Here is a 54,134-nt window from a genome sequence, read left to right as displayed (position 1 = left end):
CTGGCTTCTTATTGTGGTGGCTTTTCTTATGGAGAATGTGCTCTAGGGTGTGCATGGGCTTCAGTAGTTGTGGTGCCTGGTCTCTAGAGCACAGGCTCGGTAGTTGTGGTGCACGGGCTTAGTTGCTCCATGGCATGTGGGATCTTCCCAGATCAGGGAACAAACCCATGTCTCCTGAACTGGCAGGCAGATTCTTTACCACTGAGCCACCAGGGAAGCCCGGGAGATCTCTGATCTTTATTGCAGCATGCAGATCTTTAGTTGCAGAATGTGAACTCTTGGTTTTGGCATGTGGCATCTAGTTCTCTGATGAGGGTCAAACCCAGGCCCCCTGCATTAAGACGTTGGAGACTTAGCTACTGGACCACCAGAGAAATCTCTATAGCCACTCTTTTTTAGATTCTTTTTCCATATGCTAAGTCACTTCAGTCGTGTCCGACTCTGTGCGACCCCATAGATGGCAGCCCACCAGACTCCCCCGTCCCTGGGATTCTCCAGGCAAGAACACTGGAGTGGGTTGCCATTTCCTTCTCCAATGCATGAAAGTGAAAAGTGAAAGTGAAGTCACTCAGTCGTGTCCGACCCCCAGTGACCCCATGGGCTGCAGCCTTCCAGGCTCCTCCATCCATGGGATTTTCCAGGCAAGAGTACTGGAGTGGGGTGTCATTGCCTTCTCCTCTTTTTCCATGTAGGCCATTACAAAATATTGAGTAGAGTTATCTGTGCTATACAGAGGTATAAATAAGTTATCTATTTTATATATGTGTGTGTTCAGTTGCTCATTCATGTTCAGCTCTTTGTGGCTCCGTGGACTGTAGCCCACAAGGCTCCTCTGTCCGTGGAATTCCCCAGGCAAGAATACTGGAGTGAGCTGCCATTTCCTACTCCAGGGGATCTTCCCAATTCAGGAATCAAACATGTGTCTCTTGCATCTCCTGCATTGGCAGGTGGATTCTTTACCACTAGCATCACCTGGGAAGTGATTTTATATGTAGTATGTGCATATGTCATTCCCAATGTCCCAGTTTATCCCCCCACCCCATCTCCTCATAGCTCAGCTGGTAAAGAATCCACCTGCAATGCAGGAGACCCCGGTTAGATTCCTGGGTTGGAAAGATCTGCTGGAGAAGGGATAGGCTTCCTTGGTGGCTCGGATAGTAAAGAATCCACCTGCAATGTGGGAGACCTGGGTTTGATGCGTGGGTTGGGAAGATCCCCTGGAGAAGGGAAAGGCTACCCACTCCAGTGTTCTGGCCTGGAGAATTCCATGGACAGAGGAGCCTGGCAGCCTACAGTCCATGGCGTCTCAAAGAGTCGGACACGACTGAGCAACTTTCACTTCACTTATCTCCTGGTAATCATAAGTTTGTTTTCTATAGCCATGACTCTACTTCTGTTTTGTAAATAAGTTCATTTGTACCCTCTCTTCTTTTTTAGATTCTACATATAAATGATATCATATGGTATTTGTCCTTCTGTGTCTGACTTAATTCACTCAGTATGATAATATCTAGATCTATCCATGTTGCTGCAAATGGCATTATTTTGTTCTTTCTAATTGCTAACTAATATTCCATTGTATATATGTACCACATCTTCTTTATCCATTTCTCTGTTGGTGGACATTTAGGTTGCTTCCATGTCCTGGATATCGTAAACAGTGCTGCATTTAAAATTGGAGTGCATGTATCTTTCTGAATTATGATTTTCTCTGGGTATATGCCCAGGGGTGGGATTTCTGGGTCATATGGTAGTTCTATTTTTAGTTTTTAAAGGAACCTCCACACTGTTTTCCATAGTTGCTATATCAATTTACATTCCCCCAACAGTGTAGGAGAGTTTTCTTTTCTCCACACCCTAGCCAGCAATTATTGTTTGCAGATTTTTTTTAAAACTTAAAAAAATCCCACATTTATTTATTTATTTTTGGCTGCCCTGGGTCTTCGTGTGGGCTTTCTCTAGTTACGGCAAGCAGGGGCTGCTCTTTAGTTGCAGTCCATAGGCTTCTTCTCATTGGGGTGGCTTTCCTTCTTGCAGAGCATGGGCTCTAGGTCATATGGCCTTCATAGTTGTGGTTCATGGGCTTAGCTACCCTGCTGCACATGGAATCTTCCTGGAACAGGGATCAAACCTGTGTCCCCTGCATTGGCAGGTGGATTCTTACCCATTAGACCACCAGGGAAGTCCTGTAGATTTTTTGAGGATGGCCATTCTGACCGGTGTGAGGTGATACCTCATTGTAGTTTTGATTTGCATTTCTCTAATAATTAGTGATATTGAGCATCTTTTCATGTGTTTTTTGGCCATCTGTGTATCTTCTTTGGAGAAATGTCTATTTAGATCTTCTGCACATTTTTTTGATTGGGTTTTGTTTTTATATTTAGCTGCATGAGCTGTTTGTATATTTTGGAGATTAATCCTTTGTTGGTTGCTTCATTTGCAAATATTTTCTCCCATTCTGAGGGTTGTCTTTTGTTTTGTTTATAGTTTCCTTTGCTGTGTAAAAGCTTTTAAGTTTAATTAGATCCCACTTGTTTATTTTTATTTTCATTACTCTAGGACATGGATCAAAAAAGATCTTGCTATGATTTATGTCAAAGATTGTTCTGTGTATGTTTTACTGCAAGAGTTTTATAATGTCTTGTCTTATATTTAGGTCTAACTCATTTTGAGGTTTTTTTTTTGTGTGTGTGTGTATGCTATTAGGGAGTGTTATAATTTCATTCTTTTACATGTAGCTGCCCAGTTTTCCCAGCACCACTTATTGAAGTCATGCTTTCACTTTTGCATTATTTTATACCTATTATTTTATTTATTTGTTGTTGTTGTTCAGTCACTAAATTGTGTCTGACTCTGTGACCCCATGGACAGCAGCATGCCAGGTTTCCCTGTCTTTCACTATCTCCTGGAGTTTGCTCAAACCCATGTCCATTGAGTCAGTGATGCTATCTAACCATCTCATCCTCTACTGCCCCCTTCTCCTCCTGCCCTCAATCTTTCCTAGCACAGGGTCTTTTCTGAGTCAGCTGTTCATATCAAGTGGCTAAAGTATTGGAGCTTCAGCTTCAGCATCAGTCCTTTCTTTCATTTATACTTTCAACAAATATTCATTAAATATGCCAGACACTGCTCTAGGTTACCAAAAACACAGGAAACCCAGCAAGCATAAACACCTGTCTTTAGCGACCTCCCATACTCAGTATTATTCAATAGGTAATGAAAAATACTATATTAACATGTTGGGTATGCTATTTGTTTCCTGCCCCAATCCATTCTCCTACCTTCCCTGTCTTGCCCTGTGTCCCTGTGACTTCATCAGCCATGCCCTGCCCCACCTGGCTTCTAGTTGGGTTGGCCAATGAGAGACCCTGATATAGGTGGCTGGAGAATGCAAGGACAGAGAAAGCTGGGTGTTCATTGGCTGGGGCTGAGTTCCAGCTCTTCCTTTCTGGGTTTCAGGAAGATTGTTCCCTTTCCTGCCCATTCAGGCCTAGGAATGGTGGCAGAACCCCTCTGATGCCAGTACCTGGATAAGCTGGCAACCTTATGGGCTTACTGAACCCTCTCTGCACCTCTGTAATGGTCCTCTCATTTAGGTCTCTTCAAAGTTCCGCCTGTGTGTGCTTTGTGTGTCCTCACCTGCACTGCAGGGCTCTGGCTGACTCAACAAGTAAATATGTAATGTACTAGGAAGTTCTATGAAGAAAAACCAAGAAGGATGCACGGATACAGGGGCACTATTTTGGATAGTCAGGGAAGGTTTCCTGAGGAGATGATCTTTAAGCAGAGATAAGAAAGCGAAGGGACAGCCATATAACTGTGAGCGATGCACATGTCTTGGGAAGAGAGTTCAAGCAGAGGCGAAACAGCAGGCATCAAAGGCCCTAAAGTGGGAATAATGCTTTGGGGTGTTTGAGGAACTATCAAGGAGGCTGATGTTGATGGAGAGAACAGGTGAGTAGAGACACTGGAGAGATTAGCAGGACAAGAATTATTATACTAATCTGCCAAAGGTGGAAACCCAGGGCCCAGGGAAAGGGGAGGGGCTGGCCTGAGGTCTCACCGTGAGGTCATTTTCCACTCAATCCCCATGGCTTCTCCTCAGTATATCCTGTGTTTCTGGCGCACAGGAGAAGGGCTGCCATATGCCCCAGAGAGAATGTATTGCCTCCTGGGGAGGCCTGTCAGGTGGCCATGGTCCTGGCCCCTGGGGCCCCCACCCTCCATGGCCCAGCCCGATCTCTGATCTGAACTAAGGACTTCAGCCTGTCCTCACAGTAGCCAGAGGATCCTGTTACAGCCCAAGGCAGCCCACAGCCCTCCTCTGCTCAGACCCCTGTTCCACTTCTTTCAGAGAAAAAGCCAAAGTCCTCCCCGTGGCCAAGGATGCCCTACAGGACCAGGCTCCATCACCTCTTGGACTTCACCTCCTGTCACTCACCCACTTGCTCACTCTACTCCAGCTCTACTGGTCTCCTTACTGTACCTCAAATATGCCAGGTATGCTCCTGCCTCAGGGCCTTTGCACAGGCTTTCCCCTTTTATCTAGATCACTATTCCTGTACGTGTAACCCTTCCTGGGGTCACACTGACTTGTGTATGGACCCTCCCAGGGTTGCATAGCCTGAAGTGTGGACAGTCTTGGGATCAAACAGATGAGGATATAGACATTCATGTGGTCGCTAGATTCGGGTGCCAGCAATCCTGGAGTCACACTGATTGGGATGTGGACCTCCTGGGGTCACATACTTGGATGTGAGGGCTCTAGGTGGTCACAGTGCCTGCAATGTGAACATGACTGAGGTCATGCAGGATGGGGCGTGACCACTCCTGAAGTTCCCAGGCTGGGATGTGTTCTCCTAGAGTCCTTCAAGATTGGTGTGTGGACACTTCTGGAATCACATGGACTATCATGGTACCCAGGTACTTCCTGGTTTCACCCAGGCTCAACTGTAGACACCCTCGAAGTCACCCTCTGGGATCTGGACACTCCTGGGCTCACAGAGACTGGGACTAAGGACATGACTGAGGACACATTCACTGGGGGGCCACTGCAGTCAAATGCTTGTGGTGCGGCCACTACTGAAGTATCATATGCTCTGCTGGCAACACCTCTGTAGTCACGCTGTTTGCAGTGTGGTCTGTGCTGGGATCACACCAACTAAAGCAGGGCTGCCTCTCAGGACAGACAGACGGGGGTGGACACAGGTGTGGTAACACCAAATTTGGTGCGGGCATTCCTCTAATTGGGCTTCCCTGGTGGGTCATTCTGGTAAAGAATCTGCCTGCAATGCGGGAGACCTGGGTTCAATCCCTGGGTTGGGAAGATCCCTTGGAGGGCATGGCAACTCACTCCAGTATTTTTGCCCGGAGGATCCCCATGGTCAGAGGAGCCTGGCTACATGTCCATGGGCTACAGTCCATGGGGTCACAAAGAGTCAGAAACAACTGAGCGACTAAACACAGCACAAACACACATTCCTCTAATCACACTGAATGGGGGACCAGTGTCCCTGTGGTCACAGACACTGGAGCATGTAGACGCCTTTGTCACACAGATGGGGGGTTATCCCCCCCTGGGTCACCCAGACCGGAGAGGAGACCGGCCAGCAGTCACAGGCACGGGAGTTTCATACTCCTGTGGTCACACTGACAGGAACACATTCTATTGAGGCCACAGACAGACACTGGGGGGTTTGAACAACACTGGGGTCACATACACTTGAGACCGGTTGCTTCTGTCACAAAAACAGGTGTGGACACTCCTGGGCCGTGGAGGCTGCAGTGTGGTCACCTCTGTGATCACACAGTGTGAGATGCACACACTCATGGTGCCACTCAGACTGCACTGCAAAAACTTCCAAGATCACACACACTAAGCTTTTGCCACTTCTGGACTCTGACTGTGGGCTGAACACTGCTGGGGGTCACAAAGGCTTGGCTGTGGATGTTCCTGTAGTCAAACATTGGGATGTGGATGCAGCCAGGGTAAAACCCACTGGCTCCATCTGGGGTCACAGAGACAAGGGGAGGATGTGTTTGTGGTCACACATACTAGCATGTGGACACCCCTTTGTTCACACTGTTTGGGATGTGGACACACATGGCTTCATGCAGACTGGAGTTCAGCTACTCCTAGGGTGACATGGACACTGTAGTGAATGAGCTTGGGGCAAGAGAAATTGAGGTGGAGACACTCCTTGTTCCCACACTGGGTGGAAAGTTCTGGAATTGCAGGCTTGGGAGTGACACCCCAATGGTCACAGATCCTGGGGCACGGAGACTTCATTGATCTCACAGTCAAGGGTGTACCATCCTGGAGACATTCAGACTGGGTGGTGGCCACTCGTGGTCACACAGAAAGTTGATCATCTTGGGGTCATGCATATTATTATGTGTACACTTTTGGAGAAACACAGGCTGACTGTGGGTCCTCCTGCGATTACATACCCTGTGGTGTAGATACTCCTGGCATTTCAGTCTGAGGAATGATCACTCCTAGGGAACACTGCTTTTTCATACAGCTCATGGGGTTTTCAACAGTTAGAACCTTACATGGAACAGCTGACTGGTTCAAAATTGGGAAAAGGGTAAGACAATGTTGTATATTGCCACCCTTTTTTATCTAATTTATATTCAGAGTATATGATGTGAAATGCCAGGCAGGATGAAGTTCAAGCTGGAATCAAGATTGCTGGGAGAAATATCAACAATCTCAGATATGAAGATGATACCACTTTAATGGCAGAAAGCAAAGAGGAACTAAAGAGCCTCTTGATGAAGTTGAAAGAGGAGTGAAAAAGCTGACTTAAAACTCAACATTCAAAAAAACTAAGACCATGGCACCTGGTCCCATCACTTCATGGCAAATAGAAGGGGAAAAAGTAGAAGCAGTGACAGATTTTATTTTCTTGGGCCCCAAAATCACTGCAGACCGTGACTGCCTTCATGTAATTAAAAGACAGCTTGCTCCTTGGAAGAAAAGCTATGACAAACCTAGACAGTGTATTAAAAAGCAGGGACATCACTTTGCTGACAAAGGTCCTTCTAGTCAGAGCTATGGTTTTTGAAGTAGTCATGTATGGATGGTGAGAGTTGGACCATAAAGAAGGCTGAGTGCTGAAGAATTGATGCCTTTGAGCTCTGGTGCTGGAGAAGATTCCTGAGAGTCCCTTGGATAGCAAGGAGATCAAACCAGTCAATCCTAAAGGAAATCAGTCCTGAACATTCATTGAAGGACTGATGCTGAAGCTGAAGCAATATTTTGGCCACCTGATGTGAAGAGCTGACTCCTTGGAAAAGACCCTGATGCTGGGAAAGATTGAAGGCAGGAGAAGGGGACAACAGAGGATGAGATGGTTATAGATAGCATCACTGACTTGATGGATATGAATTTGAGCAAACTCTGGGACATAGTGAAGGACAGGGAGGCTCGGCGTGCTGCAGTTCATGGGGTCGCAGAGTCGGACACGACAGAGTGACTGAACAGCAGCAAGGGGATACTGACTGGGAGGTGAAAAGTCAACAGTGAGAGACCTGGGGTGTGAATGCTGCTGTAATGCAGACTAGGGGTGTGCTTCCCTCAGGACACACATTGGTGTTACCGAAAGGAGAGTGTGTGTGTGTGGGGGGGGATCTGGCTGCTCACTGCTCAATAGCCAGTGAACAGGACAGGTTGGTGGAAAGGAAACTATGTTTTATTTCAGATGCCAGCAACTGAGGTGGGGAGGAGGGTGGCAGACATCTATGCAAAGGCAGACTTCCACCCCCTGACAATCAGGGGATGAAGATATAAAAGGGAGAGCTTTTATAGACAGAGTGGGGGGCAGTTACAAGCAGAAACAGTACAGTCATCTTCAACTGGTCATCAGTGTCCTGACTAGCATCACCTTGGTTGTTTCAGGTACAGTTCATCTATAGTTCCAGAGTGAAATTTTTCCCTTCTTTGCAGCCAATTCTCAGAACTGTGGCAGCTCATGTTCTGGGTACAGTCTGGTCATCATGTGGTTGACTTCTCCACCTGGGGTTTTGGTATCTATAAGACAGCTCACAGGATATGGTGAATATTATCTATAGCCCTTGAGAAAGAACTAAAGGTCCTTGACTATGCTTAATGACTACATTATTTAGTCTCCTTTGACTGTTTTTGTTTCAGTATTTCTCACTTCTCTGAATTTTTTGACTGTAGCTTTCCACAGGCAAAAGGCAGGCAGAGGACTTGGTGGGGGGGTGGCAAGGGACATATGGTCCTGCTCCATTTTATTGGGGTCTAGAGACTCTTGGCATCACACACAGGGGGTGACAAAGGCAGAAATACAGCCATTGATGAAGTCACCCAGATTGAAACATGGGCACTGCCGCTGACTGACATACTTGGCAGTGGACACCCCTGTTGTAAAACACTAGAGTTTTCACAGCTCTGTGGTCAGAAGTTTTAGGATATGCACACTTAGGGGGTCACAGACTATGTTTTGAATACTCCAGGTGACACACGGACTGAAGTGTATACCCTCCTGTGGTGACATGGACTACACTCTAGACACTTTGGGGGATGACAGTGATCGTGGTGTGGTAACCCCTGGGGTTACAGTAACAGGGGAATGGGCACCCATTGTTGTTACACAGTCTAGGCAGTTGACAAATCTGAGATCAAACTGAACAGAATGTGTACACTTTGGTGGTAATACAGGTTGTGTTGTGGAAAGCCTGGGATCACAAAGAGTGGAGAATAAACATTACTGTCATCACAGACTGGGGTGGAAACACTCTAGGAGTCACTCAGACTAATGTTAAGTACTCCACTGGGGACACACAGTCTGGGGTATATGTACCTCTGTGGACAAACTGACTTTAGTGGGGAAAATGCTGGGGTCACACAGAGGGGTGTGGACACTCCTGAAGTCACAAGACTAGGGCCAGACAGGTGGAGAGTGGGCACTCTGGAGAGGTCAGAGACCAGGCCTAGGCCAGATGGGCCCCTCCTAGGCTGTACCCTTGGGGGTGTGGACACTGCTGGCTTGCACAGACTGGGGATTAAGACACTGCTCCCATCAGAGAGACTTTTGGTGCATACTTAAGATGTAATATAGATGGGATGGACATAACTAGGGACACAGCCTGAGGTGAGTATGCTCACAGGTTCCCAAAGGCTGTTGTGTTTTTGATGCTCGAAATGGAGACAAGGACACTCCTGGGATTATACAAATGGGACTGTCTGTACTCCCTGGCTCTTGCTGATTGTATGTAGATGCTGCCTGAATATACATGGTGACGGGGGTGGATATTCTTATGTCACACCACCTTTTGTGTGGATACTTCTGTTTTACATTCCTGGAGTCACACAGACTTGGGTGTGGACATTCCTGTGGTCATACTGATATGAATGAGAAGACTCCTGCATTAACGAGCTGTGGTGTGGGCGCCCTGGGGTTGGAATTGGTATGGCCACTCCCAGGTTCACAAAGTCAGGTACAAACACCTGGGGTTACAGACTGAGATGTCAGTAGTCCTGAGCTCAGTGGATGGGAGTGTGCACAGAGAATGGTGATTTTCTAAAGATATGTGAGTGAGCTGCAGAAACCAGACCTGCCTACGTAGCTGTCAGCTCCTGTTTGCTAAAATGTAAATTCAGGACTGCACTCATGACAAACTTTCTGACATGCCTTTAAGAAAGGGTTTCTTAACATAAAAAAGAAAAATTTGTTCTGGGGAGTTCCCTGGCGGCCTAGTGGTTAGGATTCTGGGCTTTCACTGCTATGGTGCAGGTTCAATCCCTGACTGAGGAACTGAGATCCCCATAAACCATGCGACACAGCACCCCCTCCCCAAAAAAACTTTGTTCTAGGGAATCCTATGGCGTCTGATCTGATCAAGTCTGTGAACTCCTTCATAGAATGTTTTTAAAAGCATGCGTGTGCATACACACACACACTCTCTCAATTATTATGGATACCAAGTAAAACAGTATGGTGGTTCCTTAAAAATTTAAACAAAACTTAACATATAATCCAGCTATCCCTGGATCCCAAATATATACTTTTGGGTCTGTATCCAAAAGAGATGAAGTCACTACTCAAAGAGATATCTGCACCTCCATGTCCCTGTAGTATTACTGACAACAGCAAAAATATGGAAACAACCTAGGTGTCTTGTCAACAGACAAATGGATAAAGAAGATTTGGCATATGCATATGACAGAGTATTATTCAGCCATAAAAAAAAAGGTGGTGGTGGTGGTGGTTTAGTCACTCAGTCGTGTTTGACTCTTGTGACCCCATGGACTGTAGCCCACCAGGCCCCTCTGTACATAGGATTTTCCAGGCAAGAATACTGGAGTAGATTACCATTTCCTTCTCCAGGGGATCTTCCCAACCCAGGAATTGAACCCAGGTCTCCTGCATTGCAGGCAGATTCTTTACTGACTGAGCTATGAGGGAAGTCCATTTGTGACTACATGGATGGACCTCAAGGGCATTATGCTAAATGAAGTCAGAAAACACAAATACTAAATATGGAATCTAAAAATGGGGGAAGGTGGTAAAAAGGTACAGCTTCCAGTTATAAGTTCTGGGATGTAATAGTGCATAGTGACTATACTTATCAATACTATTTTGTATATTTGAAAGTTGCTTAGAGAGCAAATCTTTTTAAAATTAATTTACATTTGGCTGTGCTGGGTCTTTGTTGCTGCATATGGGCTTCCTCTAGTTGTGGCGAGTGGGGGCTTCTCTGTAGTTACGGAGCACAGGCTTCAGCAGTTGTGCATGGGCTTAGATGCTCCACTGCATGTAGACTCTTCCTGGACCAGGGATCAAACCCGTGTCCCCTGCATTGGCAGGCAGACTCTCAATCACTGGACCTCCAGGTAAGTCCAAGAGCAAATCTTAAAAGCTCATATCACAAGGAAAAAACTAACTATGTGATGTGATAGATGTTAACTAAACTTGTGGTAGTCATTTTGCAATATATATTAAGTCATTATGTTACATACTTTCAAATTACACATATTATATCAATATGTCAATTACAGTTCCAATAAAAGAAAAAGTATCATATTAAAATGAAACAACATTGAGGTGCTACAATAAATGAACTTTAATTAGTACATCAAATTATAAGACCTTATTCACTACAAACAAGGTAAAAAGACAACCCTTAGAATGGGAGAAAATAATAGCAAATTAAACAACTGACAAAGAATTAATTTCCAAAATATACAAGCAGCTCATACAACTCAAAATCAGAAAAACAAACAGCCCAATCAAAAAGTGGGGAAAAGACCTAAACAGACATTTCCCCAAAGAAGACATACAGATGGCTAACAAACACATGAAAAGATCCTCAACATCACTCATTATTAGAGAAATGCAAATCAAAACTATAATGAGATACCACCTCACACCAATCAGAATGGCCATCATCAAAAAGTCTACAAACAATAAATGCTGGAGAGGATGTGGAGAAAAGGGAACCCTCTTGCATTGCTGGTGGGAACATAAACTGATATAGCCACTATGGAAGATGGTTTGGAGATTCCTTAAAAAGCTAGGAATAAAACCACCATATGACCCAGCAATCCTACTCGTAAGCATGTACCCTGAGGAAACCAAAACTGAAAAAGACACATGTACCCCCGATGTTCATTGCAGCACTATTTATAATAGCTAGAACATGGAAGCAACCTGGATGTCCACTGACTGACGAATGGATAAAGAAGTTGTGGTACATATATACAATGGAATACTACTCAGCCATAAAAAGGAACACATTTGAGTCAGTTCTAATGAGGTGGACGAACCTAGAGCTGATTATACACACTGAAGTAAGTCAGAAAGAGGAAATATAAATATTGTGTACTGATGCATATATATGGAATCTAGAATGATGGTACTGATGAATTAATTTTCAGGGCAGCAATGGAGAAACATATGTAGAGAACAGACCTAAGGAAATGGCTGGGGAGGAGGGGAGGGAGAGGGTGAGATGTATGGAAACTTACAATAATACCATATGTAAAATAGATAGCCAATGGGAAATTGCTGCATGACTCAAACAGGGGCTCTGTGACAATCTAGAAGGGTGGGATGAGAAGCGAGTTGGGAGGGAGGGGACCTGGGTGTTCCTATGGCTGATTCTTGTTGATTTGCGACAGAAAACCACAAAATTCTATAAAGAAATTATCCTTCAATTAAAAAAATATATTATGTATGAAACGAGTTGCCAGTCCAGGTTCGATGCATGATACTGGATGCTTGGGGCTGGTGCACTGGGACGACCCAGAGGGATGGTATGGGGAGCGAGGAGGGAGGAGGGTTTAGGATGGGGAACACATGTATACCTGTGGCAGATTCATTTCAATATTTGGCAAAACTAATACAATTTTGTAAAGTTTAAAAATAAAATAAAAGTTAAAAAAATAAAAAAATAAATTAAAAAGATTTTATCCAAAGTAGTGACCAATATTTTAAGATGCCCATGACAACTGTAATAAATTGTAACAACATAAACAAGTAACTTTGATACGTACTGGTGGGCAAGTTGCAGGCACTGCTTCTACTACTGTAAAAGTAACTTTACAATACTGATTTGCTGCCAGCATTCAGATTCTGGAGGAAAGCTAAAATTTCAGTTAGTAAAACTGAACTGATTTCCCTCCATTAAGTTCACAAATACCCCTGACTTCTACCCAGGGTTAAGAAGCCCTGCTTTCAGGGTGAGTTCTGGACATATTCAGGACACAGGGCTGGGAAGATTTAGAGAAAGGCAAGACCCTACTCAAGAATCCCCCCTACAGTGCAGACAGGCACGCCGGGATGTTTCTTTCCTTGTTGTGTTTGTGGCGGTTGCTGGAGGTTCCTCCTCAGAGCCTGTCAGGATGGGTTGATGAGGTATTTGAAAACAAGTTCATCAACTCGAGTTCTGGTTTTCCTGACAGCAAACAGCTTCCGAGTCCTTATCAGATTGCCAGCTAACTAAAAGGTCAAAGTAAAAGAAGTTTTAAACCAAAATATGTTTCCCACTGTCTTCTACTATACTCATTGTTTTCTCAGCTACATTTTTGTGCAGTTTTTTCCTCTACTTTCATTGTGAACCATAACTCACAGAAAATGCATAAAACATATAATGTTCATTCTTTTTGATATGTAGTTCTCCACTGTGAATAAACCAGGATTTAACGATCCATCCTACAGCTTATGGGTGTTTGGACTGTATTTAGTCTGGGGGGTACTATAAATGGGATGGTTAGGAACATTGAAGTACTCCTTTCTTGCTGGAACTAAACACACATGCAGCTTTAGCAGATAATTCCTAACAATTATCTAGCAGTTACACCATTATATGCTGCCCTTGGTATATACAAGGGTTCCAATGCTGCACGTCCTTTCAGATATTTAATGTTGTTAATCTTTTTAGTTTTAGCTTGCATTTTTCTGAAGAGCAGCTTTTCATGTACTTACTGGGCATTCTCATATTTTCTTTTCCTTATTGATTTATAGCAGCTTTTTAAATATCATGGATACTATACATGTACAGATTATAAATATCTTTTCCCACTGTGATCTGCCATTTCATTTTTTTAAGGTGTCTTTTTTACTTATTTTAATGGTAAACTTGGTCTGAATAAACTGCAAAGCCATTGTCAGACGGGGATGTCCTCTAAAGTGGTGTCCTGAGGATGAGAAGCCCTCCAGCACTGATAGGTTTAGCCCAGACTGTTCCAGGCAAACCAGCTCCTCACTGCTCCCCCACCATTCCACCTCAGGGCCTTTGCATTTGCCATTTCCTCTCCCTAGAATGTTCTTACCCTAGATTAATACATGGATTCTCTCCCTCATCTCCTTCAGGTCTCTGCTCAAACATCACCTCAGTGAGACCTTCCACAATAACTGTCTTAAAAACTGCAAACTGCCAGACCCTAGAATTCTTGATCTTTTGTGTGCTATGTGCTAAGTCTCTTCATTTGTGTATCACTTGTTATGACCCTATGGACTGTAGCCCACCAGGCTCCTCTGTCCATGGGATTCTCCAGGCAAGAATACTGGAGTGGGTTGCCATGACTTTCTCCAGGGGATCTTCCTGACCCAGGATCAAACCTGTGTCTCTTATGTCTTCTGTATCGGCAAGTGGGTTCTTTACCTCTAGCACCATCTGGGAAGCCCTTATCTCTTTACCTTGCTTTAAAATTTTTTCATATCCCAGGTTACTTTTACATATTATATATATATGGGTGGACACAGAGCAAGATAAATAGTACATGTATGTGTGAGTGGAAACTCCTGCATTTAGATTGTGAACTATTACCTCTTTCCTATACTAGAAGCTCTGAGGGTCAGGGTATCTGCCTGTTTTGTTCCCTGCTTCATCTTCAAATCTAGAGCAATGCCCAGCACACAGCATGTGTTCAATAAATGTTTACTGAGTACCTCAATGTGTAAAATCATTAAGGCAGTTCCTGACACATAACATCAGGAGTTTTAGTAAAGGTCTGCTGACTGAAATCTTACCAGTTGATGTAAAAATTTAAAAAAGTAGAATTTTACTCAGTTTTTTCTTAAAGATGCTGTTTACTCAAATTCTTAGATTAAAAAGGCAAATTTACCTTCATGTGTTAAGATGAGCAAGTCACTCCACTGTCTTCCACCTACCCAAGAAAAAGAAGAGAGACTCAGATATTTGGTTAAGCTTTTCTGCTCACTATACTTGGTTTTACCCATTGATTTTTATAGCTATTGGGAGTTAGGAAACAGAAGTTTGTCCCAGATACCACATGATTTGGGGCAGAAAGAAGCACATGAAGAGGGGGTCACTGTGGGCACTGAGGGCTCTGGGTCCATGTTTTCAGACCTCAGACGTCTGCAGGGTGTAGCGCTGTGGAGTGGCCAGGGACTGGGGCAACAAGTCCACTGTGCTCATGGGGCAGTCCTGGGGGCAGATCTCCTTGGCCAGCTGCCCCTTCTTCTTCAATGCGCAGGCCTCCTGGTAGGGCGGTGAGATGGGGGGCTGCGTGGGTGGAGTGTACTTGTATTCTGAACCATCCTCTAGCTGCAGGGACACACATTGGGAGGGTCCTCACACACATTGTGAGGACCTGGGAACAGAGGACAGCACCCCCCATCCAACCCACTGTTGACAGGGCACTTACGTCCAGTGGGTAACTGCGGTCTGAATCATAGGCGCTCAGGTCCCCACAGGTCACAAATGGCACAATGATGCGGGTGGGGCCATCCAACTGGTTGAAATCTGGATCTGACAAGCAGGGACAGATGAGACAAGACAGGGCCAGGGTGTCTGGGGTCAGCTGTGACTCAGGCTGCACCCCAGATGGGTACGGAGGCCTCCCTCACATATCCACCAGCTACTCTCTATACTCTTGCACCAGAAATCCTTCATTTGGTTCAGATCACCTCCTCAGGGAAGCCCTCCATGATCACTCATTCTAAAACAGCCCTCCCCAACCTGCTTTTCTCCCACTGCACTTATGGCCACCTGCCATACACTGCCTGGACTTTGTCTCACTCAAGCATGCTTGACACAAAAGCAGCCCTGTGCTTTTTCCCTCTGGGGCCAGGTTGAAGGCCCTCACAGGACAAAATTCCCACACAGAGGTGGGGTTTCTACCTGGGGGTGTGACTGAGTCTTCCTAGGCTAGAAACTCCTTAGGCAGGTGGAGTGTCCCTTGGGGTAGGACTCAGAACTTTCACCAGGTCTAAGAGTCATCACTAGGGAACTAAGCTGAAGATCCTCCTAGATCAAAATACCCCTACAGGGGTGGAATTTTCAGAGGGTGGGGCTGAAGATCCCTTTGGGACAGCATTCCCTTAAGGGGCAGGGTTTCAGCCGGGCGTGGGGCTAACGGCCCTCCTGGGACATAAAATTTCACTGGCAGACAAACTCTCCCCAGGGATGGGGCCCAGGGCTCTCACCATAAGAGTGGTCCAGCAGGGGTTTGGTCAGGTCCGGCAGGAAGCCCTCAGGGGGGTCGTAACCCTTACAGACAGCAAAGGCCTCTATGGGGAGAAGGTAGAGTGAGGGGCAACTGCTGCCTCCACTCCATGTGGGATGGGCCTCTGAGATTCAAAACCCCTGCCCGGCCCCTCTACCCCACTGACCAATGCTGGAGTTCCGGCTGCTTCTGGGCTTGGCACAGAGCACGCTGGAGAAGAAGACACGCAGCTGGCTATAGATCAGCGTCACATCCCGGCCTCGGAAGATCTGCAGGGTGGGGAGGCAGAGATGGAGGCATGAGGATGAACTTTGGGGACTCCTCTCTACCCCCTACCAGGTTCCCTGAGACTTACCTTAGCCACAAAGCAGCCCCCTGGCTTCAAGACGTGTGTAGCAATATTCAGAGCCTATGGGCAGGACAGATGGCTAAGGCTGAGATACAGCCAGCCAGGAGGGGGCCAAACTGAGGTAGGGACAGCCAGGGTTACTCACAGCTAGGAGGAGCTGGGCCTGCATATACTCATCAACATCGTGGAGGCCGGTTACTGTGGCAAGAGGAACAGCATTAGGGGGCCATACAGTCTAGCTATCTTCCTGTCCCAAAGAGGTTAGAGCGCTAAAAACATTTACCAAGCTCTCTTACTGCTAAGGTTCTGCATGCAAATGACTACATCTGCCAACTGGATGCATATTCTGAGCTCCTAACCCTAAGACACTCGTTTTCAATCTCAAAACAATCTTAGGCACGAGTATTATTTCTTCTATCTCCAGTCCAGATTCAGATCAGAACGAACATCTCAGATGCAACACATCCAAAAATAAACTCTTTACCTTCTTGCTGGAACTTGCTCCTCCCATCATTTCCCCCATCTCACCTGATCCTTCCAGTTGTTCAAGCCAAAACCTTCAAGGTAGTTACCTTTGATACACACACACCCCTCCCAATCTCTTCTCACATCCACATTTAAGCCATTAGTAAACTTTCTCAAGTCTTTCAAAAGATCTCCTCTACTCATCTCCACCACCATCGCCACTCACCTGGATGACTACAGCAGCCTCCCCTCCCCAGGTCTCAGCCCTCACACTGCTCACAGCAGCCAGAGGGATCCTGTCAAGACACACATCAGGCATGGCCCTCCTCTGCTCACAACCACCCCATGGCTTTCTCCATGCTCTTGTCTTAGTGAAGGAGCCAAAGTCACCACTGTGGCCCAGAAAGATCCACCTGAGGATCTGATTCCCACCACCTCACTGACCTTACCTCCTACCACTCTCACGCTTACTCTGATCCAGCCACAGTGATCTTGCTCTTCACCCTCCTACCTCAAGTCCTTTGTATGTGCCAATCACTTTACCTGGATTGCTCTTTATCCAGATGTGCCCTAGCCCACTCCCTTGGCTGCTTTAGGTCTTTATGCTAAAGGCAGTGAGGCCTTCTCCACTTTACTTAAAATTCCTCCAGGTATTCCCTCCCTCTCTCTCATTTTATTTCCCCATGGTGCCTATCACCTTTTGACATGCTTTATAATTCAATCATTTGTTTCTTTTCTGTCTGCTCCCACTAGAACACCAGCTCTATGAGGTCAGAGAATAGTAGAATTTTATTCATGTTATCCTCCCAACATGTCTAACAGTGCCTGACACACAACAGATGCTCAGTAAATGTGCTGAATGGATGGATAGATGGCTGACTTAAAAAAAAAAGAAGTGAGTGGAATGGAACAGTTGCAGAGAGATGACAAAAGGGTGGATAAAACCAAAACAGTAGAAGACAGAGGCAGAGAACAGGAAACAGAGGTAGGGAGAAGTTGCCAGATGTGGGAACAGCTGACAGTGCAGGGGAGAGGCAATAAAAGAAGCCAACAGAGGTGGGACATACAGAGAGGAACATGCAAAGGACCCCCCGCCTGGCCTCCCAATCCCTGCTGTTTACCATCAGGAGCCCCGTCACACACTACTAGGTCCGCGGGGCAGCCTTCAAAATGCTGGATGATCTCTTTGGCAGTGGACAGCTATGGAAGAGAGGGATGATGAGTGGCCCCACAGCATCCCCACCACAGCCCTCTAAGCCCACCACGGCCCTGGCCCACAGCATCAGGTCAGCCAAATTCTCAGGCTTTGCCTGAGACTGGACTCCATCTCTGGGAATATTTTTTTGCTGTCTCTCTGTGATGACAACTCACTGGCTCTGTTCCTCTTCTGTTATCCTCTCTTGGTTTCTCTCAGCTACTCTACCTGTCTGTCTTTCTTGGTCTCTTTGTCTTTTTCTTTCTTCCACTTGCTGCAAACCCCAGATTGGGAGGGCCTTTGTCCAGAATACACACCAACACCCCCAGCCATGCTCTCACCTGGGTGATATCCCCCTGGATCTGTAACACACCTGGTAGTGGAGCCATAGCCTGAAGGTCCACAGCCACCACGTGGCCAGACCCTTGGCCCCTGTGGACAACATGGTCCGTGTCAGCTCAGTTTTTACTCCTGGTCCACCCTCCAACCTAGTCTGCCCTCCCAGCCTCCCATCTGGGACTCCACACTCACCCAATCTTCTGACTCAGCACCTGGCTCCAGCTGCCTGGGGCCGCACACAAGTCAACTGCCCGCGTCACACCTGAGCACACACAGGAAGGTGCACTGGTCAGCTTCAGCCACCTCTCCAACCTGGGACCCTGCAAAGTTTACCCCTTTCCCCCAGGAAGCACCCATATCTACCTGCTGCCCAGATCCTTTTGAGTACCTGCCATCTTCCTGACTGCCCCACAGACCCTCCAAGTCAGCCCACCTACCACACAGAGCTCTGTAGACCTAGCCCACTTGTCTATTTCCTTCGCCCGCCCCATCCCCCAGTGAACTGCCCACCAAAAATGGGGACCTTGGAAGAGTTGGAATTCCTCATCAAGTTGTAGCAGCTTGAAAGCACTGCGGGCACGCCAACCATTCTCCTTGGCTAGGCGGTAGTAGACATCTCTCTTGTCCTTTGACGTCCGTCCCATCTTCCACACTGTTTGCCCAGGGACCTGCCAACAGTAAGCTGATGCTGCCCCATATCAGTAAGTAGGTGAGTGGGCCATTACCTATCTCTGCAGGGCTGTGAGAACCACATGAACTAAACCAGGCTCATCTGATCTATGTGACAGTTCTCTCAACAGGTGGCGAGGTTGGAGCCCAGTCACTAACCCACTGAGCTCACCGAGCCTAGGATCCCATTACTGAGGTCTCAGGCTCCACCGCTCACCCTACAGATTCCACCATTAAGCCAACAGACCCCTCAAAGTCCCACAAACCCAACACTTATCACATAGATGATGTTACTGACCCTGTCCACCTCCCACTGCTGTCACTTACACTCCACATATTAAACCCTGCAAGTCTCACTATCAACCCTTCTCTGCCCACCTTAACCCCAATAACATCTCACCACCACCCCCAGCTCTCCTCACTACCCCTAGTCATAAAGCCCTACTAGGCCCCATTAATCCCCTGCTTTAACTCTATTACCCTCACACTAGCTCACTGCATTCCCCACCTCCTTAATCTCTCTCCCCTGAAATGATTAGGCCCCCAATTATTCCTTTTGTTGTTGTTTAGTCGCTAAGTCATGTCCGACTCTTTTGTAACCCCATGGACTGTAGCCCGCCAGGCTCCAATGTGCATGGGGTTTTCCAGGCAAGAATACTGGAGCAGGTAACCAATCCCTTCTCCAGGGGATCTTCCTGACCCAGGGATCGAACCCACATCTCCTGCATTGCAGGCAGATTCTTTACTACTGAGCCACTTGGGAAGCCCGATAATTCTTTTATCATCCCCCATTAATACCTGGAGGATCATGGTCTATTAGTTCCCCATTAAACTCTCATTTACTATGATTTATCAACCCCCTTTAGCTCGGCCCTCCAATTGATCCTTCACAGATCACTAGACCCTGTTAACTCTTCTTACCACATTCACCTTAATCCCTGATAATCATACATCTCCCCATACACACCATTCTCCCCTCACTGCCCACCTGTTTCCCCACCCAATAATCAATTTATGATCACACCCAACAGCTTACTTATTACCCTCTCTTTGCTCACTCTGTTCTCATTACTTCTTCAATGATCATGCCATCATCACAAACTAAAATCCTTTGATCACAATACCCCTTGATCTTCCCATTCTCTCTTCTTTGATCACTACTTCATTAGTTCCTTGATCATGACCCTCACCTCTTATTCCCTCCACAGCCTCACCATTATCCTTTGAATCACTATGCTCCATCACTCTTTATTAACCCCTTGAATGTCATAACTCCATTCGTCCCCCAGGGATCACACTGCTACTTGTCTCCCATTATCTTCCAGTTTCCCATTCTACCATCCCCTCATTAATGAACACATCCCCACTGGCCCCCATGAACACATCGACTAAAGCACACCTATTAGCCCCCACTGATTTCCCAATAACACTCCCACCAGACCTCTACTACACCCACGCAGCTCACCAAACCTCCACACCTACCCATTAACAGCCCTCTGGCTACACCACTGGTCCCTCCTCATCATTACCTCAAAGCCCAAGTCCCCACTGGGACCAGGACCACAAGACCCCCTTCAAGGCAGCTCCGCCGGTATCTGGACCCCTGCGCCCCCGTCCCCCACCCCTAGCCCATCCCGCAGGAGCGGTCCTATTCTCCAAACAAACCTTGGGTCTGGAGCCTACCCAATGCCAGCTGCCCAAACCACACTGTTGCGAACTTCCCTCCTTCCCTCACTGGCAGGACAGTGCAGGCATGCCTCAACTGTTTGAGTCGGGACCCAAGTCCTCCGCGTCCCAGGGCCTACCTCCAACTTTGGGAGTGGGGAGAAAAGGAACCAAGGAGGCCGGTTCGTGAGCAGCACAAGCCTCGGCGAGAGCGCAAACCGGTGAGAAGTCGTAGGTTTTCAGTTTGGGTTCTTAGTTGCTCCAAAAGTCTGTCGCGCATGCCTAAGGGCCACCAGAGTGTGCCACGCCTGTCATCGTGGAATGCGGTGGCTCGCGCGAAGCCGGGACCGGACCTGAATTTACCACGTGAGTTCCGGCAACTCATGCCGACGTAGCGGGTCTGGCGAATTGCCGTTCCCAGCATGCAACGGGCTCTAGTAAAGCCGCCGAAGTCTCGCACGGAAAGGCTGAAATGTCGCGAGGCATGAGAACTGACTGTGCTCTTTTGTTATAAGCCGAAAAATCGCCTTTTTCTCCACTCCTCCCTTCTTGGACAACTGTATGTCTTGAGCCTGTGAACTACATTTCCCAAGATACTACGAGCACGCTGGCACCTACTTATTTTTCGCGTACCGTGAAGTGCAGTTACCTTTGGGGTGGTGAACTTGAGAGGAAGGAGAGTGCGTTAGTTAAGTGCGCGGGCGCGCGAAAGCTACTGGTCTGCGATTTCAAATCTCACTTCCGCTAATTGATAGCTCATTCTGATTGTTACCTTCTCAGAACTTCGGTTTCTCTGTCTGTAGAAAGGGGATAATAAATAATACAGACTCCACCTAGAGTTACTGGGAAGATTAAATAGGTGCAGTTCAGCACACTAATTCTTTGTAATTCTGTGTTCTTCAAACACTTTTAACTCGGACCTAGAAAAAAAAGACTGCGTCTGGACTCAGTGCACAAGCAAATATAGTAATGGAAACATTATAGCGTTTACCATGTGCCAGGCACTCTCTGAGTGCTTTCAGTGATATTCTGGTAAATGGTTAACAAGCATTTATTTAGGTGGAGAGGGAAAGGAAGCTCTGCTTTCTAACATTTGCCAGTTTCCATGGTTTACATACTATTATCTTGTCAGATTTCAGCTTACCAAGGTGTAGTCACGGAACACGGAATCTGGAAGAGGTGCAGTAGTGCACCATGTCTATTATCTCCATTGTACAAATAAAACAGGGATAAATGATCTCTCAGGAGCATAGAAATAATGAAATGTAGTAAAATAAGTGATGAATTTTGAGTATCACCTTTCAGAATTTAATTTAGTTGTAAGTTTATATAATTTCATGTTTAATAATGGCTGTTTCCCCCGTTTACAGATGAGGAAAAGGAGGATATGTATATATGAATATAATAGAGATGTAAACACATGCCATTTACTATGTATATGGTGACATAGAAATATATAGTGATGTCTAATTTTTACTGGTATATAAATTATATATTAGTAAACAATACAATAAATATACATATGCCATTATATGGAAATATAGAATATATTTTTGCATTTTGTATAGTATATGTACAATATATATCATCTTATATAAATTTATATGCTGATATATATATATATATATAAATCTGCTATATTTATCTACTTACTAAAGTAACTGCACTTAAGTATAAATAAATAATGTTATGTTCAGTTCAGTTCAGTCGCTCAGTAGTGTCTGACTCTTCGCGACCCCATGAATCGAAGCACGCCAGGCCTCCCTGTCCATCACCAACTCCCGGAGTTCACTCAGACTCATGTCCATCGAGTCAGTGATGCCATCCAGCCATCTCATCCTCTGTCGTCCCCTTCTCCTCCTGCCCCCAATCCATCCCAGCATCAGGGTCTTTTCCAATGAGTCAACTCTTCGCATGAGGTGGCCAAAGTACTGGAGTTTCAGCTTTAGCATCATTCCTTCCAAAGAAATCCCAGGGCTGATCTCCTTCAGAATGGACTGGTTGGATCTAATGTTATGTTAGGTGGTGATAAAAGCTATGAAGAATAATAAAGGATGAAAGGAATGGAGAGTAACAGGGGTTAAATTGCTATTTTAGTGTGGTCATCTAAGGCTTTCAGAGGAGGTGACATTTGAGCTGAGCCGGAACGAATATTTGGAGGAAGAGCATTCCAGGCAGAGGGAACGCCAAGTGCAAAGACCCTGAGGTGGGAATGAGCTTGGAGAGTATCCAAAGAACTAAACAACCAATTCATCATTCCTTAGAAATGTGAGCATTGCTAGGCAGGGATTTCTTTTGTTTTGTTTACTGTTGCCTCCCTGGCGCCTAGAATAGGGCTCGGCACACAGTTGGTATTCAATAGATGTTTGTTGAATTCACCCTTTTATTGCTTTGTCCCTTCACTTTTTCCCTAGTGGTGTGCTCTGCGTTTATGTGGGGCCCTGGGAGGAGGTGTAGACAGCCAGACACAGACCCTGGAGAGCCAGGGAGGAAGCCAGAGTTTGTCACTGGAGTTCAAGGGCATTGTGGGGGGCAGTGGGAACATGGCCCCCCTTCAGAGGTTAGCATGTGTGAGAAAGCAAGGGTTCAAGCCACCAGGCGCTGCTCAACAGAGAGGAGGAGGTGCCAGGCATTGGGGGCCCAGGTTCACCCTGTGGGACGCTTCCCACGTCCTGTTTTCTTGCCTCTCACAAAGAGGATGTTTAACTTTTTGCAAAGAAACTTGCTTCCTCCAGCGGGGCTGGGGGGATTGGGGGACAGGAGCCAAGCTCTGAACTCTCCAGGCTCTTCCCGGAGTGAGGTGTCCGCCTGCAACTCCCACCCAGCACCCCACTGAGTGTAAAGTTGTCCTCCCCTCAGCCTCCAGAAAGGTCAGAGAGGGGAGCTGCCAGGCCAGCCCTGTGCCGGAGGGCATCTTACCACGTGAGGGAAATGCAGGGCGGGGGGGTGTCCAGGCTCAGCGGACCAGACACTGACTCAAGAAGTCTTGCTGTCCAGGGGCTGCTTTGAGGGACAGAAAAGTTGTCCATGGATAGCCTGCCTGAAAGGAGAGATTAGAATCCTAAATCCAGCTCAGTGGGGGACTGCTTTCACTGGATGAGAAGAGTTCATTAATTCCTTTCACAAAGATGTTATTGAGCAATTACTCTATGTCAAGCATTGTTCTTAGTGCTTTACCTGTACTAATTCCTTCAGTGTTCTCCATGGCCCTGAGTTAGGCAGTACTTAGCCCCGTGAGAAGGCAATGGCAACCCACTCCAGTACTCTTGCCTGGAAAATCCCATAGGAGGAGCCTGGTAGGCCACAGTCCATGGGGTCGCTTAGAGTCGGACACGACTGAGCGGCTTCACTTTCACTTTTCACTTTCATGCATTGGAGAAGGAAATGGCAACCCACTCCAGTGTTCTTGCCTGGAGAATCCCAGGGACGGTGGAGCCTGGTGGGCTGCTGTCCTTGGGGTCGCACAGAGTCGGACACGACTGAAGTGACTTAGCAGCAGCAGCAGCAGCCCCGTGGGAAGCTTGACAGTGAGATTTTGAGACTTGCTCCTGGCCACTCAGCTCCTAAGTGGCAGAGCTGTGAAAACTCAAGCTATTAACTGCTTTGCTCCATGGTTCCCTCCCCTGAAGGCTGCTGTGTAGTGATTTAATGAAAAGCCGGGGTTCTGCTTAGAAGAACTGACAAGAACTTAAACCAACTTTTAATAGATTCGATAGCAATCCCAAATGTCACATGAGGGTCTGCTTTACTGAACCAACGAAAGCCTTAAATGACCCCTAGAATGGGCCCTAATTTGATGAACGAATACCGCGTTCTTATCCCTGGCACAGCCTCGAGGCCTCAGTAAAGCATAAAGACATCTGTTCCTTCTAAAGCAGCCTGCTTCTGCAGCCAGATTTCACTTTCCCTTTGTTTTTCCTCCTACCAGCATATGTAGAACACCTGCTATTTGCAGTGCCCTGAAACTTAGCTGAGCGATGGGGTGTAGAGCTGGATGAGGGCTTACTCCTCCCCTAGAAGAGTTCACTAGGCAGAAATGAAAATAATAATGATGATGATATGACACTTGATAAGAAACATTTATCGACCTCCTGACATGTACCCGGGTGGCCCTGTGCTGGGCAATGTTTAAAGGCCTGGGTGGCCCTGGAAGGGGAGGACAATGATCAGAGTAGGAAGCTGCTGCTGGGTGGTAATGGGTGAGGGCATCTGTTTTTTGTCCTAGTTTCACCAGTTCTTTGGATGGGATACTTCAAACTTTTCTTGAAATCTAGACACCGGCCTAGCCAGTCCCCATCCCCCCGCCCCCTAGTCATTTGGGCCAAGGTCTCAGCTGACAGGTGTCTCTTTCCCTGGCTGGCCTGGGGCACAGGTGTGTAATGGCTCTTGGGGAGAAGAGGAGACTAGAGACACAGTAGGCCCGGACAGACGGGAGTAGTGTGTGTGTGCACATGCACGCATGCATGTGTGTGAATACCTGAGGGTATCTCAGCTGCCTATACATGGTCCCAGCCACAAACACATGTATGTGAGCTCCACATGTGTCTTAGTATGTTACTTGCCTGGTTGTGTCTTGTGTCCACGGTTGCCTATCCAACTTGTATTTCCTTTTTGGCAACTGTCTGTTGGTCCCGTCTGCTTGTGCAGTCATCTCTATGGGGCTGTGTGTGTGTTCTCTGAGTGCTTCTGTGTCTCCTTTGTAATGCTCATGGGTGAGAAGTCTGTCTCTTCTCTGTGTGTCTGTCTCTGATGTCTGTGTGTCTTTCTTCTCTATCACCATGTTTGTGTCTCTACTCGTGAGTGACTGTAGGTGTGTATGCCCTATGTGTGCTTAGTCAATCAGTCGTGTCCAACTCTTTGCAACCCCATGGACTGTAGCTCGTCAGGCTCCTCTGTCCATGAGGATTCTCCAGGCAAGAATACTGGATTGTGTGTCCTAAGGATATTTCCTTTGGTGCAAGCAAATGCTCCTTTGTTTCTTCTTCAAAAAGTTTTAGGTGTATTTTCTGGATTTCCTCTTTGTAATGATAGTAAATGTACTTTCTGCATCCCTGTTTCTTCCGTTTGTGTGCCTATATGTGTGTTCTCCGTGCACATCTTCCCTGACTTAATTTGTGTAAATAGTTGTGTATACACAGCTGTGTCCACCTGTTTTCCTGAGTGCAGTTGTGCATGTATCTGTGACTACGGCTTCTCTGTCTCTACAATCGTGTCTGGCTGTGCGTACCTCTCTCTGTGACCACAGCTGTATGTGGTCACAGTTCATACACAAGTTCACATGCACAGAAGTATCACTATAGAGGCTGAACCTGAATGTTGGCCTCCAGGGTCGTCTGAACCTGCAATCATGTGTGTGGGAGGTGCTGGGACTGTGTATAATGTTGTTGGTTGTGTGGAATTGTATTTGTCTGTGTGCTCTGGCTCTGTGTGTGGCTGTGAGTCTGTGTGTGATTTGCCCATTGGTTCTCTTTCAAGTGGCCACGAGTCTGTGGGTGACGATGATATCTGTGAGTCTGCAGTAGCAGTAAAGCAGTGAGAGCCTATTCCTGTATCTGTCTGTTATCTCCGTGTGCAGCACTGAGGCTGTGGATGACGATACTTATAAGACTAAGTCCCTCTGCACAGCTGTCCCATCGCCTTGGCTCTCCATGTGCAGTCTGTGTGTGTTCGAATCAGTCAGCCTGTATTCTCTGTATGTGGCTGTGAGTCTACACAGGAGTTTGTGTACCTCTGTGGGTGGTGGTGAGTCTGCCTCCATCTCTAAGCCCCTGGATGGGGCTGTGATCCCTGAGTGTTCGAGAGTCCCTCTCCTGCTAAGGGGAAGGAAACGCCCCATCCCTCACCCTCCTCCCACTGCCAGTGGGGTGGAAGCCTCCAGGCTAGCTTTGAAGCCCTAGCCAGCCCCTGGCCTTTCCGGGAATTCTGTGCTCCCTGTGGGGGGCGGGCAGGTGGGTGGAGGGGCCAGGACAGAGGCTTCTTGTTCACCTGGGCCTCAAGCAGCCCAGTCAAGTGGGGCCCGGATCCCATGTATACGCTCCTGACTTCCTGCAGGAGACACATGCTTCGCCTGAAACAGACATGCTTGTCACATGCCCGAATGGAGTCAACACACAGACCCCTATTTAAGAGAGACAGACAGACAGTGGGGCTCCTCAGTTAGGGCATGGACAGGCTCCACCCAACGCCTAGGCTGGGGTCCAGGAATTCAGGGCGTGCCCAATTTACAGACAGCGTGTATCCACACTCTCCACCCAACTACAAATTCCCTCCTTGCCTCCCTCTGGGGACCCCCCCAAGATCTAGGGTCCTTTCTCCATTGGGCTGTCTGTCTGAGGTCAGCCTATGGTGGCCTGGCTGTGTCTCTCCCTGCACCTGTCCCACTGCTGTCCTCACATCTGTCTGTTCTTCTGCCTGAATCTGACTTTCTCTGCCTGTTGCCACCTGCCCCCATCTGTGTCTCTCAGCCTCAGCCACTTGCTCTGTCCCTTTGGGCCAGTGTGTCTGTTCCTAATCTATGTTTGTGGATGTGTCTGGCTGTGTCCACCTGTCCATCTGCATTTGTCCAGGAGCTTGCATGCGCCTCTCCCTGCCCACCGTTTCTGAGTCTTTCTCCCCTTACTGCCCAGCTGCCTATCACTCCCTCACACTCCCCGTGTCTTTCTATCCCTTCCTGTTTTCTGTCCTTGTGCTGTTTCTTCTGCCTGCTCGTCTCTATTTGAGATCATTTCTCTTCCTATCTCTGTCTCTCCTCCTGCCATCCATTCCATTCTGCCGTGTGTCTGACCTGAGTCAGTTCCCTCTGTCTGTCTTTTCCTCTCTCTAGATGTAGGTCTGTTCCTTTGATCTTTCAGTCCATCTCCACCGCCTGCCCGGGAAACCTCTGTTTACTTCAACGAGGGTTCAGATGAAGGGAGGCAACCCCTCTCGTTCCCCCACCCAGAACAAGAAGAGGGAAACTGAATTAAACTTAAAACTCTACAGGGAAAAAAAAAAAACAACAAACCGCGGGGCAGATGGAGCACTGGCAGTGCTGATTAGCCACCGACAAAACCCGAGGTGTTGATTGGTCAGAGGGCAGGCGAAGGCAGGGTCTGGCTGAGTGGGAGCCCTGCCGCCCGGTGGCGGGGTCCCAGAGCCCCAGTTCTGAGTTGCCGCTTCAAGAGCTGAGAGGAGCAGGGAGGTGAGGAGGGGGTGCTGGCCATCGAGGGGGCTCCTGAGATGCCAAGGCACGAACAGGGGTCCCGGGAGGGGGCTCAGGGGTTCCCTGGAGATTTTTTTAGTCCTAGTGAGGAATTAAATGGGAGGGGGGTCCTTTTGGTACCCAGATCCCAGGAAATGAATCCAGGAGTGGGTGGGAGTCTTGAAATGGTGCTCACACTTGACGATGGGGCTCCTTGAGAGCCTTCCCTGACCCACGGAGGGGATTCAGGGCTTGGGTAGGGGGTTTCCTGGAAGCAGTTTTAGTGATGATGGGGACCTTGAATGGGGTTTTCTGAGATACGGCATTCCCAGGAAGTGAGTTCAGGGCTGGGGGTTTCTTTAGAGACACTCTGTCCAGAAAAGGGGGACTCCAAGCTTGCATGGGGATTGCAGAGACACCCCACCCCAGGAAGTACATCAGGCACTGGGAGTGGGCTTTTGATGACTGTCTGAGGGACCTCTTCTCCTCATGAGGGGAAATTAGGGCTCAGGCGAGGTTCCTGAGACACCGCAAGTCCAGAAACAATCTCAAGCCTGGAAGTGTCTCTAAAGTGACTTCTACTAAAATAGGGGTATATAAGACTTGACAAAGGTCCTGGAGAATACCTCTGTAGTCCCTAGGAGGGGAATTAAATGGGAATCCCGGGGTCACTTCTATCCCTGGAAAGGGGTTCAGTTTGGAGAATTGCCTTTGGGCTCTATCGAGGATATTCAGAGTTGTGGCAGAGAGCAATTTGCCGTGTCCTGTCCCCGGCGGGGCTGGGGTCGCCGAGCCTGCCCCCCACCCCATCCCCAGCCCCTTCAACAGGTTGCATCAGCTCTTGCTCAGGCTGGCGGCCCAGGCGGGGAGGAGGGGGGTAGGGGGCGTTAGGAGGGGTGGGGCAGTCGGGTCGACACGTGTCCCTGTAAGGAGTGAGAGGCCTAACCACACGGTGAGGGTGGAGGGAAGGGGGAGGTGCTCAGGGGACCGGGGAAGGAGAGAAACCGAGAGTAAGAGAGAGTGAGTCTGGGGTCTGAGAGGAGAGGCTGTCCCCACTCCAGATGGCCATCTCGTCTGCTGAGGGGTCAGTATCTCTCATTCTGTCTCTGTCCCTACCCCTTTATCTCTAGTTGCCTTCTTTTTTTTCCGTGTCTCAATGAGTAAACTGTTGGCGTCTCTCCCTCTCTGATTCCCTTCTGTCTCTCTCCCTTCTCTTTCTCCCTCGGCCTCTCCCTCTTGTCTCCAATCCTCTCCACTTTCCTTCCTGTCTCTCTCATCCCTCTGTCCCTGTTCCCCTCGCCTCATCTGTGTTTCTGTTTCTGTATCTGTCCATTGCCATCAGAGCCTCAGTCCCCTTCATCTAGGTCGCCCCACTTTGCAAGCCACCCTGCTCCATAACTGACCACCCCACCCCATTTCTCTGCCCACAGGATGGAACTGCAGGATCCAAAGATGAACGGAGCCCTCCCTGGGAATGCTGTGGAGTGAGTCGGGGGCCCAATGGGTCAAGGTCAGAGGTCCGAATTACCTTCTCATCACCTCCTTAATTTCTCTGCCTATTCTACCTGCAGGCAGGAGCATGAGGGCTTCCTGCCCAGCCATAGTCCTTCTCCTGGGAGGAAACCGGCCCAGTTCATGGATGTGAGTGACCCCACAGGACCCATCCCAGTTGTATCTTGCCCAGCTCAGCCTCTCCCCTACTGCTCCCTCTTCCCCGGCTCTTCCCTTCTGCTGTTTTGCCTCTGGTCTCTGCCCCACACTCCCCTGTTCCTCTCTACTTCCAGCTGCTCCCCTCTAGATTCTCCCTTCCTTGCTCTCCCTTTCCCAGCTTCTTCCCATATTCAAATTATTTTCCTTCTGATGGCCCTTCCTGGGTTTCTCCCTGCCCCCATCACTTCTTCCCTAGCCTTTCCCAAGGCCCCAGCACTGGTCTCCGTCCCTAGTCTCCTTACCTGGTCCCCTCCCCATGTTCCCTGGGCCTTGCCCCTTACCAGCAGTTCGAGGGGAAGACATCGTTTGGAATGTCAGTGTTCAACCTCAGCAACGCCATCATGGGCAGCGGCATCCTGGGGCTGGCCTATGCCATGGCCCACACGGGGATCCTCCTCTTCCTGTGAGTCCTAGGCAGTCTGGGGTGGGGGCTGGGTGTTGTGGGGCCAGCCGGGAGGCCTGGAGGCCAAGTCCGAGCAGTGCCATCTGCCATAGGGCTTTGTTGCTGTGCATCGCTCTTCTGTCTTCGTACTCCATCCATCTCCTGCTGACCTGTGCTGGTGTTGTAGGTGAGACCCAGAGCTCACCTAGACCTTGGCCTCCAGACCCAAGACCGGCCCCTCAGAACTTGGATCCAGAACCCCAGACACCACACTCAAGTCTCTGGGCTCCAGACCCCAGACTGTACCCTGGGTCTCATACTTTATCTGGGCTCCCAGATTCCCAAGCCCCAATCCTCAGCCCTCAGTCTGACCATCAAAGCCTATTGCTCAGACCCTCCCTACTCCCAGACCACTCCACTCCACCCTCAGTCTCCAGCTTACTTAGCAAGGAAGCCAGCCCCACAACCCAAGACTACCCTCCCCCAGCTCCCAAGCTGCCACAGCCCCGGATCTCAGACTTCATTCCTACCATGGCTTCAGTGGAGTGAAGCCATGGTAGGACCCCCAGGACCCCCACTACCTACATCTGGCCCCCAACCTTCTCCCTGGCCACAGATCCTACCTGCCAGACTCCAGTCCCAAGCCCAATCCTAACTGCCTAACCCTCACCTTCAGCTCCGAGCAATGAGACCCAATCAGCCCAAGCCCCAGCTCCCTAGCTCCCAGGCTCTGGCCCTGGGAGGTTCTCCCACCCCTGGCCTGGCCTCCTGGACCCACAACCTGTCCCTTTCTGGTCCCCTCCCCTCCAGGCATCCGAGCCTATGAACAGCTGGGACAGAGGGCGCTGGGGCCTGCGGGGAAAGTAGTGGTGGCGGCGGTCATCTGTCTGCACAATGTTGGGGGTGAGCACTCTGAGAGGTGGGGGTCAGCTTGGGGGAAGAGGGTGGGCTGAGGTGGGCTTCCCCAGGCTGGGGTGGGAGGGAGATGAGGGGAATGCTTCTGCTTACACCTGCCCCCACCTGCACCAGCCATGTCCAGTTACCTGTTCATCATCAAATCCGAACTTCCCCTGGTTATCGCCACTTTCCTGGACATGGACCCTGAGGGGTGAGTGTGCAACACCCCTTGGCTCTGACCCACAGGCCACTGATTCTGCCTGTGGGGTCTGGCTGCTAGCTTCAACTCTATGTCCGGCTGACTCCCAGGTCTTCTATTTTTGAGGCTGTTGGGCAGGCCAGTTTGGGCAGACTGCGATTCCTGTGTACTGTGATGCTAGCAGTATGTGTGATTGCTCTGGCTAGTGGAGTCCAGTAACACCACATGTTGATTTTTGTGACTGTTCTGGCTGACTCCATGTGTCCAGTGTACTCTCATGTTGACCCTGTGGCTACGCCTATCCAGTAGACCTAAATCCTGTCCATGGGTTTGATTCTGTGACTCTTGCACTGGCAGATTCTCTGGCCATCTGTATGCTAGCTGACTACAGCTGTGTCCTGTGTGCTGTGACTCCAGCCATGTGTGTTTGACATTTGCTTACTCCGACTTTCTCTGGCCGGTGGATTCAGTTTGATTCTGGGTCCATTAGGCCTGGCTGAATCTGTCTAGGTATAAGTGTATGGTCACTGACTCCAGCAGAGTACGTGCACGTGTTTGTGCAGTGTACCATGGCACCAGCTATGTATACATGTGCCTGCTCAGTCACTCAGTCGTGTTGGACTCTGTGACCTCGTGGACTGTAGCTTATTCGGGCTCTTCTGTTTGTGGAATTTTCCAGGCGAGAATACTGGAGTGGGTTGCTGTTTCCTACTCCAATGTATAAATGATTTGTGTTTAACTCTCTGTGTTTAACGTGGTTACCATTGTTCTGGCAAATTCTTTCTGGCTGTTTGTGTGTGAGCCTCAACTGTGAGTATATATGTTTTCTGTATTATGGTTCCAACCATGTATGTTTGCCTGTTCTGAGTATATATCCAGCCAATTGTGTGTTTAATTCTGCATCTGTCTGTTGGCTGAATCTTTTCAGTTGTTTGTTTATGATAGCTGATTCTGGGTATCCTCTTAGATCTTTGGTTTGATCCTGAAGCCATTCAGGTAGCTAACAGTCTATGTGACTAGATGTGTCTCATTATTATAATTAGCTCCCACTGCATATATGACCAGTGGTGCTTTGTTGGTTTGTAACTGTGTGTCTAGTAGGAAGAGAATATGTGAATGCCCAGAACATATTAAGCACTATTTAATAAAATTCTTTGAGGAAATGAACAATTGTTCAGCCAATTCTGTATTAACAGACTATCCTGCCTGGACACCTCCCTCCAATATCTGTACAGATCCCTCTCTTTCTTTGAGCTTGGTTCCAACAGCATGGGCAGCTGGCTAATTCTGTCTCAGTTTCCATCTTTGACTCTGGCCAAATCGGCTCAACTACTTTCAAGTGCTCAACAAACCTTGAGTTGTTCAAACAATCACACATATGTGTTTCTGACTTTTTGTCGAGTCTGCAGATCATCAAGAGATCATCAGACTGTTGTTCTACCTGTTAGACATACCAGGGTCATGATTCACTCTGTGTCTGGTACCTTGTGTTGGACACTGTGAATCTGGCTGTTGTGGGCTGTTGTTTGCCCATCTGACTGTATGTCCACTTGAGGTCTGATGACACAGTTTGTCCAGCTATGTGTGTGTTCCCAGCTATATCCCTCTGACAGTGTGTGGCTGATAGTCTGATAATCTGTCTGGCTGTTTCTGTCATTCCTGTTGTGCCATTTGTCCCTGTAACCACCTGTAGGGGTCAGCTCATCTCTCCTGACTGTGTGCAGAAACCTGTCTGGCTGTCTTCTATGAGTGTCTGCTTGACAGTTTTCTTTGGTAGGCAGTTAGTCATTATGTTTGCCTGTCTCCTTAGGGACTGGTTCTTGAAGGGAAACCTCCTTATCATCATTGTCAGTGTTTTAATCATCCTGCCACTGGCCCTCATGAGACACTTGGGTAAGAGGCTTCCTGCCTTGGTCATTTGGATGGTGGAGTTAGAGAAGGGGAGCCAGATTCAAAGAATCTCAATTTTCAAGGGCTGTGGAATACCAGGGGAGAGCTTGTTTCATGTGGGTTTTAACAGATGAATAGGAGTTTGTCAAGTGTTGGGGGGCTGGTCCAGGTGGAAGTTTGTGCAAAGTGTGGCAAAATTGGGGTGAAGGGGCCTTGAATTTAAGGTCAGACTAGGGGGTTGATATTTGCTTGGGGGGGTTCCCTTGATTTCTGAGACTCTGTATATTGCCCCTTGCAGGCTACCTGGGGTATACCAGTGGTCTCTCTCTGACCTGTATGCTGTTTTTCCTCATTTCGGTGAGTCTGAGGGAGAAGGACATGCAAAAGTACAGAAAAGGTTTGGGGCATTGGGACATAGCCTTCCCCATGACCTCACTTCCCCACCCTCCCTCCTCCAGGTCATCTATAAGAAGTTCCAGCTTGGCTGCACTGTAGGCCACAATGGAACAGCAGTGGAGAGCAAGAGCTCCCCAAGCCTTCCCATCCATGGGCTCAACACAAGCTGTGAGGCCCAGATGTTCACAGCTGACTCACAGGTTGGTGTGCTGGCATATGTCTATGCCTTGCACTCTACGCAGGTCCTCTGGTTTTGTCCCACACTGCACTCTGCTCAGAGTGGAGCCAGGTATTGGACATCAGGGGCTTCCATGCGTCTGATGTGGAAGGCAATGGTGGAGCTGGGGGGGTGGGGAGGAGAAGATGGAGCCCTTATACTCTAATCTCTTGTACTTGGACCATTCCCCCAGATGTTCTACACAGTGCCCATTATGGCTTTTGCCTTTGTCTGCCACCCTGAAGTGCTGCCCATCTACACAGAACTCTGCCGGTGAGTGGGCAGGCAAGTGGGCATGGGTGATAGGGCAGCAGGTGGGGTGATAGTCATAATGCCTATCATGGTCCTGGTACTGTACAGCTCGATTGTGGCCAGATTGTGCCAAGGAAGGGGTTTGAGGTGGCCAGGAGGGCTTGGGGGATGCAACACAGTGACTGTTCACTAATTGGGGCTTAAGTATTCTACCCTTTTAACATCCAGTATAAGTGTGAATGGACAAATGGAGAGGCTGAGATCAGATGAAGGGGTGGCATATGTGGATGGGATGGGGGAGATGGAGAAGGTCAGATGGAGAGGGATATGGATGTGCAAAGGAAGGGCAGGGATGATATGATGATGGGAGGAATGTATGAATGATCAATCAGGGGGACAGTGTGGATAATCAGAATGGAGGGAGAGGCTGTGACAGTCAAATGAAAAAGAGAGACAGAGATGGTCAAAGAGATAGGCAGAGTTGGTTATATGGGGTTAGAGGGATGGATAGAGAAGGGAGGCGTGGCTAATACAGGGGAGGCAGAGATGGGCATCTCAGCGTGTACTAGCTGAACATCAGCTCTGGGAAGACTCTAGAGGATGGGGGCTGGTTTGGAGGGGCCTGGACCAAGTCCACGGGTCTGGACATGACAGTTCTATGACCTCTATACCTCAGGCCCTCCAAGCGCAGAATGCAGGCTGTGGCCAACGTGTCCATTGGGGCCATGTTCTGCATGTATGGGCTCACAGCGACCTTTGGATACCTCACCTTCTACAGTGAGTGCGGCTGGGGCCAGGGCTGGGTAGAGAGCTAGGGTGGGGACTGGGTAGATTACTAAGCAGGAGCCTCAGCACTTTCCCTGCATGCTTTCAGACCCCTCGGTTTCCAAAGGGACTATACACACCCTGCATGGAGATTTTGTCACTGTCTGTGTGTGTGTGTGTGTATGTGTGTGCACACATATATGTTTCTGGGACACTTCCTGGTGCTTCAATCACATCCCATCTCCTGTGTCCCATGTCCCAGGCAGCGTGGAGGCGGAGATGCTGCACATGTACAGCCAGCATGACCTGCTCATCCTCTGTGTGCGTCTAGCGGTGCTGCTCGCTGTGACTCTCACGGTGCCAGTTGTGCTGTTCCCTGTATGTTGGGGGCAAGAGTGGGCCTACAGGGTGGAGGGGCATGGATGGATGGGTAGAGCGTTAGGCAGGAATGTTTGGATGGAGGGTGGAGGTAGGAGTGGATGGATGGATGGATAGAGGAGGCTGGGATGGACAGACAGGGAAGATAGAGTTGTCAGATGGACAGAGAAGGCTAAAATAGATGGTCAGACACAAGGGGGACATGGATGGCAGAGTATAAAGAATCAGAAGAACAGGGTTGTCGTTTCAAGGGAGAAGGCACAGATGTCTGACTAGACAGAAGAGGGAAGCAGGAATAGACAGAGGGTAGAGGCATAGGTAGATGGATATTCAAGATGAAGAAACAGGGATGGACAGATAAAGGATGGAGACAGAAGTAGTGAGGTGTAGGAGGGACAAGGCTCCCTGATGGAGAGGTTGGCTGAGCAGACAGAGGAGGGAGATGGAAGTCATCAGATGAGGAGAGAGGGGCAGGGACCTCAGGGTGGAAGGACATGTGGGTGGTCAGGAAGGATGAGGCAGACATAGTTGGATAGAGGAGGACAAGATTTCAGACAGTGAGTGGAAGCATAGATGGATGATCACCCAGAAGGGTCACAGACTGTCAAGCAGAAGGGATGCAGGATGCTCATGTAGAAGGTGGAGGCACAGATGGATGGTCAGACAGAATGGAGGTAGAGTCAGATGGAGGAGAAATCAGGGGTCTCAGACTATGGGTGGTGTTAGAGACAGATAAATACATAGAAGGGGAGGCAGTGCTTGAGCCCTGACCCTCATCCTACTGTACTCTGGTCACAGATCCGCCGGGCTCTGCAGCAGCTACTTTTTCCAAGCAAGGCCTTCAGCTGGCCACGCCATGTGGCCATAGCACTGATCCTGCTTGTCTTGGTCAATGTTCTTGTCATCTGTGTGCCAACCATCCGGGATATCTTTGGGGTTATCGGTCTGTATCCCCAGCCCTAGTCCCAGACCCCACATAATATGGGCCTTGTACCCCAATCTTACATTGCTTCTTTCCTTCCTGCTTGTCCTTCAGGGTCTACCTCAGCCCCCAGCCTCATTTTCATCCTTCCCAGCATCTTCTACCTCCGCATTGTGCCCTCTGAGGTGGAGCCCCTCTACTCCTGGCCCAAGATCCAGGTGAGCATTCCAGGGGAGGGCTGGGGAAAGAGGGAGCATTCTGAAGAGGGAGCATTCAAAGATGGCTAAAGGTTGAAGGAACATTTTCAAGAGGGGGCTTGGAGCAGAGAGGGCAGATGGTCTAGAAGAATGAAGAAGATTGTCATAGGAAGAGGCTGAGCAGACAGAGCACAAGAAGAGTTTGAGAAGACAGCAAGCACTTAAGAAGGGGCTGGTGTGGAGGAAGCATTCTTCAGACAGATGGAAGGAGCACTATTAGGAGAAGTTTGGAACATTTTCAAGGAAGATGGGGGAGAGTACTCCCTGAAGAATTTTAGGAAGACGGAAGGAGGAGTCACAGGAAGGGGTTGGTTTTAAAGGAGAGAGAGCAGAAAAGGAGGATCAGGAATGAATGCAGCACTCCCTGGAGGGGATGGAGGAGCTTGGGTGTAGGTACACACCCAGCCCCATCTTTTCTCCCTCTCACCCACAGGCTCTGTGTTTTGGTGTCTTGGGGGTCCTCTTCATGGCGATCAGCCTAGGTTTCATGTTTGCCAACTGGGCCACAGGCCAGAGCCATGTATCTGGACACTGACCAAGCCCTGCTTCACCTGGGCCCCAGTGTGCATCCACCCGTGCACGTGGAGGGAGATGGACTGCTCTCCCGGTTCCCATCAACATAGCCACAGGCTGAAGAGTGGTTCACTCCCTTCTTCCTCAGGGGATGCCAAGCTCAGATCATGACTCTAACCCCAACCCCAACCCTACAGGAGGAGGAGGAGGAGGCTAGGCCCTTAGGGAACCCCTGCCCAGTCCAGTCTTTTCTGCCTCCTCCTTGTAGAAGCTGTTTGTCAGGATCACCGTTGAGCTAAAGGGGAAGAATAAAGATGCTAAATTGCAACTCTATCATCAGTATTTCATTTCTTTCCGGCACTTCTTAGGGGAGCCTTCCCAGGTTCACATTGGTAAATGACAGGAGGACTGTAGCGGCTCTTATCTGTTCACCCACTTCTCTGCCCTTCAGTAGCTGGCTACAAAACTCACATAGATCCCTTCACTGGCTCACTCAGGAAACATCTCCCAGAGCCTACTGGCAACCAGGTGCTGTTCTAGGGTGCTGGGGGTATAGCAGCAGATCGAGCAGACAATAATCCCTGAAGTTGAACAAAAAATCCCTGAAGTTACACAAGAAAGGGCAAAATATGACCTGCCAGCCAAATTCAGCCCACTGACTTTTTGTTTATCCCCAAGCTAATAATAATGGTTTACACATTTCTAAGTGATTGGAAAAAAAATCAAAAGAAGAATTTGTGACAGTTGAAAATTAACATGAAATTCAAACCTCAGTGTCTTCAAATAAAGCTTCATTGAAACTGTCACACTCCTGGTACAGGCCACCAAAACAAACAAACAAACAATACAGTCACGCTTGCTCATTTACACACTGATGATGGCTCTTTAGTGTTACAACAGCAGAGATGAGGAGTTACAAGGGAGACCACAGAGCTCACAAAGCCTAAGCTATTTATTATCTGGCCCTTTTCAGGAAAAAATTGCTAAATCTCTGATCTAGCTGAAGAGAGGAAAACAGATAAAGAGGAGCACTATGAGGAAAATGAGTGTAATGCTGGGATTGGTGGGGGGGCGGGCAATCAGGGAGACCTTATAGAGGAAAGGAAAAGGAGCTGGGTCCTTGATTGACTAGAAGGAGCAAGTCAAGTTTCAGGTAGAGGAAGCAGCCAGTGCAGAGGCCCTGAGGTAGGAGCAAGCATGGCAGGTCCAAGGAGGAACCAGGGTGGCCATTTTGCTCTCCCATCAACCAATGACACCACAGTCTTGCCAGCAGACTGTTAGGAGACATAGACATTTACCTCACTAATAAGTGAAAAATTCACATGTGTCTCTTTCAGTTTAATTCAGTCACTCAATCATGTCTGACTCTTTGCGACTCCATGGACTGCAGCATATCAGGCTTCTCTGTCCATCACCAACATGCAGAACTTACTCAAACTCACGTGCATCAAGTGGGTGATTGCATCCAACCATCTTGTCCTCTGTCATCCCCTTCTCCTCCAGCCTTCAGTCTTTCCCAGCATCAGGGTCTTTTCCAGTGAGTCAGCTCTTTGCATCAGGTGGCCAAAGTACTGGAATTTGAGCTTCAGCATCAGTCCTTCCAATGAATATTCAGGACTGATTTCCTTTAGGATTGACTGATTGGATCTCCTTGGAGTCCAAGTGACACTCAAGAGTCTTCTCTAACACCACAGTTCAAAAGCATCAATTCTTAGGCGCTCAGCTTTCTTTATGGTCCAACTCTCACATCCATACATGACTACTGGAAAAACCATAGCTTTGACTAGACAGACCTTTGTCAGCAAAGTAATGTCTCTGCTTTTTAATATGCTGTACAGGTTGGTCATAGCTTACCTTCCAAGGAGCAAGTGTCTTTTAATTTCATGGCTGCAATCACCATATGCAGTGATTTCGGAGCCCAAATAAACAAAGTCTGTCACTGTTTACATTGTTTCCCCATCTATTTGCCATGAAGTGATGGGACCAGATACCATGATCTTAGTTTTCTGAATGTTGAGTTTTAAGCCAGCTTTTTTATTCTCCTCTTTCACTTTCATCAAGAGGCTCTTTAGTTCTTCTTCACTTTCTGCCATAAGGGTGGTGTCATCTGCATATCTGAGGTTATTGATATTTCTCTCGGCAATCGTGATTACAGCTTGTGCTTCATCCAGCCAGGCATTTCGCATTCTGTACTCTGCATATAAGTTCAATAAGCAAGGTGACAATATACAGCCTTGATGTACTCCTTTCCCAATTGGGAACCAGTCTGTTGTTCCATGTCCGGTTCTAACTGTTGCTTCCTGACCTGCATACAGACTTCTCAAGAGGAAGGTCAGGTGGTCTGGTATTCCCATCTGTTAAGAATTTTCCACAGTTTGTTGTGATCCACACAGTCAAAGGCTTTAGCATAGTCAATAAAGCAGAAATAGATGTTTTTCTGGAACTCTCTTGCTTTTTCAATGATCCAGCAGATGTTGGCAATTTGATCTCTGGTTCCTCTGCCTTTTCTAAATCCAGCTTGAACATCTGGAAGTTCGCGGTTCATGTATTGTTGAAGCCTGGCTTGGAGAATTTTGAGCATTACTTTGATAGCATGTGAGATGAGTGCAATTGTGCAGTAGGTTGATCATTCCTTGGCATTGCCTTTCTTTGGGATTGGAATGAAAACTGACCTTTTCCAGTCCTGTGGCCACTGCTGAGTTTTCCAAATTTGTTGGCGTATTGAGTGTAGCACTTTCACAGCATCTTTTAGGATGTGAAATAGCTCAACTGGGATTCCATCACCTCCACTAGCTTTGTTCGTAGTGATGCTTTCTAAAGCCCACTTGACTTCTCATTCCAGGGTGTCTGGCTCTAGGTGAGTGATCACACCATCATGGTTATGTGTGTCATGAAGATCTTTTTTGTATAGTTCTTCTGTGTATTCTTGCCACCTCTTCTTAATATCTTCTGCTTCTGTTAGGTCCATACCATTTTTGTCTTTTATTGTGCCCATCTTTGCATGAAATGTTCCCTTGGTATCTCTAATTTTCTTGAAGAGCTCTCTAATCTTTCCCATTCTATTGTTTTCCTTATTTTTTTGCATTGATCACTGAGGAAGGTTTTCTTATCCTTCCTTGCTATTCTTTGGAACTCTGCATTCAAATGAGTATATCTTTCCTTTTCTCCTTTGCCTTTTGCTTTATGAAAGATTTCACTTTATGTGTTTATTTATGAAAAAAGTTTTCAGATGTTTAAGAGACATTCATTTGTCTTCTCAGATAATTTTTCTACATCTATAAGCCACTGCTGCTGCTGCTGCTAAGTCGCTTCAGTTGTGTCTGACTCTGTGCGACCCCATAGACGGCAGCCCACCAGGCCCCCCGCCCCCGCCCCCGTCCCTGGGATTCTCCAGGCAAGAACACTGGAGTGGGTTGCCATTTCCTTCTCCAATGCATGAAAGTGAAAAGTGAAAGTGAAAAGTGAAAGTGAAGTTGCTCAGTCATGTACGACTCTTCGTGACCCCATGGACTGCAGCCTACCAGGCTCCTCCGTCCGTGGGATTTTCCAAGCAAGAGTACTGGAGTGGGGTGCCATTGCCTTCTCCACTATAAGCCACTACAGTTTTATAATCTTTTCTCTCCTCTCTATATTTGGAAATGGGGCAGTTGACTAGAGTTGATTACTTCTGTATACTCCTTGTTTCACTGTTCCTTCCTTCCTGCCACTAAAGTTAAGCTCAACAAGCTTGCTTTTTAATAATAAACTAACTTTAAATCCCAGTGCCTGGCCCTAAAAAATGTTCATCTTCATGTTGAACCTTAAGATCATCCTCTCAATAAGCACTCTTGCAGAGTGAAACTTAAAAATTTTGATGAAGTCTGATTTATCTATTTTTTAGTGGGTTGCACTTTCAGTGTCATGTTTATGAACTCTTCAGCATGCCCAGTTTTAAATTTTTATGTTTTACATTTAAATCTATGACCCATTTGAATTACTTTTTGTGTTAGGTATGAGATTTAGGGGGCTTCCCAGGTAGGGCTAGTGGTAAAGAACCCACCTGACAGTGCAGGAGACATAAGAGACATGGGTTCAATCCCTGGGTCGGGAAGATCCCCTGGAGGAAGGCTTGGCAACCCACTCCAGTATTCTTGCCTGGAGAATCCTACAGACAGAGGAGCCTGGCAGGCTACAGTCCATGGGGTCACACAAAGTCAGACATGACTGAAGCAACTTAGCACACACATGAGGTTTAGTTCAATGTTCTTTTGGGGGAGCCTATGGATATCCAGTTGCTTCAGCAAAATTTCTTAAGACAATACTTCTTCCACTGAATCACTTTTGTAATTTTGTAGAAAAATAAAAAATAAGTGTGCGACTATTTCTGGGTTTTCTATTTTGTTCTGTTGATCTACATGTTTATTTTCTACCCAACATTACATTTTTGACTTCTTCAAATTTGGTTGAGTGATTCCTCCCATGTTGGAGGGAGGAACATTTTCCAAGTTGTTTTTAGCTATTCTAGTTCTTTTGCCTTTCCATATAAATTTTAGAATAATCTTGTCTATATCTATAATATTTCTTGAATTTTTATAAGAATTGCATCAATCTGAACATCAAAGTGTGGATATACTTTTGTATATACTTTTGTGGATATCAAGTGTTTGATATCTGTATATCAAACCTTTACTATGTTGAGTCTTCTCTGGATCTTTTCCTCAATGGTTTGTAGTGCTCAGTATATAAGTTTTATACATGTATTATTAAATTTATACCTAATTGTTTCATTTTCTTTGCAGCAATTATAAATGGTATTATGTTTTTGGGGCTTCCCTTGTGGCACAGTGGTAAAGAATTCACCTGCAATACACGAGACTCGGGTTCAATCCCTGACTTGGGAAGATCCCCTGGAGAAGGGCATGGCTACCCACTCCAGTATTCTTGCCTGAGAAATACCATGGACAGAGGAGCCTGGTGGGCTACAGTTTATGGGGTCTCAAAGTGTTGGACACAACTTAGTGACTAAAGAACAAATTATGTTTTAAATTTAAGTCTTCATTGCTCACCATTCCCACTATTAATATCAATATTAGTCAATATTGAACTAGACATCATGCCCATTGCAATAAGAGGGGTAAGTATTTTAAAATGATGGTAATCATGTTATTTTTTCAGATGATGAGGTTATCTACTTAGGAGAACCAAGAAAATCAACAAAGTATTAGAATTAGAAAAAGAATTCAGTAAGTTGTCATGCACACAAAATAAATATCCAAAAATCAATTTGTATTCCTACCTCTCAGAAATAATCAGATAGAAATTACAATGGGGAAAAATATTCTGCTTACAACAACCACAAAATGGTAAAAAAAAAAAAAAACTCACTAAGAATAAACTGAATCAGAAATATTCTTCTTTCTAAATTCCATATCATATAAGAAACAAATCTTTCTAAATTCCATATCATATAAGAAACAAATCACCAGTCCAGGTTTGATGCAGGATACAAGGATGCTTGGGTCTGGTACACTGGGATGACCCAGAGGGATGGTATGGGGAGGGAGGTGGGGGGGGTTCAGGTTGGGGAACACGTGTACACCTGTGGCAGATTCATGTTGATGTATGGCAAAACCAATACAATATTGTAAAGTAAAAAAAAAATAATAATAATAAAAGGAAAAAAAAAGAAATATTCATGACTATAGTAACAGCACTATAAAACTGAACTCAAGGACAGAAAAGAAAATGGGAATAAATTTACAGAAATATTCTATTTCTGAATGAGAAGATTCTTTATTGTACAGATGTCATTTCTGATATCTATTTTATACACTTTCTATTTACTGCAAGTTTCTACTTAATGCAATTTTTAAACAAAATCCATGTGAGATTTTCTTTGGATTATGACTTACTTTTTGAATTATGTCAGACTGATTCTAAAGTTTGCCGGTGGAAAACCAGGTGGCAACAGAATAAATTTATGAGAATAGCCAAGAATTATTTTTAGTTTTCCTAAATTATTTGAAATTTAGACAAGTTTGAAACACTTTTATTTATTATTTTATTTATTTATTTTTTTTTACTTTACAATATTGTGTTGGTTTTGCCATACATCAACATGAGAAAATACTCAGATATACAGGCCTGAATTCTTTTTTTAATTGGAATATAATTGACATATAGCATTATATCAGTTTCAGGTGTACAACATAATGATTTAATGTTTGTATATATTGTGAAATGATTACCACAATAAGTCAACATTCATCATCACACATAGTTACAATTTTTTTCTTGTGATGAAAACTTTTAAGATCAATTCTCTTAGCAACTCTCAAATATACAATATGTATTTTAGCTATAGTCACCATGCTGTATATTACACCATCAGGATTTATCTATTTTATAACTAAGATTTTTTTAAAAACTAAAGAATAGTAGAGTGTTCTTGCCTTAGCAAATGTTGTCCAGTTCAGTTCAGTCGCTCAGTCGTGTCCGACTCTTTGCGACCCCGTGAATCACAGCACGCCAGGCCTCCCTGTCCATCACCAACTCCCAGAGTTCACTCAAACTCATGTCCATAGAGTCGGTGATGCCATCCAGCCATCTCATCCTCTGTCGTCCCCTACTTCTCCTGCCCCCAATCTCTCCCAGCATCAGAGCCTTTTCCAATGAGTCAACTCTCTGCATCAGGTGGCCAAAGTATTGAAGTTTCAGCTTCAGTATCAGTCCTTCCAATGAACACCTAGGACTGATCTCCTTTAGGATGAACTGGCAGGATCTCCTTGCAGTCCAAGGGACTCTCAAGAGTCTTCTCCAACACCACAGTTCAAAAGCATCAATTCTTCGGCGCTCAGCTTTCTTCACAGTTCAACTCTCACATCCATACATGACCACTGGAAAAACCATAGCCTTGACTAGACGGACCTTTGTTGGCAAAGTAATGTCTCTGCTTTTGAATATGCTATCTAGGTTGGTCATAACTTTCCTTCCAAGGAATAAGCGTCTTTTAATTTCATGGCTGCAATCACCATCTGCAGTGATTTTGGAGCCCCCCAAAATAAAGTGTAACACTGTTTCCACTGTTTCCCCATCTATTTCCCATGAAGTGATGGGACCAGATGCCATGATCTTCGTTTTCTGAATGTTGAGCTTTAAAAGCCAACCTTTTCACTCTCCTCTTTCACTTTCATCAAGAGGCTTTTTAATTCCTCTTCACTTTCTGCCATAAGGGTGGTGTCATCTGCATATCTGAGGTTATTGATATTTCTCCCGGCTATCTTGATTCCAGCTTGTGCTTCTTCCAGGGATCAAGACCATCCCCATGGAAAAGAAATGCAAAAAACCAAAATGGCTGTCTGAGGAGGCCTTACAAATAGCTGTGAAAAGAGGAGAAGCAAAAAGCAAAGGAGAAAAGGAAAGATATAAGCATCTGAATACAGAGTTCTGAAGAATAGCAAGGTGAGATAAGAAAGCCTTCCTCAGTGATCAATGCAAAGAAATACAGGAAAACAACAGAATGGGAAAGACTAGAGATCTCTTCAAGAAAATTAGAGATACCAAGGGAACATTTCATGCAAAGATGGGCTCCATAAAGGACAGAAATGGTATGGACCTAACAGAAGCAGAAGATATTAAGAAGACGTGGCAAGAATACACAGAAGAACTGTACAAAAGAGATCTTCATGACCCAGATAATCATGATGGTGTGATCACTCACCTAGAGCCAGACATCCTGGAATGTGAAGTCAAGTGGGCCTTAGAAAGCATCACTTCGAACAAAGCTAGTGGAGGTGATGGAATTCCAGTTGAGCTATTTCAAATCCTGAAAGATATGTTGTGAAAGTGCTGCACTCAATATGCCAGCAAATTTGGAAAACTCAGCAGTGGCCACAGGACTGGAAAAGGTCAGTTTTCATTCCAACCCCAAAGAAAGGCAATGCCAAAGAATGCTCTAACTACTGCACAATTGCACTCATCTCACACGCTAGTAAAGTAATGCTCAAAATTCTCCAAGCCAGGCTTCAGCAATACGTGAACCGTGAACTTCCTGATGTTCAAGCTGGTTTTAGAAAAGGCAGAGGAACCAGAGATCAAATTGCCAACATCTGCTGGATCATGGAAAAAGCAAGAGAGTTCCAGAAAAACATCTATTTCTGCTTTATTGACTATGCCAAAGCTTTTGACTGTGTGGATCACAATATACTGTGGAAAATTCTGAAAGAGATGGGAATACCAGACCACCTGACCTGCCTCTTGAGAAACCTATACACAGGTCAGGAAGCAACAGTTAGAACAAATGTTGAGATGTACTTTAAAATCAGTAAGGGGCCTGGAACAATGTGTTAGGCAGAATAAGTGCCCCACCTGCTAGGGTGTCCATATCCTTACGCCCAGAACCTGGGAATTAAAATTGCAGGTGGAATTAAGTTTGCTAAACTTTAAAATAGATTATCCTGGATTATCTGGGTGGGTCCAAGGTAATCACAAGGGCCTTTACAAGTGGAAGGTGGAACCAGGAGTCAGAGAAAGAGATATGGTGACAGAACCAGGGTCAGAGAGATATTATGTGTTGGCTTTGTGGATGATGGAAAGGGGACCATGAGCCAAGGAATGAGGGCAACCTCTAGAAGCTGGAAAGGACAAGACAGTGGTTTTTCTTCTGGAGCCCCACGAAAAGAACACATCCCTGGGAATACCTTGATTTTAGCCCAGTGAGACTCATTTTGGATTTCTGATGAATAGAGGTATAAGAGAATAATTTTGTGTTAAGCCACTAAGTATGTGGTAATTTGTTATAACAGCAAGAGAAATCTAATATCCAGAGAAATAATTAGTGAAACAAGCTGATCAATATACAAAACTTTTGCATGCATTTCCAAACGTGGGCAAAAGATAGATTGTATATGTTTTTTAAAATTAGAGGTTTAAATATGAAAATTTAAAGTTGTAAAAAACTAGAAGAAAATTTTGGAAAATATTATGATAAATCTTCAGGTGACATAGCATTTCTTGTCATTACACCAATGCTAAGAGGAATAAATCTGACATATTTAAGATGCAAAATTAAAGTGCTACCTAAGTCAAATGACACCATAGACAACGATTTGAAAAGCAAATTTGAGGGGAAATGTTGAAACATATTTTGGGTGGTGGGTAGTGATTTAGTTGTTAAGTCATGTTCGACTCTTGGAACCAACTGAGCCACCAGGGAAGCCTGAAACATGTTGTAGGAGAGGGAAAAAAATCTTTTCCTTCTACCATTCTATGTTCTTGGCTGGGGCTCTGTAACAAGACAGATTAATAAGAGAAAAACAAGTGCAATTTTATTAATATGTGTAAATCATATACAGATGGGAGAAACTCAGAGATGAGTAACTCAAAGGGATGGTTAGAGCTTGGATTCACATGGGAACCTGGCCTAAAACAAAGGAAAGAGGAGTTTGGGGCTACTGGATGAGAGGAAAGGTATTGGAAAGTGACAAGGCAAGTATGGTAAACAAGGATAAGATTTGTTATGCAGATTTAAGTCAGTGCTTTCTCTGTGGATAAGAATTTCTAATGATTTAGTCATCCTTCTCTTCTTAGCTCAGAGAGAGGGTGACATTCTTACAAATGGAGATTTCCTTTATAAATGTAAATTTCCCATACAAAAGAATAACTTCTACTCTCTCTCTAGAACTTCCCTAGTGTCTGTTGTTTCTCAAAATGATCAGCTTAAAGTAATCTATGCCAAAGAGGCATATTTTGGGGTGGCACATTCTATTCTCCTACAATATGCAACAAATTAAAAATAACTGTCCTTAATAGATAACAAAGCTTTAGAAAATCAATAAGAGAAGCTGGAGCAAACCAATGGAAAAAATGTGTTTGGGCAATGACATTACTTCACAGTATACCACAAAGAGATTAAGAAGTAGAAAGTATGAAAGGAAAAAAGATAAAGCTAATGGAGAATAGATGCTGAAAGTTTCAACATTCATCTAATAGGAGTTCCAGACATAGAGAATAGAAAAGCTGGAAAGGAAGGCAGGCAATACATGAAGAAATAATGTTCTAGAATTTTCTGAGCTGAGAGGAGAAACTTCAAACTGAAAAGAAACATTAAGTTCTGAGCATGATTCAAACACACATACATGCATATGTGTGCACACACACATATGTGAAATAAAAATTTTAAGTTAAAAATAAAGTCCCAAAAGGGGAAAATTCTGAAAGTTTCCAGAGAGAAAACTGAGAGAATATGATGATGTTTTTCAAAGAGCTGATGAGAAATAACTTTGAACTTAGATTTCTAGATCCAGCCAAAATAATCCAGATGAGAACAAAAACATTTCAGAAAATTTATCAGACACCCTTTCTGAAAGGATGATTTGGGTATGTGATTCAGCAAGAAGGAAAATACATGAATTTAAGAGGAAGAAGGGGGTTCCAATGAAGCAATGGTGAGGGGGGAAACAGTAAAATTTACTGAAAAAAATCTAAAATAAGTTTGATTGTAAATTTAAAAAATTACAGTCTTGAAATACAATTCAGCTAATATCAACATGTAAGATGAGGGGAGGGACAGGAAAGAAGATAAAAGTTCTTGTGTTGTTTAAAGGGATGGGTATGGGAGAGTGTTGCAGACCTGTGCTTCAGAGGGGAAAGTTGTTTCCACCTGGAGCACTTGTAAATATTGGATTGGCCTCTGATGGACAGAATTGTCATGTTTTTAATGAAGCATGGCTTGTGCTGAACAAGACAAGCTGGGTCAAGCATTTGAAGATTCTTTTGAAGTACTGAGGCAGCATTCAACTGGAGACTTTCAGTACTCCTCAGATTACAAAAATTACCTGGCTTTTATCAACCACCGTTCTCATATCAGAGGAAATTCCAACAGCTATGGTTTGCAGCCTGCAGAGGAACCCATCTATAATTGGAGAACAGTAACAAACAGTGCTACGGACCTCTATTTTGAAGGAAATATTCATCAATCTCTGCAGAACATCCCCAAAAACCAGCTGGTACAACCTGCTCTTCTCCAGCAAAAGGGAGGAAAAGGCAGGAAGAAGCTCTGACTGTTTGAATACCTTCATGAATCCCTATGTAATCCAGAGATGGCATCTTGTATTCAGTGGATAGATCAAACCAAAGGCATCTTTCAGTTTGTATCAAAAAACAAAGAAAAACTTGCCCAACTCTGGGGAAAAAGAAAAGGCAACCAGAAGACCATGACTTATCAGAAAATGGCCAGAGCACTGAGGAATTATGGAAGAACTGGGGAAATCATCAAAATCCGGAGAAAGCTAACTTACCAGTTCAGTGAGGCCATTCTCCAAAGACTGTCTGCACCTTATTTCTTGGAAAAAGAGATCTTCTATTCACAGTATATTCAACCTGATCAAGGATATCTCAGTTTAAATAACTGGAATGCAAATTATAATTATACATATGCCAATTACCATGAGCTAAGTCACCCTGATTGCTAAATACACTCTTACATTTCATAATTTTCTGACATCAGAAGTCTCTACAAGTTTTAGGATTTTTCTCTAAAAGCAAATACTGAAAAAAACACTTCATGATTGTTATCTTCTATGACATAGCATATAATCTATACTAACTTGGGGAGAAATTTTGCCAGTGAACAGCTCTTTAGAATGATTGTCCCATTTGAAAGTATAGACTAAATGTCCTTCCTCTTACTAGTAACTATGCAATTATTTCTTTCTAGATTAATAAAGCCAGTGGAGACCGTTTGATTTGCATATTGATTAAACATTATTTTCTTGTCACTCAGACCAAAAAAAAAATCACTTTAGCATATATCCAATAACTTTAGCAACAGAACAAAAACTGATTGCCTGTGATAGTGTTCCTGCTAAATTATATTCAGGGCTTTAAAAATTTCAGTGGCTAAAACTAGAACTACTATATGATCCAGCAATTCCACTCCTGGGTATATATCCAAAGAAAATGAAAACACTAATTCAAAAAGATACAAAAATTTTTTTTTGGCTGCACTGTGTGGCTTGTCAGATATCAGTTTCCCAACCAGGCCTTTGCAGTGACAATGCCAGATCCTAACCACTAGACTACCAGGGAACTCCCATAGTGACATTATTTACAATAGCCAAGATATGGAAGCAACCTTCTAGCCAACAGGTGAATAAAGGAGATGTGGTATACACACACATAGAATATTACTTTGCCACAAAAGTGAAATCTTGCCATTTGCAACATGGATGGACCTAGAGGATATTAAGCTTACTGCAATAAGTCAGACAGAGAAAGACAAATAATATATGTTACCATTTATATGTAGAATCTAAAAATTGAAACAAATGAAAATAATGAAATAGAAACAGACTTAAAGATATAGAGAACAAACTAGTTACCAGTAGGGGGAGGGCTGGGGGGAGGGGAGCAAGATAGGCATAGAGGATTAAGAGGTACAGACTACTAAATATAAAACAAAAAAGATACAAGAATGTAATGTACAACACAGGGAATGTAGCCAACATTTTATAATAGCTTTGAATAGAGTATAACCTAGAAAAATATTGAATCACTATGTAGTACATCTGAAACTAATATAATATTGTAAATCGACTATATTTCTATAAAATAAATAAAGATTTAAAAATAAAAAAAATAAAATAAAGGGATGGGTATGAAAACATTTACCTCAGATTGGGACTTGAACCCACGTGGCTGGGACTCAAACCCAGTCAAAACCCTGTTTGGGACTCGAACCCAGCCAAAATCCATAGTACCTGATTTCAGGACCTAATGTAGCTCAGGTTCTTGATGTCTCACTGCAGAAAGAATTCAGGGAGAGACAAAGTGATAGATAAGAAGTGGATTTATTCAGATACAGAGAGAAGCACACTCCACAGGCAGAGTGTAGGCCATCACAGAGGGTGAGTGTGGCCCCGAAATTTGGAGAGGTTAGTTTTTATAGGCTGGGTAATTTCACATGTGAAAGAGTGGGAGGATTATTCTAAATATTTTTGGGAGGGGGCAGAAATTTCCAGGATTTGGGCCACAGCCCACTCCCTGGTTTTTTAACAGTGCCTTGGAACCGTCGACATTCTAGGAATCAGCGAACTAAAATGGACTGGAATGGGTGAATTTAACTCAGACGACAATTATATCTACTACTGTGAGCAGGAATCCCTTAGAAGAAATGGAGTAGCCATCATAGTTAACAAGAGTCCAAAATGCAGTACTTGGATGCAATCTCAAAAAAGACAGAACGATCTCTGTTTATTTCCAAGGCAAAGCATTCAATATCACAGTAATCCAAGTCTGTGCCCTGACCAGTAATGCTGAAGAAGCTGAAGTTGAATGATTCTATGAAGACCTACAACACCTTCAGGAACTAACACCCCCAAAATATGTCTTTTTCTTTATAAGGGACTGGAATGCAAAAGTAGGAAGTCAAGAAACACCTGGAGTGACAGGCAAATTTGGCCTTGGAGTATAGAATGAAGCAGGGCAAAGGCTAATAGAGTTTTGCCAAGAGAATGCACTGGTTATAGTAAACACAGTCTTCCAACAACACAAGAGAAGACTCTACACATGGACATCACCAGATGGCCAACACTGAAATCAGACTGATTATATTCTTTGCAGCCAAAGATGGAGAAGTTCTATACAGTCAGCAAAAACAAAACCGAGAGCTGACTGTGGTTCAAATCAAGAACTCCTTATTGCCAAATTCAGACTTAAATTGAAGAAAGTAGGGAAAACCACTAGACCATTCAGGTATGACCTAAATCAAATCCCTAACAATTTTACAGTGGAAGTGAGAAATAGATTCAAGGAACTAGATCTGATAGACAGAGTGCCTGAAAAACTATGGATGGAGGTTCATGACATTGTACAGGAGCCAGGGAGCAAGACCATTCCCAAGAAAAAGAAATGCAAAAAAGCAAAATGGCTGTCTGAGGAGGCCTTACAAATAGCTGTGAAAAGAGAAGAAGCAAAAAGCAAACGAGAAAAGGAAAGATATAAGCATCTGAATGCAGCGTTCCAAAGAATAGCAAGGAGAGATAAGAAAGCCTTCCTCAGTAATCAGTGCAAAGAAATACAGGAAAACAACAGAATGGGAAAGACTAGAGATCTCTTCAAGAAAATTAGAGATACCAAGGGAACATTTCATGCAAAGATGGGCTCCATAAAGAACAGAAATGGTATGGACCTAACAGAAGCGGAGGTGGCAAGAATACACAGAAGAACTATACAAAAGAGATCTTCACGACCCAGATAATCATGATGGTGTGATCACTCACCTAGAGCCAGACATCCTGGAATGTGAAGTCAAGTGGGCCTTAGGATGCATCACTTCGAACAAAGCTAGTGGAGGTGATGGAATTCCAGTTGAGCTATTTCAAATCCTGAAAGATGATGCTGTGAAAGTGCTGCACTCAATATGCCAGCAAATTTGGAAAACTCAGCGCAAGAGAATGCCAGAAAAACATCTACTTCTGCTTTTTTTACTACGCCAAAGCCTTTGACTGTGTGGATCACAATAAACTGTGGAAAACTTTTAACAGATAGGAACACCAGACCGCCTGACCTTCCTCTTGAGAAATCTGTATGCAGGTCAGGAAGCAACAGTTAGAACTGGACATGGAACAACAGGCTGGTCCCAAATAGGAGAAGGAGTACGTCAAGGCTGTGTATTGTCACCCTGCTTATTTAACTTATATGCAGAGTACATCATGAGAAACGCTGGGCTGGATGAAGCACAAGCTGGACTCAAGATTGCTGGGAGAAATATCAATAACCTCAGATATGCAGATGACATCACCTTTATGGCAGAAAGTGAAGAAGAACTAAAGAGCCTTTTGATGAAAGTGAAAGAGAAGAGTGAAAATGTTGGCTTAAAGCTCAACATTCAGAAAACTAAGATCATGGCATCTGGTCCCATCACTTCATGGCAAATAGATGGGGAAACAGTGGAAACAGTAGCTGACTTTATCTTTTGGGGGGCTCCAAAATCACTGCAGATGGTGACTGCAGCCATGAAATTAAAAGACGCTTACTCCTTGGAAGGAAAGCTATAACCAACCTAGACAACATATTAGAAAGCAGAGACATTACTTTGCCAACAAAGGTCCATGTAGTCAAGGCTATGGTTTTTTCAGTAGTCACGTATGGATGTGAGAGTTGGAGTATCAACAAAGCTGAGCGCTGAAGAATTGATGCTTTTGAATTGCGGTGTTGGAGAAGACTCTTGAGAGTCCCTTGGACTGCAAGAAGATCAAACCTAAAGGAAATCAGTCCTAAATGTTCATTGGAAGGACTGACACTGAATCTGAAACTCCAGTACTTTGGCCACCTGATTCGAAGAACTAACTCCTTGGAAAAGACCCTGATGCTGGGAAAGATTAAAGGCAGGAAGAGAAGAGGACGCCAGAGGATGAGATGGTTGGATGGCATCACTGACTCGATGGATATGAGTTTGAGCAAGTTCTGGGAGTTGGTGATGGGCAGGGAGGCCTGGTGTGCTGCAGTCCATGGGGTCACAAAGAGTCGGACATGACTGAGCGACTGAACTGAACTGTACACTCCACTCCAACACCTCACAGATTGACTGGTATCAATCACTTTTGCCGATCAGGTGAAACTCTAAGAATTGCTTATTGAAGAAAGTGAAAAATCTGCCCAACTTTCTTATAATACCCAGGCATCCATGCGTGCTAAGTCGCTTCAGTCGTGTCCAACCCTTTGTGACCCCATGGACTGTAGCCCACCAGGCTCCTCTGTCCATGGGATTCTCCAGGCAAGAATACTGGAGTGGGTTGCCATGCCCTCCTCCAGGGGATCTTCCCGACTCAGGGATCGAACCCGAGTCTCTTATGTCTCCTGCATTGGCAGGCAGGTTCTTTACCACGAGTGCCACTTGGGAAGCCCATAATACTCACAACAGGCCACAGATGCAATCTTGATACATTCTACCACCACTGCCATCAGCCCTGGCAAAATGTAGAATCCAAGGGACATTCTCTGAACACAATATAATAAAATGAAAACAACTTTTTCTCTAGGAACTTTAAAAAACACCCTTAAAGACTGTCTGAAGATGGCTGTTTGAACAAACTTGTGTACTTCCCCACTGCACCACTGAAGTGATGGAAAGGTTTCATTAATTCCTGGAAAAGAAGAAAGGGTGCCATCCAGGAACCAGGAATTGTGAAGGATTTCTAAAAAAAGAAAGCAGTGCACATAAGGTTTACAAGGGTGAAGAGAACCAGAAGCCCAGAGGAGCAGGTGGAAGCAACTAAGAAAGTAAGAGTGTATCCAGAGAAACCCCAGGTGGAGGGTAAATACATAGAAAGAGCAAGAACTGCCCCCAGAACTACAGGGCTAGTTGCATCATCAACACCCTTACATGGGTAGACAGCACTCTACTGACTTCTAATAATGGTGAACTCCCTACTTGCCACCTGGGAAGGGCCTGAGGTTAGGTGTGGGAATTCTGAGAAGGAAGCAAATTAGAGCCTGAGGCACCTTCAGCCTCCACAGTAATAGTGAAAGACAGAAACACATTTGTAGAGAGGGGATCACTTCCAGTCTGTGTGCTCCATGGCCAATCACCCCAAAGCAAAGAGGATCCTCAGGTGTCTTACACACTTATGGAGAGTCTGAATGGGTGATACCTCAATCCATGCATTTTGTGAATACCACATGCAGATAAAACTGTAAAACACATAAAACATTGTTCAAAGCAACATTATCCTATGCCAAGCGTTGAAAAACTGTCCCTACAAGAACATGTGTCTCCCTAAAGGAGAATAAATCCATTTACTAAACCAAGAGAATAAAGTGAACTGGACTCAATCCACAGCAATATTATGAAGACGGTATAGTTTTCTCATTGTCTCCCAGTCTCCTTTCTGCCTTTGTCCCCCATCCAATACCTTCCTGATTTCTAAAGTCTAGTGTTTCATCAAAAGTAGAAATATGTTTACCATGGTTCCCATATAATTTCTTTTACAGTGTAGTTGGTTGGCTGATTTTCAAGGCAAAAGGTGTCTGCCCCTAGCAGTGTACCCCAAGCCCTCTGTCTCTAATGGAAGGGTAAATCTGTCCCCTTTAGCAGTTCCTTCAGATGTGAACTGGATAGCAGGGTCTGGCCACTCCCCTGAGTCTCAGGCCCCCTACTAATCATGTAGGCTCTTTTGAGAGAGACTATAATAGAAAATAAAGCTAACAAAACTGGACAGAATGTGGATACAATAAATTATAAAACTTTATGGAAGACTTAAGAAAGACCTTAAAAATGGAGACAAAGCCCAGGTTCTCGGATAGGAAGGCTCAACTACATAAAGATGTCATTAACCCCCAAATTGATCTATGAATTAACTGAAATTCCAGTCAGAATCCCAACAGGGACCCCTTTTTTTTCCAATCATGGAACTTGACCAGTAGATTCTAAAATGTACCCAGGAGTTCAAAGGACCTAAAGAAGTACAAAGAGGAAGCACTTGCCTTCTGAACAGTCAATCCTATTGTGGAGCTATTGTCCATGACACGGGATGGTGCTGGCATAGGGATTAGCAGATTGATCCTGGGACAG

General features: G+C 45.7%; 2 protein-coding genes and 1 pseudogene across 14 annotated transcripts; 2 read left to right on the top strand and 1 right to left on the bottom strand.

Annotated features, from left to right (window-relative positions):
* Positions 1–11,076: 11,076 nt before the first annotated feature.
* On the bottom strand, positions 11,077–21,037 carry FTSJ1 (FtsJ RNA 2'-O-methyltransferase 1). Of its 9 annotated transcripts, none has more exons than XM_070365649.1 (13): positions 20,766–21,037; positions 18,802–18,979; positions 18,484–18,553; positions 18,294–18,384; positions 17,879–17,957; positions 16,438–16,490; positions 16,299–16,352; positions 16,110–16,212; positions 15,924–16,007; positions 15,143–15,246; positions 14,845–15,042; positions 14,600–14,641; positions 11,077–12,971 (listed from the first exon to the last, which is right to left on the bottom strand). In XM_070365649.1, exons 2-12 carry the CDS (start codon positions 18,878–18,880, stop codon positions 14,609–14,611), a joined length of 948 nt encoding a protein of 315 aa, XP_070221750.1. In that variant the 5' UTR covers positions 18,881–18,979; positions 20,766–21,037; the 3' UTR covers positions 11,077–12,971; positions 14,600–14,608. The 9 variants fall into 9 exon arrangements, with proteins under 9 accessions (XP_070221750.1, XP_070221749.1, XP_070221751.1 ...); XM_070365648.1 differs by having other exon boundaries at positions 18,802–18,973; XM_070365650.1 differs by having other exon boundaries at positions 14,845–14,976; positions 15,143–15,240; positions 18,815–18,959.
* A 6,667-nt stretch (positions 21,038–27,704) lies between these two features.
* On the top strand, positions 27,705–36,911 carry SLC38A5 (solute carrier family 38 member 5). 5 transcript variants are annotated; one of them, XM_070366655.1, is made up of 16 exons: positions 27,705–27,805; positions 29,236–29,289; positions 29,377–29,446; positions 29,803–29,918; positions 30,011–30,084; positions 30,708–30,800; positions 30,927–31,005; positions 32,804–32,886; positions 33,182–33,240; positions 33,342–33,479; positions 33,690–33,769; positions 34,425–34,525; positions 34,776–34,891; positions 35,690–35,834; positions 35,928–36,031; positions 36,504–36,911. In XM_070366655.1, the coding sequence occupies exons 2-16, from the start codon at positions 29,237–29,239 to the stop codon at positions 36,603–36,605; spliced, it is 1,413 nt and encodes a 470-aa protein (XP_070222756.1). In that variant the 5' UTR covers positions 27,705–27,805; position 29,236; the 3' UTR covers positions 36,606–36,911. The 5 variants fall into 5 exon arrangements, with proteins under 5 accessions (XP_070222756.1, XP_070222755.1, XP_070222757.1 ...); XM_070366654.1 differs by having other exon boundaries at positions 29,800–29,918; XM_014478705.2 differs by lacking the exon at positions 27,705–27,805 and adding an exon at positions 28,797–28,889.
* A 10,375-nt stretch (positions 36,912–47,286) lies between these two features.
* LOC102276031 (transcription factor Spi-C pseudogene) lies at positions 47,287–48,033 on the top strand (annotated as a pseudogene).
* Positions 48,034–54,134: the final 6,101 nt, after the last annotated feature.

Source organism: Bos mutus, chromosome X, assembly GCF_027580195.1.
Source record: "Bos mutus isolate GX-2022 chromosome X, NWIPB_WYAK_1.1, whole genome shotgun sequence".
Classification (NCBI taxonomy): domain Eukaryota; kingdom Metazoa; phylum Chordata; class Mammalia; order Artiodactyla; family Bovidae; genus Bos; species Bos mutus.
Note: the sequence above shows the minus strand (reverse complement) of the source record. Positions and strands in the feature narration are given on the sequence as shown.

Bases quoted from the DNA above. Each gene is read 5' to 3' on its own strand.
- FTSJ1 (XM_070365644.1), bottom strand. From the start codon at position 18,935: ATGGGACGGACGTCAAAGGACAAGAGAGATGTCTACTACCGCCTAGCC. The intron at 18,385-18,483 runs GTGAGTGTGGAG...TGTTGTCCACAG, and splicing joins GTGCTGAGTCAGAAGATTGG to GGGCCAAGGGTCTGGCCACG. The intron at 16,213-16,298 runs GTAAGTCTCAGG...CCCACCCTGCAG, and splicing joins GGGGCTGCTTTGTGGCTAAG to ATCTTCCGAGGCCGGGATGT.
- SLC38A5 (XM_014478704.2), top strand. From the start codon at position 28,867: ATGGCCATCTCGTCTGCTGAGGG. The intron at 33,480-33,689 runs GTTGGTGTGCTG...CCATTCCCCCAG, and splicing joins TGTTCACAGCTGACTCACAG to ATGTTCTACACAGTGCCCAT. The intron at 34,526-34,775 runs GTGAGTGCGGCT...CCCATGTCCCAG, and splicing joins TGGATACCTCACCTTCTACA to GCAGCGTGGAGGCGGAGATG.